This window comes from Sesamum indicum, linkage group LG2 (assembly GCF_026168435.1).
Source record: "Sesamum indicum cultivar Baizhima isolate 11 linkage group LG2, ASM2616843v1, whole genome shotgun sequence".
NCBI lineage: Eukaryota > Viridiplantae > Streptophyta > Magnoliopsida > Lamiales > Pedaliaceae > Sesamum > Sesamum indicum.
Window position 1 is genome coordinate 7,175,145 of NC_142658.1, and position 72,089 is coordinate 7,247,233.

The 72,089-nt window shown below is 35.2% G+C and overlaps 1 protein-coding gene across 1 annotated transcript; it reads right to left on the reverse strand.

The window, feature by feature from the left end:
• Positions 1-37,194: 37,194 nt before the first annotated feature.
• Positions 37,195-46,922, reverse strand: LOC105180070 (dnaJ homolog subfamily C GRV2). The gene is given in 22 exon segments (XM_088877885.1): positions 37,195-37,352; positions 37,692-37,820; positions 37,946-38,379; positions 38,490-38,653; positions 38,656-38,832; positions 38,904-38,993; positions 38,996-39,187; positions 39,190-39,244; positions 39,316-39,413; positions 39,416-39,728; positions 40,767-41,061; positions 41,966-42,310; positions 42,412-42,635; positions 43,340-43,364; positions 43,366-43,826; positions 43,981-44,373; positions 45,208-45,224; positions 45,227-45,347; positions 45,395-45,490; positions 45,820-45,957; positions 46,680-46,751; positions 46,848-46,922. Coding segments are annotated over 22 exon segments (4,056 nt in total). The 3' UTR covers positions 37,195-37,210.
• Positions 46,923-72,089: the final 25,167 nt, after the last annotated feature.

Here is a 72,089-nt window from a genome sequence, read left to right on the forward strand (position 1 = left end):
TTAATGCTCCTATGCATGCACTTTTTCGAGTGATTGGGAAGGATCTTATTGCATGGATTGTCGATGTTAAGTTACCCCAATTTCATGGGAAGGAGCGTAAGGTAAGTTATAGGGGGTCAAATTCAGCTCTTTTGTTATTGTGCTGGGTGGAATTTAGTCTAAAGTTCACAGATAGCATGTCTTATACTTAATGTTGTCTATCATGTGCCTCTTTATTTGTGTTACTAGTAATTATTTCACTAATGGGATCAAGAGAAGTCTTTAGGTATCACATACTACTTTACTCTTCTTCTTGTCCATATGGGTGTCAGGTTATCAATATTTTTCTCATCCAAAATGCTGAGGGTGGAGTTAATCTTAACTGCTTAAATTCGCTCGCTGCCGAAAGAGTAATTGTAAAAATGTTGAAACTATTGTGATCGTCTTCATCAACGTAACTGGAAATGTGCTTATGTCATATGTTAAAGAATGATATGTGAAAACCGATTGTGCTATTTCTTAGAGTGCATATGTGAAAATCTTTCAATTGACAGCATAGAGAGTTCATGGCCTCTGCCATCTGCGTTGGCTTCTGTAACTCATAAACTGAACCTTGAAAATTGATTCAAATCACCTTCATGGCCGAGAGGTCGTTAGGTGCGCTGAGCATGGACACACCCAGTTATTTATTGGGTTAAACAAAAAGCTTTCAGTTTGCCATCAATGCCTTTTGTAAGTACCAATGTTTTTTGTTCCGATTTTCAGTGTCTTCTTATAAAGATGAAGATTTAAAATGTTGGATACTTTTGAGTATATCAGGGTTGGAAATTCACGAGATTCCATTAAAAGTCACCGCCGCTTGATTTTGGAAAGCTATCAATATCTGATGCTTCTCCGATAATAGGTATGTTCACACTTGGTTTTGGCTGAAAAAGCACTTTTGGACCAATTATGTCTAATTTTCTTTTACATTTGGTTGGGTTAGTTCTGAAGTTACTACCATTTGTAAATGCTTGTCAAGTTAAATATTGTCAATTGTTCAGAAAAAGTAAATTGTTGCTGTTTTTCATTGGGAATCCTAAAATTGCTCTTTCCTTGGCCATACTTTTTCAATATTATAACTATTTTGACTGTTGAGTAGTCAAGTGTCTTTTAAAGCATTAAACCACCAAAGAATAACCAAAAAATACGATTAAAATTCCTCGTAACGGCACCTTTCATTGTCTTGTTTCCTAATGGCACCTTTTATTGTCTTGTTGTAGTGCACGACCTAAAGATTACGAAGATTCTTGTACGACATGCGGAGGCAGTTAATAGCAGACTTTTTGTGGTAAGTTGTTTGGGTGTCATGTTATAAATACATGACCTCTTTGTGCTTGGTGTGTGTGGATGGGCATAAAAATTAGTCTTCTGATCTATCTTGTGTGCTTGTCATTTCTCTTTTTGCAGCCCATTCTAGGACATGTTTGTAATCATCTTGCTGTATGTAGAATGATAGAATTGTGTTGTTGACTTGCACTTGCTAAGACTCATGTGCTTACTTTTGTTTGATGACAGCCTAATCCATCTCATGATTTGAAATCTAAAGAGAAAAATGAAGAGGGAAGACGCAAATTAAGACTGTGAAAGTATGTTCTCATCTCCCTCTCTCTCTTGCATACTGCTTGATCTCTTGTCCACTAGTATTGCTGAACAGTCCCTTGTTGTCTTCACCTTAATTATGTGGACTTCTAGTTTTACTTTATTGCTTGTGGCAGAATGTATCCATATTATTACAATTATTCTTTTCCCCATCACACAGTGTGAGTTAAATGTGGCCTCCAAGTTGGTTTTATGTTTCACGAAAAGTACGATGTTGTACAGAAATTTACTTATTTGTTTGGATCAATAAGGGGAAGATGAAAGGGGAAGGTGTAGTTGCTTTCCAAGGGGATGTATGATACTTATTTGGTGGACTTGTTTAGTTCAACCTAAAGGAAGTAGTTGTGTGGTACTCCTTATTTGATACTATAGAAATAAGGCAGGGAGGAAAGATTGATTTTTTATGTTTACACATTCAATATCTTCCTTCTTTTTTTATGAAAAATGCAAATTAAGGGGGTGACTGCTTTTGCTCCTAGACAGGATGGGAAAAATGGCTTTGGAGGGTTCCCTATACATTAATTTTTCCTTCCTATTCTCCTCTCTAAGGAAACAAGGGGATGTACTGTGTTTTGCAATAAGTTTTTCTTATACTTTAACTAGTTTCAGAATGGATCATGTATCCAGATCCCGAGGTTTTTTAGACATTGACAATATGGAAAAGAAATCGTAGAGGAAACTGGTGTGTGATTTAAGTGTTTAAGAGATCTGTACATTTGGAAATTGTTACAGGCATTAGCGGTTTGGTGAGATTCAAAGGAAATAGTAACAAATAAGACTTTTTTGGGGGGGGGGGAGGAAGTCATCGTGGATTTTTGTTGCGAAATTCAGGCTGTGGAGAAGTTGTGCGATATATTGCTGCATATACTCCACTTAGAGTAACTCTGGTACCACACAGTGTAAACCTTGTCTCGTAGTGAATATTTCTGTTTTGGCATGATATTGTATTTTTATTCAGAGTTTGTGTTGTGCTGTAACATTTTGTATCTGAAGTAAGCAACTCGAATTTAAACCAATTTGATGTCTGGTTTCTCTGAGATTTATCCTCCACTGTCCAACACTGACACTTTGAAGAGCACCTCACTATCGCCATCACCATCACCACTACAACAATCAATCACCATCATGAAATTAAAAAAATTATTAGCATATACTGTGAATGCAAATATTTGGTTTATTTGGTTGACAGAAGCTTTGGTTATATTTTACTCATTCCCATTTGCATATACTTTGCTATTCTGGAATGATGTCTTATGGCTTTTGTTGAATGCTATGCTTTAGTTTTAAAGCGAGGAAAACGTGAATGCAATGCGTAAATATATTTTTATTAAGGCAACGGAGAGATAACCTTTTGCGTAGAACTTTTATGATCGGAAAGCTATGTTCTTTCATTGTTAGATAGGTTGGGGAGGCCGCATTATATTTTGATGCATTAGTCTCTCAACTTGAATATTGCATGCATGTAGCTCTTGTGGTTATATTATTTGAGAAATCTTGTGCTGTAACTTAAGAGTATGTTAATGATGTATACTTGGTCCGCATTTTTCCTTGTTGCCTTTCCCTTTTTTGGGTTTTCTAAGTTTAGATGCAAATAATTAAAGTTGCACAACAAACTCATATATGATCACTTAATATAAGAAACTAGTCATCCTTGACAAATACATATTTACATATGCAAATATTGGATTGGCCGACTTTTTGCTGAATTACATAGTAAATCTTCAATAACCTTTGTAGATGAAAGATTGACAAAAAACTCTGAATTAATGGCAAAAGACGACAGAGCCAATTCGGGTTCGGGGTCGAGACCAATGTCCTCATGCGGTCGTCTTTGGTTAATGGTGGAACTGCGTGTGGCCTGGTGAGACGACAATAGTTTCGTGGAAAAGCCTTCTCACAGAGGCCACTTCAAGTAAGGCAAGTGGGTTTGGCCCATCAGCTTCTTGCCCATCTTCGAAAGCCTAGCAGCCGCCAGTGTCTTAGCTACTGCTTCTGACTCCTACAGTGGCTCCTTCGAAGCAGCCGCTGCAAGAGAATGAAGCGAAGGATCCCAAGCGGGACAAACTGTTTGAGCACCGTTATTGAGAAATCAAGCGAATATATGTGGTATGTTTCGATGGATTACTGAGTTTAAGGGTAACTTATTGATTCAGTTTGAATTTTAAAACTTATTGATAGTTTTGTACGTGAATGTGCAGTTTTGGAAGAAGTATAGTAGGTGCATCTTAATGATGAAGTTGTGCTAGCAAATTTAATATTTTATCGATTAGTAAAAGAATCCATGATTGTCAATTCGCGAAATTTGTAGGGTCATGGAAGTAGTGAAGAGGAAGATGTTCCTCTGGATTATGCAGTTAGCTCTTAATTTGAAGCTTGTGTTGCCCTACATTAACCGTGCTTTCCCATGCAGAATATCTTGATATGTTTAAAGCAAATTCAGCTGCTGAGGAATCCAGAGTTGGCTCTGAGAAACTGTTCTCCAGACCAGTTAGAATTTCTCTCTGAAGCACCTCTATATTTGGAGATTGAGCAATCCCTGGGTTTTCTTGACCATTTAATGTTGGGAACCCCTGCTTCTCCTGTGAGAAAAATCCTGCTGGAGAGTGGTCTGGGCGATGTTCTTGTTGGTTGCGGGGGTTGAAGTGGGCTCCTCCAGCCTCAGTTTAGTATTGGACTATAATTTTGTAACCTTACCCCTACTCTTGGAGTATAATTGTTGAAAGTTCAGGTTGTTACCAGTCTTGCAATGAAAATTTAGTTTTCAAAAAATGGAACTCATGTGATATACTGAAGATAATTGGTTTTGTTTTCTGTTGGCTTTACTAGTTTCATGGTAACTCTCATCATCAAATCAAACGTTAGATTTGATATGGTATGCTGTGTCAACAGCCAGTCATTGTTGGAGATGGGTACTAAAGATTTGGATTTTGTACAACTGAACCAATTAAGGAAAAGCTGGTGGGATATCACTATATTCTTTCACACCATCAGTTCGAGGGAAGGAGGAGCCCTGCAGCCATATAATTGTTCGAGGGTGAGGCAAAGCTGTGTCAGGACGTGTTGAACATTTATTTACCCTGGTAATTCTGGTATTTTTTTTTTAGTAATTTAATTACATACGAATATCGAACCTCACCATTGTATCTTTTCAAGTTGGTGGAGGGTTATAACTTTGTTATCGTGATGTTTGAATAAATTTGTGTAAGATTTCTTTGAAGTATGTCGTAGAATACTGCATAGGTAGGTTGAAAAGTGGTGGTACTTGCAAACCAATTCTTTTACATAAATAGTTTGTATAGTCTATTGTGACTAAGCCATGACCGAAGGTTTGGGTCATGGCTTAACTGAAAAGGGTGTTGGTAGTTTTTTTACAGGTACATGTGTGAATATTTATATTCATTCCTTTTGTTCATGTTCTTTTTAAGCGTGGTTCACTTCTCTATATATTGGAAGGTTTAAGAAAGGGGACAACTGATGAGTTAACATCTTATGCTGGTCAGGGCTTGGTAACCTATGTGTCTCGTTTTGTTATGTTGCCTTGTGTTCTAGTTTTGGTCTTATTGAATTAAATGGTACGTTTTGTCATTTTCTAATGAAACCAACTGTCAAGCTCAATGGGACAACATGCTTTGGTCCTCAACTGTTGCTTTCCTTTTCAAATTTATCAGAAGCAGCTAAAGATTGATTGATTCGATTGTTCAAATTATCAACTGTAGGTCAATCGTGTTCTTGAAGATGTTCAATTGACCGACCAGAAGCGTTTTAAGCAGTTTGTTTCTCAAAGCAAAGCAAGAATGGATATTGATCTCTGACAGAACTGAGACTAATTTGCCTTCTTCAACTAAGCCATGTTAATTGTTGATTTCCACAATAGGTTAAGAGGCAAGTGGACATAGCATTGCACTGCAAGGATGGATGCAAAGGTCAGTGTTGCTTGTTGGATCTCTGAACAAATGGTTGGTGTCAGGTTAATTTGTTTGGAGTCTAATTTTCACCTTTGATATTTGGAAAGCATGTTGATGTCGTATAATATTATGAGATGCATCACCATCTGTTATATAGACTAAGCGTTTGCTAGCCATTGACTGAATTTTAGAAACTAGGCTAAACAATGATGGGTGTTTTGTTAATGCATCACCCAAAATTTGATTCTGTTGCTTTATTAGATTCAGGAACACCACCTCCTATTAGTACACTAGAAGAGGAGTTAGCGTAGCACGAACTTTATGTTGTCAAAATCATGTAATACTTGTCGCACTAGTGATGGTCTGTTTGGGGGGATAAATCATGCGGATAAACAGAAAATACAAAAACTTTTCCCATTGTTGTTGTATTTAGACATATAAGATGCCTAGAAAAATGATGATTTGACGGGAGTTATTTGGATTAACATTTTATAAAATTTTCCATTGATCATTAGAAAATAGAAACATGCAGGTATGCTTAGTCAAGAGTCCATAAGAAATTCTAGGTATGTGGCTGTTGGACAGTACCATGCAATGTAATGCTTAGTCCTGCCGCTGTTTTGCATCGTGTGTCCTAAATTGTTGTTTTCTTGGGCATACTTTTTGAATGTTAACTCTTTTGAGTGTTGAGCAATCAAGGACTTGTCTTTTAAAGCTTTAAACCACTAAAGGATATGATTATTTAATGGCACCTTTTATTGACTTATTGTAGTCAAGGAACTGAAGACGAAGAAGATTCTTGTACGAGATGTGGAGACAGCTACTAGCTCATACCATACATTTGATGTGTTGCGATCTTTTGTGGTAAGTTGTTCGGGTGTCATGTTATAAATACATGACCTCTTTGTGCTTGGCGTGTGAGGATGAAATTAGTCTTTGGATCTTGTGTACTTCTCATTTCTCTTTCTGCAGCCAATTCTAGTACATGTTTGTAAGCATCATGCTGTTTGTACAATGATAGGACTACGTTGTTGAGTTGCAGTTGCTAAGACCAACCTAATCCATCTGGTGACAACCTAATTCATCTGATGATTTGAAATCTAAAGAGAAAAATGAAGAGAGAAGATGCAACATTAAAGCTGACAAAGTATGTTCTCGCTTACTTGTCTCTCTCTGTCTCTCTCTCTCTCACATACCGCTTGATTTCTCGTCCACTAGTATTCCAAGAGAGTCGCTTTTTGTCTTCACTTTAATTATGCGGACTTCTAGTTTTACTTAATTGCTTGTTGTAGAATATATCCATATTATTGCACCTATTCTTTCCCCAATCACATAGCATGAGCTAAATGTGGCCTCCTAGTTGGTATCTGTTTGATAAAATGTTTAATAAAAAGTAAGATGTAAGTACAGAAATTTACTGCTTTATTTAGATCAATAAGGGGAAGATGAAAGGGGAAGAGTAGTTGCTTTTCAAGGGGACGAATGATACTTATTCTGTGGACCCCTTTAGTTCAACTTAAAGGAAGTAGTTGTGTGGTACTTCTCCTTGCTTGATATCATAGAAATAAGGTAGGGCACGTTCAGAATCATCTCTTTTTTATGGAAAAAAAAGCAAATTATAGAGGAAATTGGTGTGTGATTTAAGTGTTTAGGAGATTTTTGCATTTGGAAATCATTATAGGCATTAGGGATTTGGGTGAGATTCAAGGAAATAGCAATAATTTTTTTTTTTGGGGGGGGGGGGAGTCATTGTTGATTTTTGTTGCAAATCTCAAGTTGTGGAGATGTGCGATATATTGTTGCATATACTCCACTTAGATTAACTTTGTTACTATATAGTGTAAACCGTTGTCTCATGGTGAGTATTTCTTTTTGGGCATGATATTGTTTTTTATTATTCAGAGTTCTGTTTTATGCTATAACATTTTGTATTTGAAGTAAGCAACTCAAACATAAACCAAGTTGATGTGCAGTTTCTCTGGAATGTATCCTCCATTGTCTGACCAATACTTGAAGAGCACCTTACTATCAACATCACCACTACAACACTCTATCACCATCATGAAATTAAAAAAACATATTAGCATGTGCTGTGAATGCAATATTTGGTTTATTTGGTTGACGGAAGGTTTGGTTATATTTAATTTGTTTCCATTTGCATATACTTTGTTGTTCTAGTACGATGTGTTACGGCTTTTGCTTAATGCTATGCGTTAGTTTTAAAGCCATATTGTAGAAACTTGTGTGAAGGGGGTCAACCCCTTCTTTTTATTGGTGCAGATCAGTGATTTAAATATAACCAAACAGGAATTGAAGCTTTTCGTGGAAATGTATTGGCACCAAATGGTGGATTCAAGGTTAGCATTTTTTATTTGTGGCAAGATTTTGGCTATTTTTTATACTTATCTTGAGTAGTAGTTCCTTAATGATTGTTATGATTACAATGCAGCTCATTTGATTAGATTATATACTTTATTTTCTCGATGTGTTGGTTGCTCTCAGAATAGAAAACACTGGTGAATAACTATGTACCAATAAAAAACGTTAAAGTCATTTTTTTAAGAGGAACATTTGAGTTGCATAGTTGTTAAGATGGGTAAATTGGATCAGGGTCCAGAATAGACATAAAAAGAAAAACGTAAGGTCCAGAGGTGACTTTTTTTGCTTGATAAGAAATAATAAACAAATGGCAGTCATATTTGGGTTTGTTGCGTTGCTGTTCATTTCTATGTTACTTGGTAGCCTTTCCTTTCTGCACAACAATTTAGGTTTATTTTTGTTTAAACCAAATGTTTTAAAGGCGCCATCAATGGAGGGACATTAGATTGGTACTTTGGAAGCAACCCTCATGGTGTTTAAGGTACATGCTTCGATTAACCAAAAATTAAAAATACTCTTTTGGACTTGATTTGGTTTGTTTAACAAAAAGCATGACCTCATCACTAGTGGTATTTAATACAAGGATCATATTTGATTAAATTGGTGGTGTGTTGTCCACAATTAACTTATAGTTATTGAAATTAAAGAGTTAAATCTTAAATCTTAAACTATTGCATCAGTATTACTTGGGCTCAAGGTTACCATTAGTTTTTTATTTTGATATAATTGTTAAATTTAATTTAAATTAGACAATTTCATATGTTTCAGGTCACCATGGAAGCATCGTATTTTAATAAAATGTAGGATTAAAACGGAGTTCGCTCCTTAAATTAAATGTCTTGGCTAAATTATATAATTGTAGATTTAATCATGTTTGAAAGTATGATCATTCTCATTTTACTTTTAGACAGTAGCATATATTTGTCTGTTTTATTAAATTCAAAATCAATAACTTTATTTAGGTCTTGATGGTGTACTTTAAGCCAAATTTAAATCGAGTATGTTATTGTTGTTAATGCTCTTTATTAAGGTTCTATCCTGAATTGTAATTAACTTTTGATTGTCAGTGGTTAAAATATCTTTTGATATTTTTATTATTTAATTAGTCTTACTCTTATTACAAGATTAACTGATATCAAAATATTAAATAATAAAAAGTTCACTAAATATTTAAATTTTCTTTCACGTGCAAAGTTATAGTGCTTTTATTTAATTGTCTTTGAAAAATGTATTTTATGGTCATTTTCACTTTATTTATTTTAAATTAAGAACTTTATTCAGGCAATAATAGTAATGTCCTATCAGTATTGTAGGACTCCTTTCATTTTGAGATTATTTGCTTCCTTTCATTTAATTAAAATGTATTGGGTATGTTTTGTTGTCTGGTTATTTATTAAGCTTGAGGAGATTAGAATAATCATTTTATTGGGTTATAACTTTTTAATAGTTTTTTGGTTTATTTATCTTCTCTTTTATTTAATTAAATAGAAATAATAATAAAAATTCAATTGTTTGAATTAACCTTTTATATGTATGAAACAAGGTCAATTAGTGAAAATAAAGTCTAAATTGAAAGGACTTTTACATGTCTTTGGATTTATTTTTTAGTGTTTTGTTTTGTATTGTAGAGATAGAGAGAGAAAACAAGAGCTATGTTTCGAAAATTAGTGTATGTTTTTATTTATTTTTGGAGGTAACTTAAGATATTTTTTGGAGGGATAAGATTCTCTGTTGATTTATCAAATTATATTCCCTTTGTATGTATTTATATTTGTTGGTGGATCAAAATATATATAATTATATGTGTTGTAAATAAGTTATTAAATTTTATTTTTTTGAAATAATAATTATATAATTTGTAAATCATATTATTTATAATTAATCACATCACTTTCACTATAATTAATTATTAATTAAAACATCACTACCAATTTTAGTAACATAATAATAAATAATTATTTTTTTTATGTATTTTGTCACTAATTAATGAAATAAATGAACATGCCAAAAAAATAAGTTCTAATCACTTGAAAAAGTTCTATTTTGTAAAAATTATAAAATTAGTGAGAGAATATCGTGCATAAAGTTTCCTGATAAAATTTGAACTATTTAGCATATTATTTCTATTATTTATGGGTATGTACTGTTAGTGTTTGATAAATTTAGTATATAAAGTCTATTTTAAAGTTGATAAATTTGATTTGTACTGTTAATGTTTGGTTAAAATTCTTATTTAGTTTGACATGATCATTAGATTTAAAATTCTATCATTATTTTAAGTTAAATCATTTTGTATGTTTTAGGTCACCATGAAAGTATCACATATTACTAAAATACATGGTTAAAATGGAGTTCGCAAATGTTAGATTATCTCATTGATAGATTTAATCATATTTTTAGATATTAGCATATAGTTATTTTTTTTATTGAATTCAAAAACTAAAACTTTTGTTTAGCCAATCAAAATGACGTACTATAAGTACCTTTTTATAACTTATTAATATTTTTTAGTAGTGTAACCATATCATTATTTATGTGGATTGAGTATACTACCGTTGCTAGTGCTATATATTAAGGTTCCATCTTGTATGATAATTAATTTTTGATTGTCATAATATTAAATGGTTAAAATATCCTCTGATATATTTATTATTTAATTTTAGCTCTTACACTTATTACAAGATTAATTGATATTGAAAAATTAAATCATAAAAAGTTGACTTAACTTTCTTTCACGCGTAAAGATTTAATGCTTTTATTTATTTATTTAAGCTTATTTAATTAATATTACATGTGTATTAAAATATATCTTTTATGTAAAGATGGTCATTTTAATAAAAAGAAATGAACAAATTATCGCTATGACAGAACACAACTAATGGGAATAAAATAAGGTGTACATATGATTTGTTTATATATGAAAGAAAATAATAATACAAAAAAATGACATTTGACATATGTGACATGAAATTATGAGTGCATCAGAAAAATAAAGAATGACGTAACATATATGTAACCATTGTTTAATATTATTTGTATCATATTATAAGTGGACCTTTAATTGAATTTTGCAAAATAGTTTGAAGTTATTTATGATTGACATGGATTGAAAACTTTGAATAATGATGATTAGAAATATGTTATTTAAACGATACTATAAAGTTAATTTATTAAATTTTTTGAGTGATTGTATAATTATACCAATTTAATTTATCTATACGGATTGAGTATAACTGACGTTTGATTGTATGATTAAAATATCCTCTGTTTTTTTATTAGCTATTTGTAAGACTAATAATAATTGGTTTAAAATAAAATATAAAGTTAGAAATGAATTTTGCACCCTAAATTAAACATCACATAATTTATATAAATTGATAGATGTAAAAGTTTGAACTCCATCATCATATTTCAAAAATGTGTTTATGCAATCATTCTCATTTTATTTATTTCAAACTAAAAATTTATTTAGGCAATAATAATGGCACACTGTAAGTTCTGTAGAACTATTTTCATTTTGAGATTATTTTTTTCCCCTTAAAAAGTATATATTTGATATATTTTGTTAATTAGTTATTTATTAAGCTTGAGAGGATTAAAATAATTATTGTAAAAGAGTTGTAACTTATCATAGCTATATTTATTTAGAATTTTCTATCTTTTTATGCTTAATTCAATTGTACAATTACTTAGTTTATTTATCTTCTTTTTTAGTTAGATAAATAGAAAGAATAAAAAATTCAATTGTTTGAATTAAATCTTTCATATATATGTAATGAGGTCAATTAGCAAAAATAAAGTCTAAATTAAATGGACTGTTACATGTTTTTGGATTCTTTTTTGGAGTGTTTGTGGAGATTGAAAGAAAAAAAATAAAAATAAATAAATATGTTTTGAAATTGGTGTTTGTTTGAATTTGTTTTTAAGCTAACTTGAAATAGATTAAAATATATGTTGTATGTTTAGTTTTTCTTGGTGGAACAAAATTCATTGTTAATTTGTCAAATTATATCCTCTTTATATATATCTATTTATAGGTGCATTGAAATATATATAATTATGTGTAGTAAATAATAATTATGTTTCATAAATTATTAATTATTTATAATTAATCTCATCACTTCTACTATAATTAATTATAAATTAAAACATCACTAGGAGTAACTAGGACCAATTTAATCACGTTTTCAGCTGCGACTAGTTTCTATGATCACTTAAGACAATAGAGCAACTTTTAATAACATAATTATATATTTAATAAATAAATAATTATTATTTTTTATTTTGTCACTAATTATTGAAATAAATAAATGTGTCAAACAAAAAAATACGTTTAAACACTCGGAAAAGGTTCTATTTTGTAAAATTTGTGATAAAATTTGAATTATTTAGCATATTATTTCTATTTTTGTGAGAATATATGCTTATTGAGATACATAATTTAGTATGTAATGTCTAATTTGGTGTTGATAAACTTGATTTGTATGTTTTATGTCACAATAAAATTTAAAATGGAGTTTGCACCTTAAATTAAATATTTTGGTTAAATTATATAATTGATAGATTTCATCATATTTGAAAAATACATTTGTATGATTATTCTCATTTTACTCTTAAATAATAATACACATTTATTTGTTTTATTTTATTCAAAATTAAAAACTTTATTTAGACAATTAAAATGACGTTCTATAGAACTTTTTCGTAAGTGATTAATATTTTTGAGTAGTATAAACATATCAAATTCATTTTTCCATAATATTAAGTAATAAAAAATTTACTCTATATTTAAATTCTTTCATGTGCAAATAATTAATTATTCAAATTAAAATTTTCATACTTGTTGCTATGATTGAAGACAACTAAAGAGAATCAAAATGAGGCGTACAAATAATTTGTTGATATATTAAAGAAAATAATAACACAAAAAGTTATGACATCAGACTATTGTTTAATTATTTGTATCGAATTATAACTGATCAAAAACAAAAAGAATGACATCTAACATATATGACAATCGTTTCATCTTATTTGTATCATATTATGAGTGAATCTTTTATTGATTGTGCAAATGCAAAATAAATTAAAAACATAGAAGTTATTTTTGACTGATATGGGTTGAAAATTTTGAACAATGATCATTTTTTAATAATCATATGTTTTTTAAACAATATTTTGATTGCAAGGTTAAAATATACTTTGTTCTTTTTTCTTCTGAAATTGGATCTGTTCTGTTTGTAGATTAATGATAATTAGTTTAAAATAAAATGTAGGGTTAAAAATGAATTTTGCACCCTAAATTAAATGTCTAAAAAAATTTAACTCCATCATCATATTTAAAATATGTATTTTCACGATCATTGTCATTTATTTACTTCAAACTAAAAACTTGAACTCTTTTTATTTTAAAATTATTTTATTTCCTTTCATTTAATTGAAAAATATGTATTGCGTATGTGTTTTTAACTAGTTATTTATTAAGGGGATTAGAATAATCATTGTAATGAGTTGTAATTTATCGTAGTTATATTTAATTAAAAAGATTTATTTTTTATGCACTTTTTAATTGTACAACATTTAGTTTATTTATCTTCTCTTTTAGTTACATAAATAAAAATAATAAAAAGTTCAATTGTTTGAATTAAAGACGTCAATTAGTGAAAAAAAAGTCTAGTGAATGGAATGAAAATAAAATCTAATGTTTAGATTTATTTTTTGAGTGTTTTATTTTGTGTGGTGGAGAGATAAATAAACAGGTATGTCTCAAAATTGGTGTATATCTAGATTTATTTTTGAAGGCGACCTAAAATAGATGTATTTTATGTTTTTTTAAATAATAATTACATATTTCATAATATTATTCATAATTAATCATATCACATCTACTACAATTAACTATTAAAACATCAGTGCCCCTTTTAACAAAGTGATTATGTATTTCATAAATAATTGAGAAAAGTATTATTTTAGTCTGCTAAGTCTGTCTAATTTTAATTTTAATTAGATAATTATGTCCATTTTATTTAGATTCAGTAACTTATGAAATTGCTTACTTTTAGTCTTCTGGCAAATTTTCGGACAATTTTACCCCTATTAGTGCATATGGACTAAAATTGCCTTTCAAAAGTTGCATAGGGGTAAAATTATTCGAAAATCTGTCAGAGGACTAAAAGTAAGTAATTTCTTAAGTTACTGTACCTAAACAAAAATGGACATAGTTATCGAACTAAAATTAAAATTAGGCATACTTAGCGGGCTAAAATAATATTTTTTTCTAAATAATTAATTATTTCTTTGTGTTTGGACTTATTGAAATAAATGAACATGCCAACAAAAAAAGTTCTAGACACTCAAAAAAAGGTTTTATTTTGTAAAAATTATAAAATTAGTGATATTGATAATTAATTATTTCTTTGTGTTTGGACTTATTGAAATAAATGAACATGCCAACAAAAAAAGTTCTAGACACTCAAAAAAAGGTTTTATTTTGTAAAAATTATAAAATTAGTGATATTGTTCATAAAGTTTCATGATAAAATTTGAACTATTTTGCCTACTACTTGTATTATTTGTGAATATATATGCTTTAAATTCATTTTAAATTAAATGATTTCATATGTTTTACGTCACCCTGGTATCACATATTAATAAAATGCAAGATTAAAATAAAACTTGCGTCTTAAATTAAATATGCAAGATTAAAATAGAATTCACGCTTTAAATTAAATTACATCATTGATAGATTTATTCCTATTTGAATGATATATTTGTACGACCATTCTCATTTCACTATTAGAGAATAGCATATATTTATCTATTTTATCAAATTCAAAATCACACTTTTAGAAAATCAAAATGACATATTATAGAACGTTTTTCATAATTTATTAACGTTTTTTAGTAGTATAACCATGCTAAATTAAAATATCCACATAAATCAAGTATGCTATTGCTACTAGTGCTATTTATTAAGATTTCATTTTAGATGATACTTTTAATTTATAATTAATTATAGTAGAAGTGATGAGATTAATTATATATAATTTATGAAAATTCATATTATATATATTTCAATGCACCTATGAAGGGGATATAATTTGACAAATTAACAGTGAATTTTGTTCTACCAAGAAAAACTAAACATACAACATATATTTTAATCTATTTTAAGTTAGCTTAAAAAACAAATTCAAACAAACACAAATTTCAAAATATATTTATTTATTTTTATTTTTTTCTTTCAATCTCCACAAACACTCCAAAAAAGAATCCAATAATATGTAACAGTCCATTTAATTTAGACTTTATTTTTTCTAATGGACCTCATTACATATATATGAAAGATTTAATTCAAACAATTGGATTTTTTATTCTTTCTATTTATCTAACTAAAAAAGAAGATAAATAAATTAAGTAACTGTACAATTGAATTAAGCATAAAAAGATAGAAAATTCTAAATAAATATAGCTATGATAAGTTACAACTCTTTTACAATAATTATTCTGATCCTCTCAAACTTAAAAAATAACTAGTTAACAAAATATACCTAAATAACTAGAGTGTGTCATTATTATTGCCTAAATAAAATTTTTAATTTGAAATAAATAAAATGAGAATGATCGCGAAAACACATTTTTTAAATATGATGATGGAGTTAAAATTTTTACATCTATCAATTTATATAAATTATGTAAGATGTTTAATTTAGGGTGCAAAATCCATTTCTAACTTTACATTTTATTTTAAACCAATTATTATTAGTTTTACAAATAGCTAATAAAAAAATAGAGGATATTTTGATCATACAATCAAACGTTAGTTATACTCAATCCGTATAGATAAATTAAATTGGTATAATTATACAATCACTCAAAAAATTTAATAAATTAACTTTATAGTATCGTTTCAATAACATATTTCTAATCATCATTATTCAAAGTTTTCAATCCATATCCATCATAAATAACTTCAAACTATTTTGCAAAATCCAATTAAAAGTCCACTTATAATATGATACAAATAATATTAAACAATTGTCACATATATGTTACATCATTCTTTATATTTCTGATGCACTCATAATTTGATACAAATAAACAATTGTCACATATGTCAGATGTCATTTTTTTGCATTATTATTTTCTTTCATATATAAACAATTATATGTACACCTTATTTTATTACCTTTAGTTGTCTTTTCTCATAGCGATAATTTGCTCATTTATTTTTATTAAAATGGCCATCTTTACATAAAAAATATATTTTAATAGACATGTAATAAATAAATAAACAAAGCACTAAACCTTTACGCATGAAAGAAAGTTAAGTCAACTTTTTATGATTTAATTTTTCAATATCAATTAATCTTGTAATAAGTGTAAGAGCTAAAATTAAGTAATAAATATATCAGAGGATATTTTAACCATTTAATATTATGACAATAAAAAATTAATTATCATACAAGATGGAACCTTAATAAATAGCACTAGCAACGATAGTATATTCGATCCACATAAATAATGGTATGGTTATACTACTAAAAAATATTAATAAGTTATAAAAAGGTACTTATAGTACGTCATTTTGATTGGCTAAACAAAAGTTTTAGTTTTTGAATTCAATAGAAAAAATAAATATATGCTATTGTCTAAAAATATGATTAAATCTATCAATGATATAAACTAACTAAAATATTTAATTTAATTTGCGAACTCCATTTTAACCCTGTATTTTAGTAATATGTGATACTTTCATGGTGACCTAAAACATACAAAATGATTTAACTTAAAATAATTATAAAATTTTTAACTAAACACTAACCGTACAAATCAAATTTATCAACTCTAAAATAGACATTATACACTAAATTTATCAAGCACTAACAGTACATACACCATAAATAATAGAAACAATATGCTAAATAGTTCAAATTTTATCAGGAAACTTTATGCACGATATTCTCTCACTAATTTTATAATTTTTACAAAATAAAACTTTTTCAAGTGATTAGAACTTATTATTTTGACATGTTCATTTCCTTCATTAATTAGTGACAAAATACATAAAGAAATAATTATTTATTATTATGTTACTAAAATTGGTAGTGATGTATTAATTAATAATTAAGTATAGTGAAAGTGATGTGATTAATTATAAATAATATGATTTTTAAAATATATAATTATTATTTCAAAAAAATAAAATTTAATAACTTATTTACAACACATAATTATTTATATTTTGATCCACCAACAAATATAAATACATATAAAGGGGATATAATTTGACAAATCAATAGAGAATCTTATCAATGATATAATCTAACTAAAATATTTAATTTAATTTGCGAACTCCATTTAAACCCTGTATTTTAGTAATATGTGATACTTTCATGGTAACCTAAAACATACAAAATAATTTAACTTAAAATAATTATAGAATTTTAACTAAACACTAACAGTACAAATCAAATTTATCAATTTTAAAATAGACATTATACACTAAATTTAGCAAACACTAACAGTACATACACCATAAATAATAGAAACAATATGCTAAATAGTTCAAATTTTATCAGGAAACTTTATGCACGATATTCTCTCACTAATTTTATAATCTTTACAAACTAGAACTTTTTCAAGTAATTAGAACTTATTATTTTGGCATGTTTATTTCCTTCATTAATTAGTGACAAAATACATAAAGAAATAATTATTTATTATTATGTTACTAAAATTGGTAGTGATGTTTTAATTAATAATTAATTATAGTGGGAGTGATGTGATTAATTATAAATAATATGATTTTTAAAATATATAATTATTATTTCAAAAAAATAAAATTTAATAACTTACTTACAATACATAATTATATATATTTTGATCCACCAACAAATATAAATACATATAAAGGGGATATAATTTGACAAATCAACAGAGAATCTTATCAATTATATAATCTAACTAAAATATTTAATTTAATTTGCGAACTCCATTTTAACCCTGTATTTTAGTAATATGTGATACTTTCATGGTGACCTAAAACATACAAAATGATTTAACTTAAAATAATTATAGAATTTTAACTAAACACTAACCGTACAAATCAAATTTATCAGCTCTAAAATAGACATTATACACTAAATTTATCAAGCACTAACAGTACATACACCATAAATAATAGAAACAATATGCTAAATAGTTCAAATTTTATCAGAAAACTTTATGCACGATATTCTCTCACTAATTTTATAATCTTTACAAAATAAAACTTTTTTAAGTGATTAGAACTTATTATTTTGGCATGTTCATTTCCTTCATTAATTAGTGACAAAATACATAAAGAATTATTATGTTACTAAAATTGGTAGTGATGTTTTAATTAATAATTAATTATAAGAGAAGTGATGTGATTAATTATAAATAATATGATTTATAAAATATATAACTATTATTTCAAAAAAATAAAATTTAATAACTTATTTACAACACATAATTATATATATTTTGATCCACCAACAAATATAAATACATATAAAGCGGATATAATTTGACAAATCAACAGAGAATCTTATCCCTCCAAAAAATATCTTAAGTTACCTCCAAAAATAAATAAAAACATAGACTAATTTTCAAAACATAACTCTTGTTTTCTCTCTCTATCTCTAAAAAACAAAACAAAACACTAAAAAATGAATCCAAAGACATGTAAGAGTCCTTTCAATTTAGACTTTATTTTCACTAATTGACCTTGTTACATACATATAAAAGGTTAATTCAAACAATTGATTTTTTTATTATTTCTATTTAATTAAATAAAAGAGAAGATAAATAAATCAAAAAACAGTTAAATTATACATAAATAAATATAGCTACAGTAAAGTTATAACCCAATATATTTTAATTAAATGAAAGGAAGCAAATAATCTCAAAATGAAAGGAGTCCTAGAATACTGATAGGACATCACTAAAATGACCATAAAAATACATTTTTCGAATATGATGATGGAGTTAAATTTTTTAAATCTATCAATTATATAAATTAAGCAAGACATTTAATTGATGTGTGATTAGTCTTTTAGCTATTCAACAAAAACATATCCAATTTCAAAAGAAAGACAAAAAGAGGATATTTTAACCACACAATCGAAAGTCAATTATATACTCAATCTGGATAAATTAAATTGTTATATCTATTACTCAAAAATATTAATAAACTATACAAACTTCGTGCTATCGTTTATAGAACATATGAACATTAAAAAATGATCAATCTTCAAAGTTTTTCCATATCAGTCATAAATAACTTCAAAAATTCAATGAAAAATCCGTACATATACAAATAAGATTAAATAATTGTCACACGTCGGATGTCATTCTTTTTGTTTCTAATGCACTCATAGTATGATACAAATAAGTTGAAACAATTGTCATATATATCAAATGTCATTCTTTTTTGTATTATTATCTTCTTCATATATCAACAAATTATTTGTACGTCTTATTTTATTCCGTCTTGTTGTCTACAAGCATAGAAAAAAGTATTAACCAATTTGTTCATTTATTTATATGCAAAATGACAGCTTTTTTGTAGAAAAATATATTTTATGCACATGTAATTAATTAAATAAGCTTAGACAATTAAATAAAAGCACTAGAACTTTGCACGTGAAAGAAGATTTAAATATTTAGTGAACATTTTATTATTTAATTTTTAATATCAATTAATCTTGTAATAAGAGTAAGACTGATTAAATAATAAAAATATCAAAAGATATTTTAACCACTGACAATCAAAAGTTAATTACAATTCAGAATGGAACCTTAATAAAGAGCATTAACAATAATAGCATACTCGATTCAAATTTGGCTTAAAGTACGCCACCAAGACCTAAATAAAATTATTGATTTTAAATCTAATAAAACAAACAAATATATGCTACTCTCTAAAAATAAAATGAGAATAATCGTACTTTCAAACATGATTAAATCTATCAATTATATAATTTAGCCAAGATATTTAATTTAAGGAGTGAACTCCATTTCAATCCTACATTTTATTAAAATACGATGCTTCCATGGTGACCTAAAACATATGAAATTGTCTATCTTAAATTAAATTTAACAATTATATCAAAATACATATAAGAATTTTAACCAAGCACTAACCATACAATGCAAGTTTATCAATGTTAAAATAGACATTACATACTAAATTATGTATCTTGATAAGCACATATACTCACAAATAATAGAAATAATAAACTAAATAATTCAAATTTTACGAAAAAAATTAAATGAAAAAAATAAGGCAAAAAGGCTTAAATATGATAAAATATACAATCATAACTAAAATTAACAACAAAAAAACAATATTTAAGATTTTGTGAGAATAAAAAACTAATGGTAACCTTGAGCCCAAGTATGATTGATGCAATAGTTTAAGATTTAAAATTTGACTCTTTAATTTCAATAATTATAAGTTAATTATGGGCAACAGACTACCACCACTAGTGATGAGGTCATGCTTTTTGTTAAACAAACCAAATCAAGTCCACAAGAGTATTTTTAATCTTTGGATAATCGAAGCATATACCTTAAGCACCATGAAGGTTGCTTCCAAAGTACCAATCTAAGGTCCTTCCATTGACGGCGCCTTTAAAACATTTGATTTAAACAAAAATGAACCTAAATTGTTATGTAGAAAGGAAAGGCTACCAAGTAACATAGAAATGAACAGCAACGCAACAAACCCAAATATGACTGCCATTTGTCTATTATTTCTTATCAAGCAAAAAAAGTCACCTCTGGACCTTACGTTTTTCTTTTTATGTCTATTCTGGACCCTGATCCAATTTAACCATCTTAACAACGATGCAAATCAAACGTTCCTCTTAAAAAAATGACTTTAACGTTTTTTATTGGTAAATGGTTATTCACCTTTGTTCCCCATTCTGAGAGCAACCAACACATCGAGAAAATAAAGTATATAATATAATCAAAATGAGCTGCATTATAATCATAACAATCATTGAGGAACTACTACTCAAGTAATCATAACAATCATTGAGGAACTACTACTCAAGATAAGTATCACAAATTGCCAAAATCTTGCCACAAATAAAAAGTGCTAACCTTGAATCCACCATTTGGTGCCAATACATTTCCATGAAAAGCTTCAATTCCTGTTTGGTTACATTTAAATCACTGATCTGCACCAATAAAAAGAAGGGGTTGACCCCCTTCACACAAGTTTCTACAATATGGCTTTAAAACTAACGCATAGCATTAAGCAAAATCCATAACACATCGTACTAGAACAACAAAGTATATGCAAATGGAAACAAATAAAATATAACCAAACCTTCCGTCAGCCAAATAAACCAAATATTGCATTCACGGTATATGCTAATATGTTTTTTTAATTTCATGATGGTGATAGAGGGTTGTAGTGGTGATGGTGATGTTGATAGTGAGGTGCTCTTCAAGTATTGGTCAGACAATGGAGGATACATTCCAGAGAAACTAGACATCAACTTGGTTTAAGTTTGAGTTGTTTACTTCAGATACAAAATGTTATAGCATAAAACAGAACTCTGAATAAAAATACAATATCATGCCCAAAAAGAAATACTTACTATGAGACAACGATTTACACTATATAGGAACAAAGTTAATCTAAGTGGAGTATATGCAACAATATATCGCACATCTCCACAAATTGAGTTTTGCAACAAAAATCAACAATGACCCCCCCCCAAAAAAAAAAAACAATTATTGCTATTTCCTTGATTCTCACCCAAATCCCTAATGCATATAATGATTTCCAAATGTAAAGATCTCCTAAACACTTAAATCACACACCAATTTTCTCTATAATTTGCTTTCTTTCCATAAAAAAGAGATGATTTTGAACGTGTAAACATAAAAAATCAATCTTTCCTCCCTACTTTATTTCTATGATATCAAGCAAGGAGAAGTACCACACAACTACTTCCTTTGGGTTGAACTAAAGGAGTCCACAGAATAAGTATCATTCCTCGCCTTGAAAAGCAACTAGTCTTCCCCTTTCATCTTCCCCTTATTGATCTAAAACTAGAAGTCCGCATAATTAAAGTGAAGACAAAAAGCGACTCTCCTGGAATACTAGTGGACGAGAGATCAAGCGGTATGCGAGAGACAGAGAGAGAGAGAGATAAGTAAGCGAGAACATACTTTGTCAGCTTGAATGTTGCATCTTCTCTCTTCATTTTTCTCTTTAGATTTCAAATCATCAGATGGATTAGGCTGTCATCAGATGGATTAGGTTGGTCTTAGCAACTGCAACTCAACAACGTAGTCCTATCATTGTACAAACAGCATGATGCTTACAAAGATGTACTAGAATTTGCTGCAAAAAGAGAAATGATAAGTACACAAGATCCAAAGACTAATTTTTATGCCCATCCTCACACGCCAAGCACAAAGAGGTCATGTATTTATAACATGACACCCGAACAACTTACCACAAAAGATCGCAACACATCAAATGTATGGTATGAGCTAGTAACTGTCTCCGCATCTCGTACAAGAATCTTCTTCGTCTTCAGTTCCTTGACTACAATAACTCAAAAAAAGGTGCCGTTAAATTAATCATATCCTTTAGTGGTTTAAAGCTTTAAAAGACAAGTCCTTGATTGCTCAACACTCAAAAGAGTTAATATTCCAAAAGTATGCCCAAGAAAACAACAATTTAGGACACACAATGCAAAACAGCGGCAGGTTTAAGCATTGCATTGCATGGTATTGTCCAACAGCCACATACCTAAAATTTCTTACGGACTCTTGACTAAGCATACCTGCTTGTTTCTATTTTCTAATGATCAATGGAAAATTTTATAAAATGTTAATCCAAATAACTCAAAGGAGCAGAGAGATACTTATCCTCCCGTCAAATCATCATTTTCTAGGCATCTTATATGTATAAATCCAACAACAATGGGAAAAGTTTTTGTATTTTCTGTTTATCCGCATGATTTATCCCCCCAAACAGACCATCACTAGTGCTACAAGTATTACATGATTTTGAAAACATAAAGTTCGTGCTACGCTGACTCCTCTTCTAGTGTACTAATAGGAGGTGGTGTTCCTCAATCTAAAAAAGCAATAGAATCAAATTGTTGGGCATCCCTATTTTACATTCCCAGGTTTTACACTGCAACTCTCTTTCGTTCTCAGAAATGCCACCCTCCATGTCAATTCTGTAGTAGTGGCAGCACAAATGATGCAACAAATACTGGTTATCTCTTGTGCACTCTAAAATGTGAAACCCCACTTGCAAAATAGGAGGAATGTATAGCTTCAATATCTGTGTGTAGTAGCATCTACGTCGAGGAGGTAAAATGCAGGTTCAAACATTTTAATTTCTCACTTAAGAGGCTAACTAATCTCTGGAATATGTGAGAAAATACAGGGTCATAGTCACAACTTTCCCATCTACACTAATGCATTTATGTTCCTCCACATAAACAATGGACCTATTCTGGACCACGCATATGCCACTTACCTCTTCATACAGCTTTGTGACAGGCGAGCCTGAATCTTCTTTAAGTTTTGGAATGAAATTAGCAAGTTAGGTATATCAGTACAACAATATTCATCGAACGGAAGTATTAAAAGCTGATATATTACCTCAACATAAAGGTCATATAAGTCGTAAATCTTACTTTCCAGAACACCATGCATGCTGTATTTTTGTTTCAATGCTTCTTTGCCTTGGAGAACGCTTCTTGGAAATTATCTGAATTTGTGGTTCATTGCTCCACCTGAAAAGTACGTCAAATATTAGGTAACAAACAACAATTAGAAACATTAATCCTCAATACTCCACACAAGCACCAGCTGTACTTGCATAGTGGAGAGCAATGATTGGTGCTAGCCATCGTTCATGGTTACTAAAGTACTAATTGTTTATTTTTCTATCTCCATTACAAAGTATTCCACGTGAAAGAATCTTGAGGTTGGTCTCAAAAAGGATTGGACGCTACATCCATGCATAAACAGATGCCGAGAAACATAATGGATTCGTCTCACTAGGTTCCTATAATCAAGTGAAAGAGTGCATACTAGTGTATAATGTTAACAATAATGTTATCTATCAAAGTAGCAAAGCTAATTCAAAACAAAATTCACATGCGCTTCAACTTCCCACAATTAACAAAATACCCATCATTGTTTAGCCTAGTTTCTAAAATTCAGTCAATGGCTAGCAAACGCTTAGTCTATATAACAGATGGTAATGCATCTCATAATATTATACGACATCAACATTCTTCCCAAATATCAAAGGTGAAAATTAGACTCCAAACAAATTAACCTGACACCAACCATCTGTTCAGAGATCCAACATGCAACACTGAGCTTTGCATCCATCCTTGCAGTGCAATGCTATGTCCACTTCGCCTCTTAACCTATTGTGGAAATCAACAATTAACAAGACTTAGTTGAAGAAGGCAAATTAGTCTCAGTTCTGTCAGAGATCAATCTCCATTCTTGCTTTGCTTTGAGAAACAAGCTGCTTAAAACGCTTCTGGTCAGTCAATTGAACATCTTGAAGAACACGGTTGACCTACAGTTGATAATTTGAAAAACCGAATCAATCAACTTCAGCTGCTTCTGATAAATTTGAAAAGGAAAGCAACAGTTGAGGACAAAATCATGTTGTCCCATTGAGCTTGACAGTTGGTTTCATTAGAAAATGACAAAACCTACCATTTAATTCAATAAAAGACCAAAACTAGAACACAAGGCAACAAAACAAAACGAGACACATAGGGGACCAAGCCCTGACCAACATAAGATGTTAACTCATCAGTTTGTCCCCTTTCTTAAACCTTCTAATATATAGAGAAGTGCACCATGCTTAAAAAGAACAAGAACAAAAGGAATGAATATAAATATGCACACATGTACCTGTAAAAAAATTGCCAACACACTTTTCAGTTAAGCCATGACCCACACCTTGGGTCATGGCTTAGTCACAATAGACTATACAAACTATTTATGTAAAGAATTGGTTTGCAAGCACCACCACTTTTTAACCTACCTATGCAGTATTCTACGAAATAGTTCAAAGAAATCTTACACAAATTTCATTCAAACATCACGATAACAAAGTTATAACCCTCCACCAACTTGAAAAGATACAATGGTGAGGTTCGAAATTCGCATGTAATTAAATTACAAAAAAAAGATATCAGAATTACCAGGGTAAATAAATCTTGAACACGTCCTGACAGAGCTTTGCCTCACCCTCGAACAATTATATGGCTGCAGGGCTCCTCCTTCCCTCGAACTGATGGTGTGACAGGATATAGTGATATTCCACCAGCTTTTCTTCCTTAATTGGTTCAGTTGTACAAAATCCAAATCTTTAGTACCCATCTCCAGCAATGACTGGCTGTTGACACCGCATACCATATCAATTTAATGTTTGATTTGATGATGAAAGTTACCATGAAACTAGTAAAGCCAACAGAAAACAAAACCAATTATCTTCAGTATATCACATGAGTTCCATTTCTTGAAAACTAAATTTTCATTGCAAGACTGGTAACAACCTGAAGTTTCAACAATTATACTCCAAGGGTAGGCGTAAAGTTACAAAATTATAGTCCAATACTAAACTGAGGCTGGAGGAGCTCACTTCAACCCCTGCAACAAACAAGAACATAGCCCAGACCACTCTCCAGCAGGATTTTTCTCACAGGAGAAGCAGGGGTTCCCAACATTAAATGGTCAAGAAAACCCAGGGATTGCTCAATCTCCAAATATAGAGGTGCTTCAGAGAGAAATCCTAACTGGTTTGGAGAACAGTTTCTCAGAGCCAACTCTTGATTCCTCAGCAACTGAATTTGCTTGCATGGGAAAGCATGGTTAATGTAAGGCAACACAAGCTTCAAATTAAGAGCTAATTGCATAATCCAGAGGAACATCTTCCTCTTCACTAGTTCCATGACCATACAAATTTCGCGAATTGACAATCATGGATTCTTTTACTAATCGATAAAATATTAAATTTGCTAGCACAACTTCATCATTAAGATGGACCTACTATAATTCATCCAAAACTGCACATTCACGTACAAAACTATCAATAAGTTTTAAAATTCAAACTGAATCAATAAGTTACCTTAAACTGAGTAATCCATCGAAACGTACCACATATATTCCCTTGATTTCTCAATAACGGTGCTCAAACAGTTTGTCCCGGGTTGGGATCCTTCGCTTAATTCTCTTGCAGCGCCTGCTTCGAAGAAGCCACTGTAGGTGTCAGAAGCAGTAGCTAAGACACAGGCTGCTGATAGGCTTTCGAAGATGGGCAAGAAGCTGATGGGCAAAACCCACTTGCCTTACTTGAGGTGGCCTCTGTGAGAAGCTTTTTCCACGAAACTATTGTCGTCTCACCAGGCCACACGCAGTTCCACCATTAACCAAAGACGACCGCATGAGGACATTGGTCTCGACCCCGAACCCGAATTGGCTCTGCCGTCTTTTGCCATTAATTCAGTGTTTTTTGTCAATCTTTCATCTACAAAGGTCATTGAAGATTTACTATATAATTCAGCAAATAGTCGGCCAATCCAATATTTGCGTATTTAAATATGTATTATCAAGGATGACTAGTTTCTTATATTAAGTGATCATGTATGAATTTGTTGTGCAACTTTAATTATTTGCATCTAAACTCAGAAAACCCCAAAAAGGGAAAGGCATCAAGGAAAAATGCGGACCAAGTATACATCATTAACATACTCTTAAGTTACATCACAAGATTTCTCAAATAATATAACCACAAGAGCTACATGCATGTAATATTCAAGTTGAGAGACTAATGCATCAATGCCAGAAAATATAATGCGGCCTCCCCAACCTATCTAACAATGAAAGAACATAGCTTTCCGATCATAAAAGTTCTAGGATCACTACTGCACAAAACTGTTATCAGTACCATAGCTAAAAGGGGTTGACCCCCTTGACACAAGTTCTACGCAAAAGGTTATCTCTCCGTTACCTCAATAAAAATATATTTACGCATTGCATTCTCGTTTTCCTGGCTTTAAAACTAAAGCATAGCATTAAGCAAAAGCTATAAGACATCATTCCAGAATAGCAAAGTATATGCAAATGGGAATGAGTAAAATATAACCAAAGCTTCTGTCAGCCAAATAAACCAAATATTTGCATTCACAGTATATGCTAATAATTTTTTTAATTTCATGATGGTGATTGATTGTTGTAGTGGTGATGGTGATGGCGGTAGTGAGGTGCTCTTCAAAGTGTTAGTGTTGGACAATGGAGGATAAATCTTAGAGAAACCAGACATCAAATTGGTTTAAATTCGAGTTGCTTACTTCAAATACAAAATGTTACAGCACAACACAAAACTCTGAATAAAAATACAATATCATGCCAAAACAGAAATATTCACTACGAGACAAGGTTTACACTGTGTGGTACCAGAGTTACTCGAAGTGGAATATATGCAGCAATGTATCGCACAACTTCTCCACAACCTGAGTTGCGCAACAAAAATCCACGATGACTTCCCCCTCCCCCCCCCCCCCAGTCTTATTGTTACTATTACCTTTGAATCTCACCAAATCCCTAATGCCTATAACAATTTCCAAATGTACAGATCTCTTAAACACTTAAATCACACACCAGTTTCCTCTATGATTTCTTTTCCATATTGCCAATGTCTAAAAAACCTCGGGATCTGGATACATGATCCATTCTGAAACTAGTTAAAGTATAAGAAAAATTTATTGCAAAACACAGTACATCACCTTGTTTCCTATTCTGAAGCTAGTTAAAGTATAAGAAAATTTAAAGTATAGGAAACCCTCTAAAGCCATTTTTCCCATCCTGTCTAGGAGCAAAAGCAGAGTCACCCCTTAATTTTTGAACGTGTAAACATAAAAACTCAATCTTTCCTCCCTGCTTTATTTCTATAGTATCAAATAAGGAGTACCACACAACTACTTCCTTTAGGTTGAAGTAAACAAGTCCACCGAATAAGTATCATACATCCCCTTGGAAAGCAACTACACCTTCCCCTATCTTCCCCTTATTGATTCAAACAAATAAGTAAATTTCTGTACAACATCTTACTTTTCCTCAAACAGATACCAACTTGGAGGCCACATTTAACTCAGACTGTGTGATGGGGAAAAGAATAATTGTAGTAATATGAATATATTATGCCACAAGCAATAAAGTAAAACTAGAAGTCCCCATAATTAAGGTGAAGACAACAAGGGACTGTTCAACAATACTAGTGGACAAGAGATCAAGCAGTATGTAAGAGAGAGAGGGAGATGAGAACATACTTTCACAGTCTTAATGTTGCGTCTTCCCTCTTCATTTTTCTCTTTAGATTTCAAATCATGAGATGGATTAGGCTGTCATCAAACAAAAGTAAGCACATCAGTCTTAGCAAGTGCAAGTCAACAACACAATTCTATCATTCTACATACAACAAGATGATTACAAAGATGTCCTAGAATGGGCTGCAAAAAGAGAAATGACAAGCACACAAGATAGATCAGAAGACTAATTTTTATGCCCATCCTCACACACCAAGCACAACACCCAAACAACTTACCACGAAAAGTCTGCTATTAACTGCCTCCGCATGTCGTACAAGAATCTTCGTGATCTTCAGTTCGTGCACTACAACAAGACAATAAAAGGTGCCATTAGGAAACAAGACAATGAAAGGTGCCGTTAAGAGGAACTAATCGTATTTTTTGGTTATTCTTTGGTGGTTTAAAGCTTTAAAAGACACTTGACTACTCAACAGTCAAAATAGTTATAATATTGAAAAAGTATGGCCAAGGAAAGAGCAATTTTAGGATTCACAATGAAAAACAGCGACAATTTACTTTTTGTGAACAACTGACAATATTTAACTTGACAAGCATTTACAAGTGGTAGTAACTTCAGAACTAACCCAACCAAATGTAAAAGAAAATTAGATTTAATTGGGCCAAAAATGCTTTTTCAGCCAAAACCAAGTGTGAACATACCTATTATGGGAGAAGCATCAGATATTGATAGCTTTCCAAAGTCAAGCGGCGGCGACTTTAATGGAATCTCGTGAATTTCCAACCTATACTCAAAAGTATCCAACATTTTAAATCTTCAATCTTTATAAGAAGACACTGAAATCGAAAACAAAAAACATTGGTACTTACAAAAGGCATTGATGGCAAACTGAAAGCTTTTCATTTAACCCTAAAAATAACTGGGCGTGTCCATGCTCAGCGCACCCAACGACCTCTCGGCCATGAAGGTGATTTGAATCAATTTTCAAGGTTCAGTTTATGAGCTACAGAAGCCAATGCAGACGACAGAGGTCATGAACTCTCCATGCTGTCAATTGAAAGATTTTAACATATGCACTCTTAGAAATAGCACAATCGGTTTTCACATATCATTCTTTAACATATGACACAAGCACATTTCCAGTTCCGTTGATAAAGACGACCACAATAGTTTCAACATTTTTACAATAACCCTTTCTGCAGAGAGCGAATTTAAGCAGTTAGGATTAACTCCACCCTCAGCGTTTTGGATGAGAAAAATATTGATAATCTGACACCCATATGGACAAGAAGAAGAGTAAAGTAGTATGTGATACCTAAAGACTTCTCTTGATCTCATTAGTGAAATAATTATTAGTAACACAAATAAAGAGGCACATGATAGACAACATTAAGTATAAGACATGCTATCTCTGAACTTTAGACTAAATTCCACCAAGCACAATAACACAAGAGCTGAATTTGCCGCCTATAACTTACCTTACGCTCCTTCCCATGAAATTGGGGTAACTTAACATCGACAATCCATGCAATAAGATCCTTCCCAGTCACTTGAAAAAGTGCATGCATAGGAGCACTAAAATATATCTTATCAGATTCCACACACAAAAACCATTCTTGACCTCAAGCATGTCTTGATCCAAACAAAAGAATTATCCAAGTAGCAATTCTCAAATTTCGTTTCATGTCACTCAAGTATATCCCCTACACTAATATGACTTAATAGTTTAAGAAGAGATAGCAATATTGAGAACAAGCACTTGTAGCACAACATTCAACACGCAGGTATCCCATTGACTTCATCAAAACCAAATGAAACAAGTTTCAACACTCTCACAAGGGTTCTCACAACGATGTCATTGTAATCACTCATAACATAAGGTGTTGAAGAATTCGGGTTTCACTCAAGTCAATACACAGAATGCCATTACCATAGGCTTGCTTGTGAATCAAATCTCCACCACGAACGAAATGCAAATTAATGCATGAATCAAAGGGTCTTTCGATGGGTTGTAATGGGGCTTAGGACAAGGTGTGGCAAAAGATAGGTCGAACTTTGGCTTATGAATTCAAAGGCACGATGCCAACCTAGTTGCTTATCCTTCCAGCGCATTTTCGTTCGACTTAATTCAAGTGCTTTGAACAGTCAAAACTCATGAAATTCTTATGTTTATTGCATCTCCTGCATCTTTTCCTCCTTTTCTTTTTCCCCCTTCTTTTTTCCTCCGTTTCACCATTCTTCTTCTCCTTTTTTTTTTCTTTTCCTCCATCTTTTTTGTAATCTTTTCTTTTTTCTCCTTTTTTTCCTCTGTTTCATCATTTTTCTTCTCTTTTTTTCCCATTTTCTCCTTTTTTTTTCTTTTCCTTCTTTTTTTTCCTCTCTATTCATTACTTTTCTTCTCTTTTGTTTTTTTCAATTTTCACCTTCCATTTTTTTTCCTTTCCCTTAGGGCTAACGATGCATCCGTGTATGCAGCTTGAATACATTAACTCACTTTCATGTCAACTTAAAAGCAACCAAGCCAACACCATGCCCTTGAATGGGTTCAATATCACTTTAGGAAATAACCAAAAAGGGGATAGTCAAGCTTATAATGTGGTTTAACCAAGAAAAGAAAAGCAAAGGCTCAAATGAGTTTTTCTATGGGTGAATTCAAGGTAGGCTCTGTTCAAGTCAATGGGTTTTTCCTAAGTGCCCTTATCACTTTCATACACCAATCTAACAAGAATGTGGTCTCAAAATGTATTACACAAGCAAGTTCTAGAATGGACAGACTAAGTTTGACGCCCTCAATCAAAATAAATATAGAAGCACTATTGAAATGGAAGTGCTTTGGCCCAAAAGCTCACACAAAGGGTTTTTGTGTTGATTCTTGAACATTGTTAATTTGATGCAGTCAATGGAACATAGTTAACACAATTTTCTTTTTTTTTTGGGTTTTTTTAATATGCCACAAGCGTCCGTTTCTCTTACTTATCTCGACTTAAACCAAAATTCCTATTAATCTAAGGGATATCACAAGATGACAATCTGAAAATTCAGCAACTACCACAAGATAATTCACATATTTTTCTCAAGACACACTAACTTCATTAACAAGTTGGTGTTCAATAAAACTTTTCAGCCACCAAACAAAAAATTTCACATCCCACACATCCACATTCCACACATTAATATGAATTTCAACTTTCAGATTTCCAGCAACACAACCAATTTCGCAAGAATCGTGCTACAATGACTATCCAACCACATTCCCAAAAACCAATCACAACCACAAAGAACAACATACCTCTCCCCACAACAAGCACATGCATGATGCATTGTCCTCAATCTATGCACAGAAACCCACTCAAACAATGGAACGAAAAGTAAAAAGGGAAGAGAACACGTCCCTGAAAATTGGGATGGTGTCAAGAACGGGGGTTGTATGGTCTGAGCTAGTAACTGTCTCCACATCTCGTACCACAAAAAATCGCAGCACATCAAATGTATGGTCTGAGCTATTAACTGTCTCCACATCTCGTACAAGAATCTTCTTGGTGTTCAGTTCCTTGACGTCTAAAGCTTTAAAAGACAAATCCTTGACTGCTCAACACTACACTCAAAAGAGTTATAATATAGAAAAAGTATGGCCAAGAAAACATCATTTTAGGATTCACAATGCAAGACAGTAGTAATTTACTTTGACCGACCATTGCATTGCATGGTACTGTCCAACACCCGCATAACTAGAATCTCTAATGGACTCTTTGCAACACAATTATTGCAGGTAATACTGTTCAGCCTTCCACACATTCTGACAATGGTGACAATGGTGGGGTTCGAAATTCGCATGTAATTAAATTACAAAGAAAAATACCAGAAGTACCAGGGTAAATAAATCTCCAACACATTCTGACATAGCTTTGCCCCGAACAATTATATGGCTACAGGGCTCCTCCTTCCCTCGAACTGATGGTGTGAAAGGATATACTGATATCCCACCAGCTTTTCTTCCAATTAATTGGTTCAGTTGTACAAAATCCAAATCTTTAGTACCCATCTCCAGCAATGACTAGCTGTTGACACAACATATCATATCAATTTAATGTTAGATTTGATGATGAGAGTTACCATTAAACTACTAAAGCCAACAGAAAACAAAACCAATTATCTTCAGTATATCACATGAGGTTCCATTTCTTGAAAACTAAATCTCCATTACAAGACTGGTAACAACCTTAAGTTTCTACAATTATACTCCAAGAGAGGGGGTAAGGTTACAAAATTAGACATGTCCGTAACAATGGCATTCTAAGCACAAAAAAAACAAATTAATATCCCTGGGTTTCTTTCTTCAAATATTACAGCATAAAGATTTCAAAGCTGTTGTGGTTTTTTCTTAAGTATGTACACTTTCTTCATACTAAAACAAATGGACATTGGTAGCCTTTAGACATTATGCTTTATTCAGCCATTGATGGATGTTTGTGTATACTCACGCTATAGACTAATAACAAAAAGATGTGGGATTAACACATTTTGCTCCGTTCAACATTCATAGAGGGTGCAGAATAGCTTTCAACTTTTTAAATTCAAGAGAGAAACAATAAAAAATGCAGTCTCGAATAAGTTTAAGCCGAGCCTCAGTCTAAACAGCTTGGATCGCTCTGCTTGACTTACTGCCCTGTTGTAGTTGACTTTGGAGGTAATATGCATGGGCACTTCAGACTTATGTACGGTATTTATTGATGGGATGGTGGTTTAGCACATATTCAATAACCAAGAAAGTACTAAAAGTTCAATTTACGATAAATTAACATTGTAAAATAAAAACAAAAATCCAACATTATCATAATTGCACCAAATAATAAGCAATAACCGAACAAAATTGACAATCATGGTTTTTTTACCAATCGATAAAATATTAAATTTGCTAGCACAGCTTCATCTTTAAGATGTACCTACTATACTTCTTCCAAAACTACACATTCACATACAAAACTATCAATAAATTTTAAAATTCAAACTGAACCAATGAGAGAGGATGAGAGATATACCTGTTCAGTGACAGACCACTTTGAATTGAGAAACTGGCTGTAAATGCCGTGCAACATTCGCTTCTCAGCTTCTGAAACTGATGATTTAGGCATTTAGCCTTGGATGCCATGGACTCCAGAAGAGCAACCGTGATAATAAAGATCTTTCCAGTTCCACTGCCATCTTCCCTATCCAAGAGCAAATGAACTACTTCAAGTTGTGTGCCAGAAAGAAGTGCTTGAAGGTCCGCTCCACTAAAGCCTTTAGTCCTGTGAGATATAGCTTTCCAAGTTAACATTACTGGCCATTGGTAACTGCATGCAAACAGTCCAATTAGTAATTATGAAACATATGAATAATTGCAAATATTTTTCTTACTAATGATATATCATCTAGCAAGCACTGCAAAGATTAATAAAGAAAATACACCTGGTATCTTGCAGATTACTGATCAAGAGTTACAGACTTAGATTTCCAATCAATCACTCACTAAGACGTCTTGCTTTTCTAAAGAAAATAAAACAAACAATGACCTGAAACTCGCAATGCTAGCAATTGAAGACAAAGGCTAGATGAAATTATAGTTCACGTAGAGATGTCAAGTTAAAAAATCATTTCCACGTCGTGATTATTGTCAGTGACCCCCTTACCTATTGCAAAGGGCCGTCATAATTATCTGGACAATAAAACTACTCAGCACGATCTCAACCATGGTTTTTCCCTTTCATTTACTTCATTTTACTTGTTCTTAGAATGGGAAGAAGCAACAGAGAAAGAAACAAACAAAATGAAGTTCATTGATCTTCAAAGGGAGAATTAGAATGACCTTTGCATTGTTCCATATTTTCAATTCATAATTTAACAATAAAACAACGCAATAAACCAAGATAAAATGAAATATGAGCCAAGGTACAGTCACATTCTGAAGATGGGCAAGATGTAGTTTCAAGAGGACTTAGTTCAATTTTAAGTTAATACTTAATGCAGGGCAATCTCTTCTTCAGGCACTGCACCAACATGACTGATAGTGATAGTGATTGAAATACCATCCTATATATTAATATTCAACATCACAAATATATATAAGCTTTTAAAATAGCACTTCTTATTCTTGTATACACACTAAAAGAACATATTTACGGCAAGGCATCTAAGTATAGGGCCACAGCAATCCCCTTACTGGACCAATTCCCTCGCCCCCTCCCGGCAAGCATATTACAACCCTATTAACACATAAGAACCAAGCAAACCCAGCAACACGTCATATAATAGAATGAGTGAAGGGTATGAGGTGCTAAGTTTTAAGCGATTGAGGAGCTCAGGAAAATAGAGTGGAAGAGCCAACAACTAAACTAAAATTTTGAAAAAATGGACTAATTGTTCAAGAAATCTGAAATTTATTTGCCTCGACACCCTCAACCCCCACTATTGTGTATTTATAAGGTTCCAGGTGTTGCGACGGAACAACAACATCCACCAATTCCAAGATATTAATTCAAACATATGTCAACATGGAACAAGACAAATGTCAAAACCTGTAGAGTTCTTAAACTATTTGATTGACAACAAAGTTCGTTTCCTCAAAAGAAGAAAGACTTTAGAACATATGTCGGTTTCTATCAACTTATGCTTTGTTTAATTCATTTATACAAAGAGAAAACCTGCATTGGTAATAGCTTTAGTAGAAAAGCAGATACATAACAACAATCTACCTTTGGTAACCACTTCCAACTCCAGCTCTTAAGATCATTCCAGAAACAAGAAGTCTAGCAAGTGGATCAAGGAATCTAACCCCCACTGGCCTCAGTCGAAGTGTCCAATGTAGAAAGGGAAAAGGAGCAAAAAATTGGAGACGTTGCAGTCCTGTCGAAGACCAGTGGAGAAAGCCGGGGGATGGTCGGAAAAGAGTCGTGGGGGTGAGGGGACTCCAATGTCGGCGCTGGTCGCCGGCAACGGTGACGGACGGAGAGAAATTGAGCAAATTGGTTGAAAAAGGGGGTTTGTGTTGCAGTCTAAAGACGCGCGTGCGCGCGCGTGGGTGGTGGGAAAATGATGGAGTTGGGCGGCGACGGGCCGCCGGAACAGAAGTGGGTCTCCGGCAGTGGTCGCTTGCCAAAGTGCTTGGAAGTGAAAGATCAATTTTGTTGATGATGGAACAGAGAGAGGGGAAAAACCCCTTTACTAGAGAGAAGAAATGTACACTTCCGAGACACCCAATTGCGGAGAATCAATAACACAAAGGAAAATATTATTTCTTTTTTATCTCTTATTTCTTGTTTTAAACCTATAATTTTCTGTTCCTTTCTTTCAAATTTTTTAATTCAATTTTTAGTAACAATTGCACAATTTCAACTTTATATAGCTTTTTGCGTGAAATTATTTTACATTAACATCATATTTTCAGTGAGAATACGTACATCATATTTTCAGTGAGAATACGTACATCATATTTTCAGTGAGAATACGTAAAAAAAAAAAAATACTTTTTTACTGTAATTATTATTTTAGAATTTTAAAATTAAAAATTAAAAATAAAAGTATAAACAAACATGCATAAGAATAAGATTGTCCAAACTCGTCTTCTCTCAGAGTGAGCATGCCACCCACAAAAGGAGCTATCTGTGTAAATATACATAAATACAATATATATTAAATTATTTAAAATCTATAAGTTTCTTTTTTTTTAACAATTGAAGATCAATGGTTATTAAAACAAGAGTATAATAGGCAACTCATTAAAAGTTATTGAACAGCCTGCTTAATTATTTCAAAGTTTCAGATCTAGATCTATTAACATGTTGCATATTTCAGAGACCAAATACAACAGAAGGGTTTTGGGGGTAGCTGATCATATCTTCACAGTAAATTACCAAATAAAACAATATTTGAGCTGGAGCTCATCACTTTCAATCTTACCCAAACTGACTAAAAAAAAGGAATATCACCAATAGCGTCTATTGGAAGATTCGTTACAACAAAAAATGACATCTTTTTCTGAATATTAAATTACTAAAAGATCCATTGAATTCTAAAAACCATCATATCTGTCAATTGTGTTTCACATATACTTGGTGTGCAAATTAGTTTTAAAAAAAAATATGCTGTTCAATATTTAATTCATGTATCACATACATTTGGCATGTAAATTATTTCAAAACAATTCATGCTTTTCAAAAATTCATTTACACTCCATTACCCACTAAATGTATTAAAACTCATGCACTATGCCTGATCAACCCGCAAATTCAGAGCATATGATCTATTATCCTGGCGGTTCTATTACCTAGATCCAAACTAGACCCCACTATTAGCTGACCTTATCCTGCCCATCCTATGCGAGAGTATGGAAGAACTCCTTAATAAGCCTGCATCTACAGTGCAAAGCAGATCAAAGATACATGTGAAACGAAGATACAGAAATCTTCTCAGCAGCTTTAATTTTCTTAAGCCTAAATAAATCATTATTCACTTAGTATTCTCGCATGCTAATCAAAAAACTCACGAAACAATCACAATACCTCAAGAAAAGCTTTTAACAAGGACTTGTAAACTACTAATCCTTTTAGAGCTTTTCATTTTGGTGTGCATATTGTTTTTCCTTGTCCTTTTGAAGGAAACATGGAAGATCCCACAGCAAAGGGAATATGACCACAAAGAGATTATAAACACAAATATATTTCTGGAGAAATTAAACAAAATAGAACTCAAACCACCTTGAGCAACTTATCATATGAATTCAGAACATAATTTCTTTTGCTAATTATGCACCACTTCTGTCCCACAAGGTTGGTCTGGTATTTTATGTTAGTTCATTGCAAATGTTCTATACTTGGATATAAAGCCATTTATCATTTAATCTAAAGGCACCATCTGAATTTTCCAAACAACCATGCAGAAAAGGCAGTATGTGTTCACACAAATCATGATATGGTACAGACCTCAATTTGAAGAACCCGGCCAATTGCTGCTTCTGACTCATTCCAGTTCATCTGTGAACAAAGCCCATTTCTTCCCCCAGCTCGTCAATCAAGAAGGCCAAGAAGAACTTCCACAAGACCAACCCTACAACAATTATATGCCATGTTACTATTGCATGACACAGAGAACATGCAACAGTAGTTTTATCAGGATGCATATCCCAATAATATTCTAAAAACAGACTCAATCACCCACCCATATCTTAAGCCCAGGTGACAGATAATTGCACGTTGTGGGCCGAAATTACTTTGTGTCTAATAAATACTAATTGCATGATTTGCATTACTTATGCACCCATCTTAGAAAATTTATCATGAAAACACAGATGAATTTATGCGCATTGTTGTTTCATTAACCACGTCTGCACATTTCACATGCATAACAATTCTACAACTTAGGGTCTAAAGAGATATTGATGCTCACTTGAGACCCTGTGCAACAAGTGCATCTCTTGCTCGATTCCCTGCAACTACAACACGCTTTAAGGTTTCAAGAGCTAGGATGCTTCCACCTTGCCAACCAATCGCGTTCGACAGAAGTGGAACTACCTGAAGAAAAAGCTCATCAGAACAATACCAAACTTAGCAACAGATGTTTAATCAGATAAACACATCTTTTGTATGATATTTTCTTGGAGGGGAAAAAAGGGGGGCTGCTTAAAACCACAGCATATCTAGGGTGTCCCAATACTAGTGGCTGCCATAGCTTCTGCACAGGTGGTGCTACCTGCAAGCTAATGTAGAACACATAAACAATTAAAGCGAACTCGCTCTGGAGGAGTTTGTGAATTTTGTTGCGACGAACCATCCTCAGATACATAGATTTCTGAAGCTATTGTTTCTCTGCTTGCTCCATGTGCTACTGCAGACACAAGTTTGGGCACATAACCAAGATATCTAACATGATCTGCAAGAGCGGGGTACATCCTGAGTAAAGAGACTGGGGTAGCAGAAAGAAGTAGAGGAAGTTCAGTGTCAACAGCTTGGCCATCATATTGTGAGGCGGCAACGGATGTAAGGTACTGATCCAGCAGCCTTTCAAGAAATCTCTTGGGATTTCTAAGTGGAAATTTGGGATCTTTCAGGAATAACCTAACATAGATCCCTCCAACCTAGACAGTAATACATGATGTAAGTCATTAAACAGAATTAGCGTTCTTTAGAACATCCATGTAATCAATCAAAAACAAAAGAGTACATCTGCAGCACACAGCAGTTATACCTGAGGTTCATTTCTCATCTCCTGTTGGCCAGAGGCCTGCTCAGGTACATCCCAATCAACAACACGTCCTTTCACCTGTTCACGGTACAGATCCGAAGCCATAGTTGCTATTTGTGCAGACAACGATGCAGCCATTGCTGGAGTCCAGACTAGTTCAGGAGTTTTGTTGTTTGTTCAAGAGCAATCACAACTGCTTCACCAGGACCATCCCTGATTACCGAGACAAGGAAATCAGGCAGAAATCTTGCCAGACTTATCGCCACTCTAGGCCCATGCATAGTCTGGCCAACAAGCTTCCCTAATAGCGAAGCTGCTGCGGCTCTTTGCTGCAACGGAATCTCTTCTACACAAAATTTCCATTTTAGAGCGCAAGATAGAATTCTTAAGAAACCGCTATCTATGAGATCAGCATACCTTGTATTGGCAAGAGAACTTCAAGAATGAAAACCAACCCTCCATGCTTTGCAGCTGCCCAAGCTAGCTCCGGCGTGCTTGCTAAGGCAGAACATGCAAAGCTCCTTCACGGCAGCTGGGAGATGAGTGAAGCAACTGTAATAAAACAAGCAGACCAGAGCTATCTGCGACCATTGCTTCCACACAAGGTGCATATGTAGTCAACCATGACAAAACAAGTAGACATAGCTGAGGAATGTTGCTTGATGAAGAAACAGGAAGAGAAAAGCATTCAAAGAGGGGAATAGCTTCTCCTTTGTGGAGACCACTGAAGCTAAATTCAGATTCTTTGTCAACAAGTGCTGAAATTACAGAAAAAAAGGTGTCAAGGGTGACTAAAAAAGTGTCAGACGAAAAACCACCAGACTTCTACGTGAAGGGATAGCAGACCGTATTGAAGATTTTTGACTAGTTCCAAATCCTCCCTCTCCAAGCTTTTCCCATCAAGTGATGCTGAAGAATCATCAGATGCTGCTCGGCAGATCCATCAGTGGTTACATCACTATTAACATGAGTATCCATGCTTGCAGCGGGTGCATTATGGACTAGATGTGATATAAAATCAACAAGGGCAAGACAGAAGTCCTCAGGCTTAGTAATTTCAAAATCTGGTTGATCATTATAGACTCTCAAGTATACGTTGGCAATATAGAGCTCCTTAGATAATGCTTCATAAACAAAGGAATGCGAATCTTTAAGGTCATATGAACCATGATGACTAAGGCTTGCACGCTGCTCTTCCACAAATTTCAAAAGTTCTACTCAGGTGGAGGAATTCCAGATTATCTGTAAATGAAAGATCAAGTGAAACTATGTCATGATATCTGAGAGTCCCACAAGGTCATCAACTATGGCATAGAGCATCTACAAATGGCCATCACTTGGAACTATAGTATATGTGTTTAAAACATTTTCAATCTAGATAGTTATGGAAAGTAACACCCACACCCCAATTATTATCAGAAAGACAACCTATATATAGATTAGAATTATAGCTTGCACATAATAGATACCCTTTTCTTAATCATTATGCAAAAAATAAAACCTTCAGGCTCGTGAAAAGAACTTCTGGTGCAAAAGCTTCTTTTTTTGTTATTTTGTTTTTTTTTTATGGGGTAGGGAGGAGGAAAATGTGCAAATAGGTTTGCATATCAAACATAAGAAATGCATGGAAACTTCACAACTAGTCATAGATAGGAAGGGCATAGATTTTAAGGCCCAACACCAAATTTCTTTGATCAGACAAGATAGATAAGAAGATACTCTATTAGATGCAAACAAATAACCTCTTCCCTTAAAGAACCAATAGTTCACCTGCAAGAGATTCTTCGAATTAAATACTATGTCCAATGCAAAAGACCGTTCAAAGAAAATTAAGTTTTCTAAATTTAAATGCAGAACGTCCAGAATACATTCATGCCACCACACCACCCGGATTTGCTAGTAAACAAGTAAATCGGGAAAAGAAAAAAAAAATGAAACTTGAATCAGTTATAGAATCTTCATGACAACTACATACCAAGTAGTTAAAGCCAATTTGAAAACTTTTAATAACACGAACATGTAGAACATATTGCTTTCCTCTCTTTTTTCCCCCAATTATCTACTTCCAATAGAAGCAACAAAGTACTTACAAAAGAAGAAGAAGCAAATATTGCCTACATATCAGAAAAGGTATGTTAAGAAGCCTGCCCCGTTATAGTGCTCTGAGTTTCACAACATTCAAAGAAAATATGCAGATATTGATGCAGGAAGATGAGGCAATGCTCAAGTGGCACCCAATACGTTTTTTCCTTGTCAAAATGCAAAATCTGCAGCATTTACCTCAGGGGACTCCAAGTTTGAGTTTAATGTGAATAGGAGGTCTTTTGCAAATTTATTTTTCAGCATGCTTGCAAGTTTAGGGGTTAGTGAAGCTCTAAGGGCATCAGCTACAGCCTGATTGTAGGGTGTCGGGATCTCCTCGTCAACCAAACCACTAAGCCTTGACAAGGCATGAGATGCTTTTACAGCATGTATGTTTTTTGCTATTTGAACGCTAGTTCCAACACCATGTGCATCTGTCTTATCTGATTCCTCCGCCGTCGAATCATATTGGAGCAACAATGGTATAAGGTACCTGAACAAACAAAAAGTGACCCTATAAAACCACAAGTTTTTGAAATGGACCTGGATTCAAAAAAAAAATCCACCTGAGAAAGACCATAACATAGTTCCAAGATTTTTGTCTTTCAAAGAATAGTCACCATAAAGTACCTTCAACACAATAGTTCCAAGATTTTTGTTCAATTTTAAAATAAAAGTTGGACTCTCTTCGCAAGCAAATTGACTCGACAAAAGGTACCGAACAAATAAACATTAACTCTATGAACCCTCAAGTTTGTAAATGGACCTCGATTCAAGTAACAGACCACAAGAGAAAACTATAACATCAAGGTACAGTAGTTTTTTTAGAAACATCGGAGTGGTTTTTGTAAGATGTAACAGTCATGTGCCAGCTGATGCAGTGGCTTCAGAATTCAGATTGTTCATAAAGCTTAAGTTTTCACACTTCACGTAGAAAAAGTATATTCTGGCATTCAAAGAATAGTCACCACAAAGCATCTTCAACACTAGAGTTCCAACATTTTCTTCAATTTAAAAAAATAAAAATATGACCACCTTCACAAGCAAATAAGTCTTCTATACAAGCTCAGACAGACACAGAGAAAATGCCAGCAACAAAGTCATCCTCATGAGTACAAAGAGCATGATAAATAGACCAATATGGGTAATTTCATTATTCAATATCCATATATGAGCTACGAAGAATTATATGGGCAAAAGAGTGAAAAGTAATGAACAAATAGAAACTAAGTCACTAAGCAATATGTCACTTGGAACCAGGTTAAGCGATAAATATAAAAGGACGGTCAAAAAATCCATAACAGAAACAGTAGTGTTCTGCGAACTTCCAGAAACTAGAATCTCATGCTAGAAAACTGATGAAAGCATAATTATAACAATATAATGATCTATCTTACCACAATACACCAGCCTTCAGAAGGGCATTTTGAATTTCAGAGGAGATAGAAAGGTGAGCAATGGTCTGCAGGGCAGCATCAATAGCAGCAGGAACAAGCTCAAGTGCAGTGCAATGAACAATGTCATCAACTAATCCTGAAAATTCGAGCATCTCAGTTCTCGCACTTTCAAACTGACACAAAACTGGAAAGGTTCGCATTATGTTAGCGACAATAGTAGCGGACGGTTCAGTGGCAGGAGTTGTTGGTTGGACCACACACATGTAACGGGAAAGGAGGGTTGCAAGAAGAGGTATTCCACCATCTCTCACAGGCTCTTCACCATTCAATGATGAAGACTCGCACCTGAAAGTTAAATATGTGGAAATAGCATAAGCAAAAGTACATTTACAAAGTATTATCACAAGAAGAATGATATGGAAATTAAAGGCAGATGATGAATTTACGTCAACCAAACAAGCTCCGAGGATGCAACTAGAAGATGTGCTTGATCAGAGGAAAGAAAATTGTTATCATCCTTGTCCACTGTAATGGCACTTAAGAGCATAGGATATCCAGCATATTTGAATGGCATCAATACATTCCCATATCGCCTATATAGAATACACTGGCCCTTTAAGAGAAGCAACAACCTCCAACTCTGGGGACCTTGCAATCCATGCACGGTCACCTAAGGGAGAGGAATAAGAAAGCAGTAGATCACTAAAAAGAAAATATGAAACATGGAGCTCAAATATGAAGAAATACAACCAATTAAAGAGGATTGCATTCCGGCCAAAGACATGCCTCATAAAAACGCTCATATGTAGGGTTCAACTTAGGAATTTTGTCCAACTTTGCTGATCATATTCCAAGAAGTTTACTGATTGCAGAATGAAATATTAGATGCAGGCAACAAAACCAAAGGGAAACATATGTAAGTAGTCCAAACCTCATAGGAAAGCCCTATGATTTACATTTTCACTCTTCCGCAAAAGCCACTTAGATTTATATATTTAAATTTATTTCTTGGTCCACACCTTAAATTGAGGTAGTATCATATCTAAGAATTAAATATATATATATAGTCCCGTGTCCTTCCTAGTTCCAAGATATATTTAAAACCAATACCGATATCCATTTATATGTGTAACAAAGCATTTGGCTCATCTTGACAGCATAAATACCTTTAGAGCACTTTCTACCAGTCAAATAAACAGCTTAATTGTGAAAACGGCGTCTAAACAAGTCGACTAATTCATTTGAAATAAGATCTGGCAGCTTATAAGATCCCTTGTCTATATGTTCTTTCTTTTTTCTCAAGCTTAATCATATAGTCTCCGTTTTTTATGAGTAACGACAGATCCTCACACAGGATCAAGGAATTTGGCATACCTGCAAGCACTCATAAGCATTCTGCAAACTTCTCCCTCCCTTTAGGATTTTTGTCTGAATGATACTTCATTGCAAGTTTCCTATACTGTCTCTTGAGCTTTTCCTCATCAATATACTCAATCTGCTTTGATATATCAGGTATCTCCTCAACTAACTCAAAACTTGGTTTCTTAGGGGCGTCGTCTCTGGATACTTCATCAATGGAAATCTCTAGTATCTTGCAAGCTTCTTCTTCAGAAAGGTCCATTGGCCTTCGAGTTAACTCTTCTCTCCACATTACTAGCAATGATTGCAAAAACTCAACATGTTCAACAATAGGCCAATTAGGAAATCTAATTTCATCACATAAGTTTCGAAGATAATAACGATGACACCACATTTCATCTTTCAGCTCTGGATATGTCACTGGTGGCATTGGAGCATAGTCATATAAGGAATGACAATGCTGTGACAATTTCTGAGGGAAATCACCAAGATGCTGAAGAACCTAATCAAATAAAACTGAGAGTTAAATGCAACACTTATTTGAATTGAAGATGACTCAAGTACCACCATGTTTTAGAATGTAAATACTAAATGTTAACAAAAGATGCTTGGGGTGAAAGACAAGTAGCAAACTCCAGTTGCAGATTCAGGGCTACCTGACGGATCAGATTTTCTACTCGCATCTTGTGTGTCCAAATAATATCAGGAGTGTCAGAATCAGAAACCATTGCTGCGGCAAAAGCAACTGGGCTGCTACGTTCCAGTACATAAAGCAATGACTCAGGTAAGAGGCCGCCCAAAACACTTCGTTTCGCCAAAAGTAGAGAAGAGGAAACTGCAGCTTCCTCACCACCATGAAAAACTTGATAAACATGAGTCACTGAGAAGAGTTGGGCAATTGAAAGAAGATTAGATCCAGGGTAAGCCAGAGCAAAAGAAAATGTGCCTGTACTGTATAGTCGGATCATTGCTTTTGGGTTCCTAGTAACTATAGCTTTCAGCAGAGCAGCAACAGCATCAACAATAGTTGGTTCACCAGAAAGCATTGCCTGCACATAAGAAATAGAGGAAAGAGTTTGGTTCATTAACTGAAGCTCTGAAATTGAGAAACAATGTGCATATTGAGGGAGCCACCATCGAGCCACTGCCTAGTTCAGCTTAAAAACAAAAGAAAAATAACGAAAACATCTCAAACCTGTGTGGAAGGCAAAGAAAGGAACAAAAGTTACCCCACTTCCAAAGTGAAAGTGTTATAATATAATTACCATGAAAAGGCACAAGAGAATATGAAAAGTTGCATCTTTAAAACACCTGGAGTTTAAGGATACTAGTAAACGTGGATATCCTAAGTGCATATTACAGGGAAACTATATCTTAGTTTAAGGAGGTGCAATAGTTCCAGTGACCCTTCTACAGTTGTTTGCTCAATCAGTCTCCAATGGGCATCTCATGTGACGATAAGCATAAATACCGGACAACTGACTCCCTTCATAATTCTTGTGAACCAACTTGTACCAGATCTACGTACAAACAAAATTTAGAACTCTTTTAACAGAAGTCGAAAATGCTGTACCCCACCCTCGCATATCCATCAACATAATCCTCGACTTACTATCCCTAAGCGAATACAAATCATAGAACTGCCAGATTGAAAATCTCAAATATTTGAGGACAAAGGTTGATGGAACTTGTTTGAAACCACATATCAACCTTTACATTTTTCAGGCTCTCCAGGTAAATAAACAAAAGATACAATAATAAGCATAACTTTCTGCGTTTTTAGCAATTTTTTATTCTAATAAGTCTGAGTAGATTTTTCAGTTGGCCAAATTGGGACAAGAGCACACACAACCAATAGAAGGACAGGCACTTAAATATATTACTTGTGCAATATGTGGAGACAACGTGAGCTTGACAAGATCCTCTTTACTCTGGGGGTTGGTGTAACAATTTCTCCAGCATCATCTATATCTGAATGAGCGGCTACCATACTGTGCAATATGGACAATGCCACATCTCCTACCTGAAAAAGAACACGCCCGTTTTAGGAACATTGTTAAACAAGCATACCCAACTATAGGTAGGTGTATCAAGTAAAGACTCCTTCCATGTCATTATTTGTCCCTTTGGCGCAGGAAAAACAGAAATTTCTCTACCATAGATATCCTATTTAAATAACAAAGTAAATAAGAAAGAACCTCGTTCAGTAACTAATTAATAATAAATTTAGTCTAAGAAATGTAGATGATCATAAGAGCGAAAAATTCTTCATTATCACAGTAGAAATTACTTTATTTCATATTCTGTGGCGAAAAACTGCAACAGAATGATCATGATCATAGTCTGTAGTCCAGTAATTAGTCTCTATAGAAACTAGATACTAATTCAACTCCATCAGTTCAGCAGTAGTTTGATATATAAACAACACTTCAGTGCTATTGAAGATCCCCCAACATCCGCAAAGAGCTAGAGTAGTTCAATACAAGTCAGCAGACATGATGGAAACAGGAAGCACAGAGTTCATGGTGATCCTGATTGGCATCACGGTACCATTCTGGATGATACAGGTACAGACAAAAGGATACCAATTCAAGGCCTAAACCCAATGAACTCCAGTTCTCAAATTGAACAGCCTGCTTAATTATTTCAAAGTTTCAGATCTAGATCTATTAACAAGTTGCACATTTTAGAGACCAAATGCAATAGAAGGGTTTTGGGGGTAGCTGATCATAAACCAATCTTGACTAGCATAATCATTCATGATACATGTACTCACAGAGCTTCACAACTCAGTAAATTACTAAATGAAACAATACTTGAGCACGAGCTTATCACTTTCAATCTTACCCAAACTGACTAAAAAAAAGTAATATCACTAATAACGTCTAAATAAGACCAAACTGTATAGAATATCCTAAATGTAGCATCAAACATCCCATCCCACAACAACGGACCAGAGCATTGTCCAAATAGTTAGATGCCAAAATCCCAGAGATTGCAATTGCATGCTCATGTACATAAGTTCAACAATTTACATAGCAACAGGCATATCATAATTCGAGAAAGGAATAGTAAAAGAATATGGGGACAGTATGTCTACTGTTGTAGACGATTTTAGTATATTGCCATTATTGCACTCAAAAAATCAAAACCATCAAGTATCCTCTAAAATGCTCTGATACTTTATGACTTAGAGATATCCACCAAATTACCTTCATTTAGCTCCAACTAACATGCATCATTCTACAGCGCGACACAGTAATTAGCATTCCAATTGTGATCAAAAGTCATATATTACATAAATGAAGCAATTATTTGCATATATTTCAATTTTAAATAATAATTATTATCTTACCATAAGTTTCTGCACAGGGGCATAACAAGAAAAGGAATGCCGGTAGAATACTAAATTTCCAAGAGACCATTTCTGCGTGATACCAGAAGAGGATCACACATAAGAAAAGAAAACAAACCTAGAACATAACGAGACTGCAAGATCATATGATAACTGGAAGCGAGACACCATTGGAGGACACCTAATAGCTGCACTATGTATTGCAGCTTCTCTTGCAACACTCGACGATTCAATATTAGCCATATCAGCAGCATCTCCACAATAATATCCTAAAATAATAAGATCGAATAAACAGAATAAGCACTTTAATTTCAGATATTGATATTAAATAACTTCTCTAGATAAATCAACATAAATATCGATAGGAATTAAGCCAGTACAAGCGACTTACCAGGACTGAACCCCGAGTGATAAGCTCTTGGGAAGTGACAACAAATTCTCGAGCTTTTTGCACCAGTAGTCAAGAAAAACATTGATTTAAGAGAGTGACTTACAATGCAACCAAAGATTAAATCACTAAAGATGCAGAGCAACAAAAAGTAACACAGACCTAATTACAAATGATGGTATCTAATTGTATCTGTTGATTTTCAATGGATAAGAAAATCCCTAGCAGAATGCTAAGTCCTCAAAGGTACCTAAGATTTTTACAGTACTTACGTTCCATATATTCTTCTCATGATGTAATCTTTTTTTCATTTAAAACACCTTGCTGTGAGCTCATAACTCAATACCACCCAATATCTATTGTCGAGTATGGACTTGAATTTTACTCCTTCAACACTTCAAGAGCATAAAAAGATAAATGCAGGAGAGCACTAACACACCTAGCCCCTCGAAAGAATAGCTCGCACTACCAATGAACTAATGAATGGGTTCTACATAAGAGTGTAGGGGACAAATGATAAAGATGATATGATAGCATATAAATAGTCACCTGCACCACGGAACACCAGCACTAAGAAGCACATCCAGGGACATCATCTGGTGTTCTCACCAAGTGTAGCAAATGTAACTGAAAGATATCTCATGAACTTCATTAAAGAGTTTAACAGAAGATGGAACACAAAAAAGGAATCTGATTTTATTATCAATTATTAGTTAACAATGATTCCCAACCTCACATACCTGGATAAACCACATTCATGGGCCAGTATAGATTAGAAGTGAAAAATTTATAATACTTGTCTATATGCACCATGGTAGACTTCTTTAACTCTTACATGCAAGCACATACATTTTCCTTTTAAGGGGCGGTCATGTAAAATGCACTACTGCTATATACTGAACTTGCACCCTCACCCTGCTGGGATGGCAATCTAAAGGGAATAATTCATTAAGATTAAAGAAAACTATAATAATATAGAATTTAAATATTGTTACAATAAATACAAGGCCAGAATCTATCTCCTCCTCCTTCCAACCAAAAATAGTAGTCACATAAGAAAAGGCATGCCAAAGTAGAGGATTTTACACAAAAAAAATTTCAGCACCAAGAAATGTGACAATTTTTTAATAAATTAATAAAGAAAAGAAAGGACTGCCGCAATGTCATTAAAGTTATTGCCTCCAACAGAATGAAATACTATGTGCACATAATCTCAAAACACAAACGCCGCAATACATTATGCAAATGCTAACTTATCATAACGAGGGTAAGAGGCCAATCACATCACAACACTTCGTTTTGCCAAGTATAGAGGAGGACACTCAAGCTTCCACAAAATCTATGGATTTCAAAGTGTTATCATCCTCGATGCTAACACAATACCCTTTTATCTCCTCACATCTACCTAGTCGGGACGGATTTCGCTTTTCTTTCTTTTCTTTGGCCACTAATGAATTTTTTTTCTTTTTTCTTCCCCTTTTGCTTTAGTCACGGCTTTTTTTTTCTTTTTTTTTCCTTTTTTTTTGCCCGCGACTTGTGTTCTTTAGGCCGTTTTCGGGTCTTTTGACGCGAATGACAACACTTGTGGTGAAGGCACCCGGTTACTCAACCAAAAAACGTCGCATTCTGGCCTTTTGACGCGAATGACAACACTTGTGGTGAAGGCACCCGGTTACTCAACCAAAAGACGTTTTACCTAAAGTGCTTTGCATACTCATAGCTCCGGCCACCGTTTTACGTGAATAACAACATTTGTGATGAAGTTACCCAGTTACTAAGTGACCTAAACCAGCGGAGTAGATGTAATTTCCTTTTTCTTACTTCTCTTTCTTTCTTTCTTTTTTTTCTGGAAGGGGAAGGGCCTTTGAATTTTTCAAAATGGATGCATGTCCCATGTTAGGGATATAAGGATCAATCGGGTAGAGTTTTAGCAAACAAATATGATCTCACAAGAATCCTAAGATTTAGTAGAAGCAAAGATATTCCAACTCTCTTTCAAAGCAATTCAAAATGCATGAAATTATGGCTCAACGACTCCACAGTTAATCAAGCAACAATCACATAATGCTAGTGCACATTCATGTCTCAATCTTATGACTTCCTAAATCACATTTATTTGTCAAATTACTAAAAAATAATATAAACGGAAGTAGTTTGATAGTAACTGGCAAAAGAAAACAAAACAAAAGTAGTTTGATAGGATAACAAAAGATGAACAAAAATTTAAAAAAAAGTTACCCTCTGGTTCCTATGTGTTAATTAACACTACATATATGTCATGGAATTCTTTACTTTTGAAATGGTTTTATCCCATTTGGAAGGTGAATTGGGCTGTTCAAATCAAAATTAGAATATGAGAAGTTTCATGTAATTTCAATTGAACCAAGAGTCCAATCCTAAAATGCTAAACAATTACGGACATCCCAACAACAAAATGTCTCACAGAGCTTGATATACCACAAAGAACACAATACACGTCGTTTACTTGAATGAGATAACATAAAAGCACAACCAAATTAAACAAGATGAGAAACACCCACACCACAGTAGTAAAGTAATTGAAAACCACTAAAAAAGCATCCAACACTATTTATCAAAGGAACAAACTTGCCATAGATAAAAAGAAAATCACAACCCCATAATGTAGATGATAAATATCAAGAACTCAAGATAACAATGCAAACATATAAAGGAATGCTTGATGGATGAAATGAAGAGTGAAAGCCAAGAAAATGATCAACTTTTTACCACCATCATCACTTTGCAAAGACTTTCTAGTTTCTGTGTCATTGTTTTCAAAGACGTCTTTGCCACCTCATACACCTTCATCCAGCATGCATGAAGACATAAGAAAAACAGATAATTTTGAAATTCCACAACCAAACTGCATGTTCACAAGAGGAATTAGTGTACTGTGCATCATTCGCCATTGTTGGATAAATAAATTACAAATAGAACTTACTTCTAAAGTCTTCATGAATCCTCAAGCTCTACCGCCTTCTTGGACCATTCCTCCGAACCTTCCTTAAACGAGTGTACAAGCTTGGTTACCTATGTGGTCCAGAAACATTGAAACACAAAGACGTTGACAAATGCATTAGATGTGGCAAATGTCCACACACACACACATATATATATATGAACAACCAATGCATTGCTTAAAAAGATAAGTAGTTGTTAAGACGAAGCCTTAACCAACCATCAATCATGAACTTATAAGGGCATCATACAACTAAGAACAACATGAATCATTACATACACACAAAGTCACAAACACAGCCAAAAGTGACACTCTTATAAACAAGACCGTCGTGCTTTGTTATATTGATCGCCAGCATGGTAAGTCCTCAAAGGTACCTAAAAGATTTTGACAATACTTATGTTTCCATTTATTCTCCTCCCAATGTCATTGTGCTACTAGTGCTTAACTTAATACCACCCAATCTCCATGCCCAAATATTATACTCCTTCAACCCTTGAACAACATTAAAAAGATAAACATAGGACGAGGACCAGCCGACCCATCGACTCAAAAGAATAGCTAGCACTACCAATGAACTAATGAATGGGTTCGCATAAGTTTCAGATCTATTAACAAGTTGGATATTTTCGAGAAAAAAAAATGAAAGTGTTTTGGGGGTAGCTGATCATAATTCAATCTTGAGTAGCATAATCATTCATGATACATGTACTCACAAAGCTCCACAACTCAGTAAATTACCAAACGAAACAATATTTGAGCAGAAGCTCATCATCTTCAATATTACCCAAACTGACTAAATACAGGAATATCACGAATAACGTCTACATAAGACCAAACTGTACAGAAAATCCTAATTTGAGGATTGTTCAAACAGCAGAAACAGCCTCTCACTCACAATATGGTATTAGATGATGAATGTATTCAACTTGGAAAGGAGACTGAACTGTTCGTGGTAATAACCAACAATGATAAACTGTGAAGGCCTTTAAAACCATCAGAAATTGAAGCTGGTTATTGAATTAGAAGATAAAGAGGGATGAAAATTGGATTTGGACAGGTCAAGGGGACCAAACATCATAAAAGAAAAAGTGGCTTCCATTAAAACTTCATGTAATAGAATTCATCATTCAAAAAGAACTAGCATGGTTCTGAAAATTAACTGATACAAGTCATAAGAAAAGCGGAAATCTCTGCTCACCAGATGCATACGAGATTATTTGCCTTTTCAATGGTGAAATATAACGAGCCCCTTGGAATGCAGCAGGGCACAGTGCATTGAGTGGTCTGAAATCAACGGAATATGCCTTCTGAAAGCCATCCAGAATTGCCATCATTGTCGAGTTTGCAGGTCTCCTGTCTGATTTATATCCTCTTAGCAATGACACCTGAGCAACCATGGAACGCTCATGATGTAGATAAATGTTCATGTCTTACAAATTGTCACATCTTAAGAGCTGGAATAACAAAGGAAGATTACGGGATAATTATACAGACACATACCCTCAGGTTTGGGTATTACGGATTAAACAAAAAAAAGAAAAAAAAAAGAGGGAAAGGCCTATGAAGCATGATAATAAAGATCTATGAAGCACTTTATTCTCCACAACACACCTAAATGAAAACCACAAACAAGTTATCTGTGAACATTACAGGTTTCATCACGGAAGGAGACAGCTGCAGAATTGTGCTTACCCTAGTATTTCTTTGTTAATGTCTCTGGCATTGTACCTTGTATATCCAAAGCCAGTGTAATCCCAAACCTAGAAGAAGACATTCATCAAATTCAGATGTAAACTGTTCCAACAATCCTTAGCAACATTTTTCTAATTTTAAGTAGAAGAAAATTACTGATTATATAGAGCAAGTTAAACACATTAGGATTGTCAAAGCAAAAATTAAATAAAAGAAGCACTAGAAAGCAAGATAAAGATGACATGTAAGATGGAGGGAGAAAGTATTTGCAAGGAAGTGAGAGCAAACTTAGGGCATCAACAGAGAGTATTCCAGTATTCCTTCTTTATCTATCAATATATGAACAATGAGAAAATATTGGGCCAAGAAGGATTGTTCAAACAGCAGTAACATTTCGCAATACCATAATTTGAGGCCTCCTCCTCGCTCTGTCTCTCCCCCCTGCTTTTCTTGGTTTTCTTTACTCTATTCTTTTGGGTGAGAAATGAACAAGAAAAAAGAAATGAAGGTGAGAGGATTTCACCATGTGCATGTCGGTGGGGTTTGATGATGGGGAGAAAACGGTGGTTTAAGGGTTTTTACCAGCGGGGTTTTCCTTTCTTGGATTTGTACCCACATCCGCAGCTGCTTCTCCCGCGGGTGCTGCCGTACCATCACATTCGAACCTTTGAGTCGGCCATACCACCATGAACTTCACCTGCTTTCTTTAACTTTTCTCCTCGAAGAAGTGAACAGTGGAGAAGGGAAATGGTTTGATGGTGGGGTTGGGTGAGGGTATTTTGGCGATGGGAGGACGGAACTGCGGCGTCTCTCCTTCGCCGGCTTTGGCTTTCTTGGAGGGAGAAAATGAGGGGTATTGTTTGAGGTGTGAGAAGAAGAATTGCAAGAGGTGTGACGGCCTTCCTCGTACCTGCAGCATCACCCACTTGCCTCATCTGCTTCTCCACATTCAGCAACATCTCAATTTTCGCCTCCAAATCTCCGCCTCCATTTTCCTACAAAATTAAACCAAAACATTCGATAAATCACAGCACGAGATACAAAATGGGTAAGCCAACAATAGCGTATAAGCTAATTGAAAATCAGGAACGCGCATTTGCTAACCATTTCGATCGAATAGATACGACCAATTGGGGAATTTTTCGTGCAATCGATGAAAAACAAAACCCTACAGAGAGAGAGAGAAAGAGGAGAGAGTTGAAATATGTTTTAACATGCGACCATCTTACCGCTAATAAACCTTTTACAAAATTGTAAAATTTTTATTATACATTTTGACCCCTGAATTACGTTTATTATAACAAAAGTCCCCGTAAAAAAATAATTTAGTGTTGACAGAACAAAACACCCTTTTAACATGTTTTCATATTTTTTGTTTCACTTCCTAAGTATATTTAATTAAAAAATCTCTCTCAAAACTACTTTTAGTAATTTTAAAATTTTTACTAAAATTTTTATTTAAACAATAATGTTCAAAATGTATAGCTTTATATAAACTATATAATACATAAAAAAAAGTTTACAAGTTCAATATGAAAATATATTTTACAAAGAAAATTATTTACAAGCTCAATTTAATTTTATAAAAAAATATATTATATAACTTATAATTTTTATATTAAATTACATGCATAAATATTTAAAATATAGCAGTCTGAATTATATAGCCCCATACTATAAGAACCTTGCCAAGAAACAGCAATATTGTATGATAAGCTTAAGAAGAATCCATCATCACTCATAAAATATTTTTTTTGGGTAAAGGTAAGTTTCATTATGTAAAAAATAGTACAGTACAACAGTGAATTGGTTATCCCTCGACAGGCCAAGGGATACGCCATAGTCTATAGAGAACACATGTACTAATGAAACTAGAGAGATTAATACTCAAAATTCTCTGCCTAACATCGTCGATAATGAAAGAAGCCAATACATTTGTCGTATGCTCAGTTTGTTGGAACCGTCTGCAATTTCTTTCACGCCATAAGTGGTAAACGAATGATCCAAGGAACGCTCGGTATGCAGCATTGATGATATGCTTCCCTCTCCATTTTCTCGCTGCCCATTCCACATCCGTTGCCCATGCTCGATTGGGCCAGGCAAATTGAATAATTTCTCGTATTGCTGAAAGGCATCTTCTGCTGAAGCGGCATTGGAAGAATAAATGAGAATGTGTCTCAACTGCATCCTCATCACAAAGTATACATCCTCCCATGTGTGTGAGTCATGGTTTGTCCGTCGTTGGTAATTTTTCCTAAATAGCCATCCATAAAATAAAAGTATGCCGTGGAATCTTCAACGAACCCGAAAGTAGTGAAGACCAGCCTACTTTTGGTCCAGTCGGGCTGATAAGTTGGTACAGAGCTTGGGCGGTGAGTCGCCCATCCAGAAAACGCCAAATGATTCTATCATCTCCTTCATGAATCTGGGGTAATGTATAGATAATCTGAAGGCATTTCAAATCTGTGATGAGGGGCCAGTGCCATTGGCTCTCATCAATAACCATATGGAGCTTGGTGGAATCGTCTAGCCTCAAGTAATCTCGGTCCTTTTAGAAATCTAGTGATCAGGGGTCCAAGGTGATGTCATGGATCCTTCCAAAGATAGAAGGTCCTACCATCACCAATATGAAACTCCACCATTGGTTGGATAAGTCTGCATAGACGAAGCAGCTTTCTCCAACCCCACGATCCTCCCTTCTCGTCAACTGTCCAAATGGAATTATTTCGTAGTCATCCGAGCTGTAGCCACTCAACCCAAATAGACGTTCGGTCACATCTAATGACATCACACAGTTTCATTGTCATTAGGGCTCGATTGAGAATACCAATATCTTTAATTCCTTGGCCCCCTTCCTCAACTGGTTTGCAAACACATCACTTATAAAAAATAATAAAATATTATATAACTTATATATTTTTATATTAAATTACATGCACAAATATTTAAAATATAGCATATCATCACTCATAAAATAATAAAATATTATATAACTTATATATTTTTATATTAAATTACATGCACAAATATTTAAAATATAGCATATCATCACTCATAAAATAATAAAATATTATAGATTAATTATAAAGTAGCATATTTTATAGTACGCATACATAAATGTTCAAAATAATTTTTTAGATGATGTTGACAATTCCTCTAGAAAAAAACTTCACTATATATAACAATACAAAATAAAAATTATGTAAATCTTTTAGAAATTATATAAAATAAATGAATTGAAAATTTATAGAGTTTATTCAAATTATCATACTAATTACAAAAATTATAAATTTTGGATAATATTTATTTTAAATAAAAAATTATAATAGTTCAGATTACGTTTTTTGGTGATGACTATAATAAACATATTTTAGAGGGTGCAAACAATAAGGGTATTTTTGTTATAAACTTTTTGGTCCATATTATGAGAGAGTTTGTTATATTTTATAGTTTAAAGGGGTATATATGACGATTTTATGTATACTTTAGGTGTGGAAAGTGCATTTGACCCAAAATTTTATTTTATTTTATTTGACATTTTCAATCGAGGATTTTTTACAATCAAAACTAGTCTAGTAAGTTCCTTTCACTAATTTTTTTTTATATTTATACATTTGGTTGTTTTTGTTATAAATGTTATTAACTCAAGTTTTTATATATATATTTTATTTTGTTGTGAAAATATGGCATAGCAAAACAATATTGCTATTGTTATTTATTTTAGAGGTCAACGGATTGATTCATATGATTGTGAGTTATGATCACTCTTTAGTCATATTTATGAAAATATATTTTTTTTTGGGTAAATATAAATTTCATTAACTAAATAAAAATAGTACAACACTATGTTCATGAGTTGGTCTCTCCTGTGACAAACCATGGGATACGCCATAGTCTGTATAAGGCACATGTGCTAACCGAGTAAGCTAGATTAATACTAAGTATCCTCTGCTTTACATCATTAACAATCAAGGAGGCCAAAGTGGTCGCTGTTCTTTGTTGATGCTCGAATCGTCTTAGATTCCTCTCCCTCCAAGTATGGTAAACACAAGAAGCTAGCAATGCTCTATAAGCAAGGTTGACAATGTGCTTGCCCCTCCATTTTCGTGCTGCCCAAACAATGTCATTTGCCCAATCTCTGTTGGGCCATGGGAATCGAACCAATTTGCGGATCTCGGAAAGGCAGCGTCTACTATATCGGCATTGGAAGAAAAGGTGAGTATTATTCTCCATCGCTCCATCACACAAGACACAATCACCAAGATGAGATAGCCATGGTTTGCCCGTCGTTGGGAGTTTGCCAAGAATTGCCATCCATAAAATGAAGAGGTGACGAGGGATCTTACAGGAGCCCAAAAGTAGTGAAGCCCAGTCTACTTTCGTCCCTGGTGGATCAAATAATCTAGTAAGGGCCTTAGTTGAGGGTTGTCCACTGTCCACTCTCCAAATAATACTGTCTGCTTCTCCATGGATTGGAGGTAGTACATGAGTTATTTCGAGGCACTCGAAATCCGTGATGGTGGGCCATCGCAATTCACCTCCACAAATGATCGAGCTAAGCTTGGTCGACAAATCCAGTCCCAATAGGTTCAGAGCGCGTGGGAATCTATCAATAAGTGGCCCAAGAGGGTGCTATGGATCCTGCCATATGTAGAAACTCGTTCCATCTCCAATACAATAATCCACCACTGGGCGAATGTAACTTCGAAGATGTAGCAATTTCCTCCAACCCCATGAACCCCTATCATCCCGTACTGTTCAAACAGAGGTGTTTTGTAACCGACTAGTGTACAACCAGTCCACCCAAATTGATGTCCTCTCGCATCGGATTACATCACAGAGTTTCTTGCTCATTAATGACTGATTTAATGTAGCAACATCCCTGATTCCTTGGCCTCCCTCCATAAGAAAGCTCGTAGTCTTTTCTCAATTTCTTTAATGATTTTTTTCGGCAAAATGAATGCAGAGGCCAATAAACACTAAGTGATGTGAGCACAGATTTAGAATTTGCACTCTTCCGGCATATGAAAGTGCAAGCCCCTCCCACCCAGCAACACGTTGGTCAATTTTTGTCAGTAACATTTGGCAATCCGAAAAAGACAATTTAGAAAATAGGAGAGGAAGACCAAGGTACCTCATCGGCAGTTGCCCTTCCTGGAACACAAGTAAAGTCAGCATATCTTCTCTCAGTCCTTGTGTTGACCCTGAGATGATAAGATGACTCTTTTGGACGTTCAGCTTCAGCCCTGACCATCCAACAAATCGATCAAGTCCCATTTTGAAAACTCCGATGGATGTAATATCAGCCTTGCTTAACAATAGTAGGTCATCAGCGAACCCAAGCTGGAACACACGCGTTGCTTTGCATTTCCAGTGAAACGTAAAAGGGCCTTCTTGATCAATCAACTGGAGAAAACCCAAGTGTAGCACCTCCATGATGAGAACAAATAAGTATGATGAAAGAGTATCCCCCTGTCGTATCCCTCTGGCTCCCGTGAAGAATCCATGGGGCTTTCCATTGAGCCCGACTGAGAAAGATGCTGTAGTGACACATTCCTCAATCCACCTGGTAAATATGTTCGGGAACCCAAATAGCTCAAGAACAACAAATAAAAAGTCCCACTCAATCGTATCATACGCCTTTCTAATATCCACTTTTAGCGCACATCTGGGAGAAAAGCCTGTCTGGTTGTATCCCGAAAAGAATTCCTAGGCTAGCATGATATTATCACTGATACTTCTGTCAGGCACAAACGCCGTTTGGCAGGGGCTAATGAGTTTATTAAACCACACTCAATCGTTGGACAACGAGTTTGGCGATAATCTTATAAAGCACATTACAGCAAGAAATGGGTCGAAAATCACTTATGGACATTGGGGAGTGAACCTTCGGTATAACTGCCAGCAAAGTGGTGTTGATTTGTTTCAAGAGCCTCCCAGTATTAAAGAAATCCAACACCGCTTCCGTTACCTCCTGTCCCACAATCGGCCATGCCGCTTTAAAAAAACTTGATGAGTACCTATCGGGCCCCGACGCTTTATCCTCAGCAATATCAAACACTGCCTGATTAACATCAACCGGGGTGAAAGGCAATAAGTTGGCCTCGTCGTCTGTCAGCAAATGTCATGCCCATGGTCTAAGGAACTGGAGATGAACCACATCCCGTCGTCTCTCTCCTCCTAGTAGGTTTTCGAAGAAGGAGACAAATTCATTTACCACCGTCTGTTGCTCCATATGGGTGACTCTGTGTTCATCGTTAATTTGCAAGATTCTCTTTGCTGTCCTTCGTTGCGCAATCTTGTGGAAAAAAAACCTGGAGCATTGGTCACCCCCCTTCATCCACTCCATTTTAGCTCTCTAACGAAGCATGATTTCCTCTAGCTTCGCCGCCTTGTCCAAAACCATTCGACATCAGTGCTCTAGGTATAAGAACAAGTCCTCTTGTCTGTTCGAGCTGACCAGAATTTGTGCCGCTTCAAGAAAACCCTTAGCTAACTGCACATTGTGCGATAAATCACCTTTATTCCTCCTCTATTCTCAGAAAATTGGTTTCAAAGCTTTTAGTTTTCGAGTCACCACGTACATCGGTATGCCAACTATCTTATGCTGCCAAACGCTCTACACACTGGGAATGAATTCTGGTGAGAGGGTAAGATAATTATCAAATCGGAACATACCTCCCAACTGCTGTTGTCGGTCCCCATACAGGACCATCGGTGAGTGATCCGAGGTACGCGGTGTAAGGCTCGAGTAGGACAAAATGCATAAAACCCCCCTATATTTTAAAAAGTATGCAAAAAGCACCCTCTATTTTCAGAATAGGCTAAAACCCCCCTCCTGTTTTGTTTTAGTCAGCTCACGTGCCCTTTTTTAAAACGAGCACTAATGGCGTTATTTTTCTTCCTAATTTGACCGTTATAACCCTGTTGTCTTTATTGCTCTTTGACTACAGTCAAAGAGTGAATTCGAAGAGAGAAAGAGTTACAGCGAGACTAGAATTACTAAAGTAAAAAAACTAGGATTTTGTGGGTTTGCGATTGAGAGGGAGAAAACGAGGGAATTTGATCGAAAAACTTGTGTTTCTTTACCCTAAATAGAACGAAAAACACTGATTTAGATTTCGTAAGTTAGATTTAGGGTTTGTGCTTGAGGAGAGGAGAGTTCGTTCGTGTTGTTGAAGAAGAACCGGTAAGTTTAAATTTTTTTATGTTCTCTGAGAAATTGTTGTAATTCTTGCAGAGTTTACAGAAATTTTTCTATTTTTGTTTGGTATTCCATTTGCTATTCTAGAATCCATGTCCTCTTTCTCTTTATTTGGTATTCTATTTGTTGTTTTCAGAATCTTATATTGATACTGTGATATTGTTTTATTCATCAAATAAATGCATATCTTTCAAGTTTCGAGAGGTGATGCCTTAATTTTGCTTTAACTACAAGTTAGTATAAAAAGGGAAATAAATTTGCTTTAATAAAACAGTGCAAAACAGCCAAATTTCGAAAGTTCTCATAATTTTCATCACCCAAACGTTGGTTTAGACCCAAGCATTTGTGTGATAAATTTGCTAAAGTAATAATACCTACAAGTCAGTATAAAAGGGAAATAAATTTGCTTTAATAAAACCGTACAAAACAGCTAAATTTTGAACGTTCTCAGAATTCGACGAAACTTGACCCAACCGTAGGTCTAGACCCAAGCTGTGTTGTAAATTTGCTAAGCGTAATAATAACTACAAGTTAGTATACAAGGGAAACAAACTTGCTTTAATAAAACCGTGCAAAACAGCTAAATTTTGAACGTTATCAGAATTCGACAAAACTTGACCCAACCGTTGGTCTAGACCCAAGAATTTGTGTTGAAAATTTGCTAAGCGTAATAATAACTACAAGTTAGTATAAAAAAGAAACAAACTTACTTTAATAAAATCGTGCAAAATAGCTAAATTTTAAACGTTCTCAGAATTCGACGAAACTTGACCCAAACGTTGGTCTAGACCCAAGTATTTGCGTGGTAAATTTGCTAAGCGTAATAATACCTACAAGTTAGTATAAAAGGAAAATAAATTTGCTTTAATAAAACTATGCAAAACAGATAAATTTTGAACGTTCTCAGAATTCGACGAAACTTGACCCAGACGTAGGTCTAGGCCCAAGCATTTGTGTTGTAAATTTGCTAAGCGTAATAATAACTACAAGTTAAAATAAAAGGGAAACAAACTTGTTTTAATAAAACCGTGCAAAACAGCTAAATTTTGAGCATTCTCAGAATTGGACGAAACTTGACGCAATCGTTGGTCTCGACCCAAAAATTGTGTGGTAAATTTCCTAAGCGTAATAATACCTACAAGTTAGTATTAAAGGAAAACAAACTTGTTTTAATAAAACAGTGCAAAACAGCGATATTTTGAATTTCTCAGAATTCGACGAAACTTTTCCCAAACATTGGTCTAGACCTAAGCATTTGTGTTGTAAATTTGCTAAGCGTAATAATAACTACAAGTTAGTTTAAAAGGGAACAAACTTGCTTTAATAAAACCTTGCAAAACAGCTAAAATTTGAACATTCTCAAATTGGACGAAACTTGACCCAACCGTTGGTCTAGACCCAAGCATTTGTGTTGTAAATTTGCTAAGCGTAATAAATAACTATAAGTTAGTATAAAAGGGAAACAAACTTATTTTTTTTTTGGGTAAATGTAAATTTCGTTAATAAAAAAATAGTAGTACAGTACAACATGTGATCATCAATTGGTTTCTCCCTCAACCCAAGGGATACGCCATAGTCTATACAATGCTCGTGTACTGACTGACGAATCAAGATTAGCGCTGAGAATCCTCTGCTTGACATCATCGATGACCAGTATACTAAGAGTAGCCGGTGTCGGCTCAGTCTGTTCAAATCTCCTCAAGTTCCTCTCCCTCCATATGTGTTAGACACTCGTTGCAAGTAGTGAGCGGTAGGGAAACAAACTTGCTTTAATAAAACCGTGCAAAACAACTACATTTTGAACGTTATCAAAATTCGATGAAACTTGACCCATACGTTGGTCTAGACCAAAGCATTTGTGTTGTAAATTTGCTAAGCGTAATAATAACTACAAGTTAGTATAAAAGTGAAACAAACTTGTTTTAATAAAACCGTGCAAAACAGCTAACTTTTGAACGTTCTCAGAATTCGACGAAACTTGACCCAATCGTAGGTCTAGACACTAGAATTTGTGTGGTAAATTTGCTAAGCTTAATAATACCTACAAGTTAGTATAAAAGGGAAATAAACTTGCTTTACTAAAATAGTGCAAAATAGCTAAATTTTGAACGTTCTCAGAATTCGACGAAACTTGTCCCAAACGTTGGTCTAGACCCAAGCATTTGTTGTAAATTTTCTAAGTGTAATAATAACTACAAGTTAGTATAAAAGTGAAACAAACTTGCTTTAAAAAAACCGTGCAAAACAGCTAAATTTTAAACGTTCTCAGAATTCGACGAAACTTGACCCAAACGTTGGTCTAGACCCAAGCATTTGTGTTGTAAATTTGTTAAGCGAAAATAATAACTACAAGTTAGTTTAAAAGGGAAACAAATTTTTTTTAATAAAACCATGCAAAACAGCTAACTTTTGAACGTTCTTAGAATTCGACGAAACTTGACCCAATCGTTGGTCTAGACCCAAGAATTTGTGTGGTAAATTTCCTAAGCGTAATAATATCTACAAGTTAGTGTAAAAGGAAAACAAACTTGTTTTAATAAAATAGTGCAAAACAGCGATATTTTGAACGTTCTCAAAATTCGACGAAACTTGTCCTAACGTTGGTCTAGAGCCAAGCATTTGTGTTTTAAATTTTTTAAGCGTAATAATAACTACAAGTTAGTATAAAAAGGGAAATAAATTTGCTTTAATAAAACAATGCAAAACAACCAAATTTTGAAAGTTCTCATAATTCGACGAAACTTGACCCAAACGTTGGCCTAGACCTAAGCATTTGTGTGGTAAATTTGCTAAGCGTAATAATACCTACAAGTCAGTATAAAAGGAAAATAAATTTGCTTTAATAAAATCGTGCAAAACTAAATTTTGAACGTTCTCAGAATTCGACGAAACTGGACCCAACCGTAGGTCTAGACCCAAGCATTTGTATTGTAAATTTGCTAAGCGTAATAATAACTATAAGTTAGTATAAAAGGGAAACAAACTTTTGTTTTTTGGGTAAATGTAAGTTTCATTAAAAAAAGAGGTAAAGTACAACAATCAAGTGGTGACTCCCCCGACAGACCAAGGGATACGCCAAAGTCTATAGAGCGCACATGTACTAATAGAACTGGAAAGGTTAATACTAATTATCCTCTGTCTAACGTCTTCTATGATGCAAGTAGCTAATATAGTTTCCGGCCGCTGGGTGTTCTCAAATCGTCTCAAGTTCCTCTCTCGCCATATATGGTATATGCATGCACCAAGTAATGCTCGATAAGCAACATTAACAATATGCTTCCTCCTCCACTTCCTCGATGCCCATTCCACGTCTCTTGTCCACTCACGATTGGGCCAAGCAAATCAAATATGTTGTCGAGCTGCAAGGCATTCTCTGCTAAATCGACAACGAAAGAACATGTGAGTGTGTGTCTCCGCTGTACCCTCGTCACAGAGAATACATCCCCCTAGATGAGTCATTCATGGTTTATCAATCGTCGGTAGCTTCTCTTGAATTGCTAACCAAAGAGTGAAGTTATGTCGGGGAATCTTCAACGAACCCGAAAGTAGTGAAGACCATACTACTTTCGGTCCAGGTGGACAGAAAAGTCCGTATAGGGATTGTGTAGTGGGTCGTCCCTCTGAAAACCGCCAGTTGATCCTGTCATCCCCTCCATGAATCTGAGGTAAAGTGTAAATGATGTCCATACATTCCAAATCAGTAATGAAAGGCCACTGCCATTCCCTCAGGAATGACGACTTGTAGTTTGGTGGATTCATCAAGTCCTAAGAGGCTCGGTCCTCGTGGGAATCTAGTAATAAGTGGGCCCAAGTGGAGCCACGGGTCCTTCCACAAGTAGAATGACCTCCCCTCTCCAATAAGAAACTCCATCATAGGTAGGACAGAGTTGCGAAGTCGGAGCAGTTTTCGCCATCCCCATGATCCTCCCTTCTCATTAATTGTCCAAATTGAAGTGTTGTGTAATCGTCCCTGCTTCAACCACTCAACCCATATAGATGTTCGGTCACATCTGATAACAGTCACATAACTTCCTTGCTATTAAGGAACGGTTAAGGATACCAATATCCTTAATTCCTTGGCCTCCTTCTTTAATTGGTTTACACACATCCTTCCACGCTACCTTGGCATATCCCGACGTAGAAGTGCCTTTTCATAGAAAAGTTCTGAGGCGTTTCTCAATTTGTTTAATAATAGCCTTCGGTAAGATGAATGTAGACGCCCAATAAATGCTCATTGCTGATAGTACGGATTTAATGATTTGTATATGTCCAACATACGATAATGAAATTCCTTCCCAGCCATTAATGCGACCATCAATTTTCAATAAAAGAGGCTGACAATCGGATATAGACAATCTAGAAGACAGTAGAGGGAGACCCAAGTACCTCATTGGTAGTTAGCCCTCCTGGAAGCCCATAATTGCTAAAATCTGATCCTTCCAGCCTTGTGTTGATCGAGAGATAATGACATGGCTTTTTTGTACGTTCAGCTGAAGTCCCGACCATTCTGCAAATCGGTCCAACCCCATCTTGAAGGTCCTGAGAGAATCCAAGTCAGCTCTACAGAAAAGCAGGAGATCGTCTACGAATCCCAACTGGAAGACTTTGGCCGGCTCACATTTCCAGTGATAGGAAGAATTGCATATCCTACTTAATGAGTTGCACTAATCCCAAATGCAAGACTTCCATAACGAGAACAAAAAGATAGGGAGATAGAGGGTCTCCCTGTCTTAATCCATGTGCTCTTGCAAAGTAACCGTGAGGGTTTCCATTAAGACCAATCGAGAATGCCGCCGTCGTTATACACTCCTCAATCCACCTGGTGAACGTTTGGGGGAAACCAAATAATTGCAAGACCGCAAGTAGGAAGTCCCACTCCACAGTATCATATGCCTTCCTTATATCGATTTTCAGGGTACAATGAGGTGGGAGCCTCACCTGGTTATATCTCGTGAGCAACTCCTGTGCCAAAAAAATATTGTCCCCAATGCTACACCCTGGAATAAATGCTCCCTGACAGGGACTAATTATCTTGTCCAGAACCACACTCAACCGTTGGCCAAGTAATTTCACAATAATTTTGTATAACACATTACAGCACAAAATTGGTCTAAAATCACCAACAGTCATAGGAGTGTGTACCTTTGGGATTAGTGCCAAAAGTGTGGAGTTGACTTGTTTGAGTAGTTTACCGGTACTAAAGAATTCCAGTACCGCCTTTGTAACTTCCTATCCCACCACTGGCTAGACTACTTTAAAGAATCCTGATGAATATCCATTAGGTCCCGGTGCCTTGTCCTCTGCAATGTCAAATACTGCTTGCTTCACATCATCCGGTGTAAATGCCAATATAAGCTGGCCAGCCTCCTCATTAGAAAGAACATGTCTTGACCACGGTCTGAGAAAGCCAATATCCAACGTTATCTGTCGTCTGATAACGCCCAAGAGATTTTGATAGTAACGGACAAATTCATTGATAATCTTTTTTGGTTCAGTGTGGATGGTCCCATTATCATCATTTATCTGCAATATCTTCCTCGCCACCCTTCTTTGGGCAATTTTACGAAAGCAAATCCGGGAGCATTGGTCACCTCCCTTCATCCACTGTATCTTGGCTCGCTGATGTAGCATGATTTGTTCCAGTTTTACCGCTTTTGCATATACCAAGCGGCAGTAGTGTTCTAATTGTAAAAAGGCCTCACTCTGTCTATTTGAGCTGACCAGCTATTGTGCCTCATCTAGAAAGCCTTTAGCTAATTGAAAGTTTAGAGTCAAATCCCCCTTCTTCCTCCTTTGTTCCCTGAAGATCGGCTTCAATGCTTTAAGTTTACGTGTTACCGCAAACATAGGAACCCCAATGATTGTATTATGGCAAATATTCTGCACACTGGGGATAAATTCAGGTAAGTGTGTTAGGTAGTTGTCAAATCGAAACATACCTCTAGTTTGATTTTGCCTGTCCCCATGCAGTACAAGCGGCGAGTGGTCAGAAGTTCGCGGTAAAAGGCTATGATAACATGAGGAGGGAATCCTCGAAAGCCATCTAGGATTAATGAGAATCCGATCCAATCTCTTTCATAGACTCCGAGAGTTCGTGCTGCAATTATGCCAAGTATACCATTCCCCCTACATAGGCAATGGCATTAACCCGGCCTCCTGGATACCAGCATTGAGTTCTTCCATGGCCATCCTTATATCACCAGAAGCTCCACACACCTCATTTATTTCTCGGACCGCATTGAAGTCCCCCCCCACCAGCCAGGGCTCATCCGAGTGTTCGCGAGCTAATGTTTCCAAGGTATTCCATAAACTTCTGCGATCAATCATCTCAGAGGCACCATAAACAATAGTGATTATGAGGGATTCACTATCAGCTCTATGAGTGACAGGACAGTACATAAATTGATTCCCTAAATCAAGAATATGAACATCCACAACATTCTCATCCCACGCTACCCAAATGCGGTTACCCACAGTTACATAATCAACAAACCATTTCCAATGAGGAAGCAAAAACGACTGAATATGCATGACATTATTAATACGAACACGAGTTTCTAATATGCCCATAAAATGTAACCTGTATTTCGAGATAAGGTCCTTTACTGCGAGCTGATGGTCTCTCTTATTCAGCCCCTGGACATTCCACACCGCGAGATTCAACATGGATCACTACTAGAGCGGCTGCATGTGTTAGGACCCCTAGTATTCTCTTCTGCGTCGTCCAGTGAATTCAAAGCATCAAAAGGATTATAATTAACCACTTCCTTACCCTTCTCCTTTTGCGATGAGGTGTAACGTTTATTCTGTTTTGTACCTTCATCTCCTCTCGCTTCATCATCCACCTCAACCACGGTCTTATGTTTCTTTTCTCTCTCCTCGGGGACTGGTGGAGGGGGGACATTGGCTTTTGGTACATACACTTTCACCGGGGGCTTTGTCTGTTTCTGAGGTTTGGTCAACGAACACTCCTTCTCCAAGTGACCCAATGTCATGCATCCTGTGCATTTATGGGGAAGCCATTTATACTCGATGTCAACCTTGCATGGGGTTTCCCCGCCATCTTCATCTGGCGTCATTATGATAATATGTTTTGCCAATTTCTGAGTAACATCAATCATCACGCATATACGAGCGAGTCCAGTCTCGTGCATGCCCTCGTTATCGCATCAAGGTATAGAGGCTAACCCACACCGCTAGCAACAGTACTCAATCCTTCCGTCGTCCAAAATTCCAATGGAAGGTGTCGCAGTTTTATCCAGACAGGCACTTGTGTATGCTTCAACTTTCTCATAGCCATACCCGGTTCCCACTTTTGTAATACAATTGGTTGTCCCTGAAACAGTCATGCCCCCCCTTCTATGACCTCCTCTATATCAATTTCTATTTTAAATTGGAAGAAAAAGAAGCCATTAGCAGTTGCTGTGACCTCTCGTAGCGCCGACCAAACCGAATGGGCAAACTCCTTCAAGTGGTGATAGTACGACCGCTTTCCCGTAAAGTATCCCACTGCCGTAGCCTTCCATCATTTGGATCCGTCACGCACAGTATCAAGTGAAGGACAAACTACAACCTCCCCATTTTGCGTCGTTGCGGCAATGAAAGATAGCGTTTTTCGGGACGAATTGTTGAATGCATCAACAATTTTATCATTAACAATCCCATTAGAACTGGTGTGAAGCGGAATGTTCCCAATAAATAAAGGAACGGGTGCCAATTTTTTACCCAAGTTGCTGTTTTTTTCTTCCATATAACTGCCGATGTCAACCCTAGAATTGATGACATCTGCAGCTGTCTAAGCAGTGACATCAACCCTAGCATCATGGATGACATCAACCCTTGCATCAGGGATGACATCAGCCCTACCAGCCGCCCTCTCATTCTCCAACTCAGCGTCCTTGTCACCCACTTCCGCTGCCACTTCAGCTCCAGCCGTATCCACATAGGCGTCCACGTCAGCTTTCCAGCACACGTCATCGATCGCCGGAGAAGTCACCGGCCACTCATCAAACCACCGGAAAAACGCGCCAGGAGCTCTAGCAGCTGCAGAATCGTTTGCAGCAGCTTTCCAACCACCAGGATTGGTCGGACGACCAGAAAAACCTCCATTTCCGCCAGTCGCCATCGCTGGAATGCGAACAATCACCATCGCGGGGAGCTGGAGCGTTGCAGGCGTCTTACCACCGTTTGCCCTGCATCTAGCGGGATAAGGCAACACAAAGCCTTACGAAGGCCTCCGGTCACTGGTCGTTCACGGCCGCGCTCCACCGTCATCGTTTCACGCAGATTGGTGCCTTCTCCAAAATGCACTTGCCATCGGATTTTAAAGTCATTCAAAGCAGCCATGGATGCCTCATCGCCCTTGTCAATAACACGATTGACAAGGTTCAAAAACTCGTCCAGGTTGAACGAGGAAGAAAATGATCCGCCATGGACGCCTTTCAAGGTCGCGTCGCCTCCAAAACCCAGATCTGCAGTCGCGATTTCAGCTCCCACACTCCCACCTTTCGCCGTCGACAGCCCATCTACGCGCAAGACAACCCTTGGGCTACCCTTAGCCGGCGGAAAAATGGATGTTTCAACCGGCGGCGAAGGTCCCGACCTATCATCTTCTCCACCGCGCGCAGCTGGATTTCCAAAAATTCATCCACGGTCGTTCTTCTTCCGCTCACCGGTCACTGTTCCGTCACCTTCGCTATCCACCAGAGCCTCGGCGGCAGTCTCCACGTCGCCGGCCGGATGTGAGGAAGATGAGAAATTTGTATGTGAAAAATTAGAGAGAGAAATTTTAGAGAGAGAATTTTTTGGTTCCATTTTTTCCTACGCTTTACGCTTAGTAAATTTACGACACAAATGCTTGGGTCTAGAGCAACGCTTGGGTCAAGTTTCGTCGAATTCTGAGAATGTTCAAAATTTAGCTGTTTTGCACGGTTTTATTAAAGCAAGTTTGTTTCCCTTTTATACTAACTTGTAGGTATTATTACGCTTATCAAATTTACCACACAAATTCTTAGGTCTAGACCTACGGTTGGGTCAAGTTTCTTCGAAAACTGAGAATGCTCAAAATTTAGCTGTTTTGCACTGTTTTATTAAAGCAAGTTTATTTTCCTTTTATAGTAACTTGTAGTTATTATTACGCTTAGCAAATTTACCACACAAATGGTTGGGTCTAGACCAACGTTTGCGACAAGTTTCGTCGAATTCTGAGAACGTTCAAAATTTAGCTGTTTTGCACGGTTTTATTAAAGCAAGTTTGTTTCTCTTTTTTACAAACTTGTAGTTATTATTACGCTTAGCAAATTTACAACACAAATTAACGTTCAAAATTTAGCCGTTTTGCACGGTTTTATTAAAGTAAGTTTGTTTTCCTTTTATACTAACTTGTAGGTATTATTACGCTTAGCAAATTTACCAAACAAATTCTTGGGTCTAGACCTACGGTTGGGTCAAGTTTCGTCGAATTCTAAGAACACTCAAAATTTGGCTGTTTTGCACTGTTTTATTAAAGCAAGTTTATTTCTCTTTATAGTAATTTGTGGTTATTATTACGCTTAGCAAATTCACAACAGAAATCTTTGGGTCTAAACCAACGTTTGGGACAAATTTCGTCGATTTCTGAAAACGTTCAAAATTTAGCTGTTTTGCACGGTTTTATTAAAGCTAGTTTCTTTCCATTTTATAGAAACTTGTAGTTATTATTACGCATAGCAAATTTACCACACAAATTCTTGGGTCTAGACCTACGTTTTGGTAAAGTTTCGTCGAATTTTGAGAACGTTCAAAAGTTAGCTGTTTAGACTATTTTATTAAAGCATGTTTATTTCTCTTTTATACTAACTTGTAGTTATTATTACTCTTAGCAAATATACAACACAAATGCTTATGTCTAGATCTACGTTTTGATCATGTTTCGTCGAATTCTGAGAAGGGTTCAAAATGTAACTGTTTTGCACGGTTTTGTTAAAGCAAGATTGCTTCCCTTTTATACAAACTTGTAGTTATTATTATGCTTAGCAAATTTACCATACTAATTCTTGGGTCGAGATCCACGTTTGGGTCAAGTTTCGTCAAATTCTGAGAATGCTCAAAATTTAGCTATTTTGCACTGCTTTATTAAAGCAAGTTTATTTCTCTTTTATACTAACTTGTAGTTGTTATTACGCTTAACAAATTTACCATACAAATGCTTGGGTCTAGACCTACGTTTGTGTTAAGTTTACTCGAATTCTTAGAATGTTCAAAATTTAGCTGTTTTCTCCCTCGATAGGCCAAGGGATACGCCATAGTCTATACAAAGCTCGTGTACTGACAGAACTAGCTAATGAAATACTAATGATTCGCTGCCTGACATCATCAACTACCATTAACGCCATGGTGCTCGGAGTCCTCTCTCTTTGCTCAAAACGTCTTGTGTTTCTTTCCCTCCAAATGTGGTAAACAGAAGATGCCAGTAGTGCTCGATAAGCTATGTTAACGATGTGCTTACCCCTCCATCTATGAGAAGCCCACTCAATGTCGTTCACCCAGTCTTGTAGGCAGCTTGCCAAGAATAGCAAGCCATAGGATGAATAAGTGACGTGGAATCTTTAGCGAGCCCGAAAGTAGCAAAACCCAACCTACTTTCAGTCCTAGGGGATCAAATAAACTGTAGATAGACTGTGTTGTGGGTCGACCCTATCAAATCTCCATACGATCCGGTCATCTCCTCCACGGATTGTGGGTAATACATGTGTGATCTCCAAGCACTCGAAATCCGTGATAAGCGGCCACTGCCATTCTCCTCCACTAATCACCGTGCTGAGTTTTGATGACTCCTCAAGCCTAAGGAGCCTCGGTCCACGTGGAAATATCTCAATAAGAGGTCCGAGGTAATGCCACGGGTCCTGCCAAAGGTGAAACTTCCGCCGATCTCCGATTTGGTAGTCCACCATAGGACGGAGAAAAATACGTAGACGTAGGAGTTTCCTCCAACTCCATGAACCTCCATGATCTCGGATTATCCATATGGAAGTGTCTCGTAACCGGTCATGGTATAGCCATTCAACCCAAATAGAGGTTTGATCACACTGAATGATATCACAGAGTTTCTTAGTCATTAAGGCTCGATTCAAGGTAGTAATGCTTGAACCCAAGACCTCCCTCGTCCACCGGCCTACACAATTCTTTCCATGCTACCTTAGCATAGCCACTATTTGTTGGGCCCTTCCATAAGAAGTTTCTCAGCCTCTTCTCAATTTCGTTCGTAACTCTCTTTGGTAAAATGAACGCTGAAGCCCAATAAAAGCTCAACGACATGAGTACAAATTTAATAATTTGTACCCTACCGGCATATGAAAGTGTCATTCCCTCCCAACCAGCAATACGTTTATCGATTTTCACCAATAATGGTTGACAATCAGCAATAGTTAATCTGGAGGATAATAGAGGTAGACCTAAATACCTCAGTGGAAGGAGTCCCTCCTGAAATCCAAGTGCTTCCAACATCTCCTCACGTAAACCTTGTGCTGACCGCGAAATAATAAGATGACTTTTCTGTACGTTCAGTCGGAGGCCCGACCAAACGGCAAATCGATCCAGCCCTCTCTTAAGGACCTCAATAGAGTCCATATTCGCACGATAGAATAACAACAAGTCATCAGCAAATCCCAGCTGAAAAATCCGAGCTGAATCACACTTCCAATAAAAAGAAAAGAGCCCATCCTGGTTAATCATCTGTAGGTATCCCAAGTGTAATACCTCCATGACGAGGACAAAAAGGTACAGCGATAGAGGATCCCCCTGTCGAAGTCCTCTTGCACCCGAAAAGAATCCATGTGGCTTTTCATTCAATCCTACTGAGAAGGATGGTGTAGTGACACATCCCTTTTAGCTAAAGATGGATTTCAAAAATTCTCTCACTAAAAATTCTCTCTCTCCTACACACACTACTACACCACCAAAAACACATACTAGTGTCTTCCCCATGCAAACTCCGACCGGCGATGATGAGGATGAGACGGTCGATGACTGGGCTGACGAGGATGAAAGTGGACGCCGGCTGGTGACCGGCGGCGGTGGTTTTTCGGGAGAAAAATCAGATTTCCGAACACAAAATGAAAAGTTACTATCTCTCATGCAAATCGATGGCATGATGGAGGAAGAAGGTGAGGCGATCGCTGAGGGTAGCGAAGGTGATTTGGCTGACTGTTTTGAGCAGGACAGTGACGGGAGAAAGCGATTTTCCGACGAAGAAGTTACAGCGTCGGATCTGAATTTTCAGATCGGAAAACTTGATTATTCGACGATGGGTGAGCAGACAAGTATTGTAGGGATAAACAATGAAGATTCACTGATGATTAGTTATGATTTGGGGGCGAAAACCATGTCGGGAAATGAATCGCCATTTTTAGGGTTTCGGGAAGACGAAGGGCTGCGCAGAGAAACTTTGACGGAAACTTGCGTTATTCCGGCCAACAATCGAAACGGAGGGTTTGTGAAGATGACAGGTACGTCTACGAACTTGAAAGATGGGATCTTGACCTTAGAATCGCTGTGAGTCGAAGCGCCGCAAAAACTAGGGTTTCGTGGATCTTCACCTCCTAACAATGGCGGATGCGATGATGAACCATTCAACATCGAGGAAATCCTACGATTGGCTCATACTGTAATTGATAAAGGCGATGAGAAGGCTGTTAAGGCTCTATTAGATCTGAAAACCAAGTGGATGAGGCGATTTCGAGTGAAGCCGACGCAGTCATGGATTAGTTCCAAGATGGGTGGTGCGCCACCACGAGCAACGGCTGTTCACCAGCCTAGGAGCTGCCTTTCGCCGTCGAGAACCACCTCAGTTTCATCGGAAAAGCTGGGGAACAAAGCGTCGCGACAGCAAGTATCTGATGCCCTGCATACTGGTTTTTTGGCCGAAAAAGACGTTCCTTTGCTCCCGCCGGCGTCTGGTGCTACAAGTAGGAATGCTCCGGCGACTGTTGAGTTACCACGGGATGCTGATGTGTCTAAACCTAGCCAGGCTGGCGCTGAGTTGGCAAACCGTGTGGCAAAGGATGTGGAAGGGAATGACATCATCGCTGATGTCACATCTGCAGCTACAGTTGACCTGTTGATTGTTGATGTCACTGCTGATTCTGTTGACGTCAGCAGTGATGT